This window comes from Bos javanicus, chromosome 25, assembly GCF_032452875.1.
Source record: "Bos javanicus breed banteng chromosome 25, ARS-OSU_banteng_1.0, whole genome shotgun sequence".
In the NCBI taxonomy this organism is placed as follows: Eukaryota; Metazoa; Chordata; class Mammalia; order Artiodactyla; family Bovidae; genus Bos; species Bos javanicus.
In genome coordinates, this window is record NC_083892.1 from 27,280,340 (window position 1) to 27,345,854 (window position 65,515).

At 44.6% G+C, this 65,515-nt stretch overlaps 1 protein-coding gene across 3 annotated transcripts; it reads left to right on the forward strand.

Moving 5' to 3' along the window:
- The first annotated feature begins 1,224 nt into the window (after positions 1-1,224).
- On the forward strand, positions 1,225-55,642 carry ITGAM (integrin subunit alpha M). Of its 3 annotated transcripts, XM_061401761.1 has the most exons (31): positions 1,225-1,239; positions 11,620-11,713; positions 14,235-14,340; positions 17,395-17,498; positions 18,011-18,081; positions 18,228-18,345; positions 19,018-19,148; positions 19,568-19,713; positions 20,714-20,867; positions 21,880-22,030; positions 23,463-23,536; positions 25,628-25,757; positions 26,282-26,424; positions 34,208-34,348; positions 34,440-34,649; positions 39,110-39,240; positions 39,323-39,486; positions 42,028-42,182; positions 42,269-42,400; positions 42,632-42,705; positions 42,919-43,060; positions 43,156-43,278; positions 44,669-44,748; positions 45,831-45,914; positions 46,241-46,316; positions 47,370-47,477; positions 47,660-47,743; positions 47,898-48,011; positions 48,100-48,201; positions 48,428-48,538; positions 49,177-55,642. In XM_061401761.1, exons 2-31 carry the CDS (start codon positions 11,686-11,688, stop codon positions 49,246-49,248), a joined length of 3,459 nt encoding a protein of 1,152 aa, XP_061257745.1. In that variant the 5' UTR covers positions 1,225-1,239; positions 11,620-11,685; the 3' UTR covers positions 49,249-55,642. The 3 variants fall into 3 exon arrangements, with proteins under 3 accessions (XP_061257745.1, XP_061257746.1, XP_061257747.1); XM_061401762.1 differs by lacking the exons at positions 1,225-1,239; positions 34,440-34,649; XM_061401763.1 differs by lacking the exons at positions 1,225-1,239; positions 34,208-34,348; positions 34,440-34,649.
- Positions 55,643-65,515: the final 9,873 nt, after the last annotated feature.

Here is a 65,515-nt window from a genome sequence, read left to right on the forward strand (position 1 = left end):
TTTTCTCAGAATCTGCCAGACATTTGGCTTCCTGCTTGGACAACTGAGAGAGCAGGTGGAAAAGTCTAGAACTGGGCTTTCAACTGGGCAATAGGCAACTCTGAGGCCAATATACCCTTTATGTGTCATTGGGGCCATGAAAGCTATATCATGATAAACCCAAGACCCAGCAGGTAGAATAATTACAGCTCATATTGACTAAATATTCCCTAGGTACACATTGATATCTATTATCTTATTTAATCATCACAACAACCCTTAGGAGTGAGTACCATTATTACCATCATTTTCCAGTTGAGTGAGGACAATGGAGTCCAGAGAAGAACTTGCTCAAGGTTGCAGGCTTATAGACCTAGAATTTAACTCCCCAGACTAGCCCCAGACATCAAAGGCTCAAACAACTTGTTGAAGATGATGTTCAAGTGGAACTTTCCTTGGCAATTCAGTGTAATGAAAAAAAAATCTTTTTTTTAAACCTTTTTGTAATTCTCATCTCTGTGAGGTTTCCATCTATTCTTTTTTTAAAAATTTACATTTATTTATTTGGCTGCACTGGGTCTTAGTTGCAGCACATGGGATCTTTAGGTGCAGCATGCAAACTCTTAGTTGTGGCATGGGGAATCTAGTTCCCTGACCAGGGATTGGACCTGGGCCCCAGTGGGAGCACAGGCTCTTAGCCGCTGGATGGGTCTCCAGGAAAGTCCCCCCACCAAACACAATATTCTGTTGTTGGTTCTTGCCAGAACCTTCTTGGGAGGGTAGATCCTGTGAGGCCAGTTCCTTTGAACGTGCTATGTCAGGTAAATTGGAGGGGTTTCGACAGAGGTAAATTGTCTGAGTAGGTGAGGGGAGAGAGATTTGGAGAGACTAGTCTGAGAAGTTGTGTTGGGAAGGGAAGAGGCATGATCCTGGGTGCTTTGTGAGGCAACGGGAGACGGAGACCCTGCTATCTTCATTCTCTTGGGAGCAAAGCCAGAAAAGCTTGGGAGATGAAACAAAGCAAAGAGGATTTGTAAAGTTGAGTAGGGAGAGTCATGTGATACCAAACCCACTTGTTTGAAAGAGAATGGAGTGAGTCATGCAGATATCTGGGGGAAAAATTCTCCAATCAGAGGGAACAGCTAGTGTGCGGGTCTTGAGGTGGAAGTGTGTCCGGCGTGCTTGAAGAGCAGCAAGGAGGTCACTGTGGCTGCAGTGGAAGGAGCAAGGGGTCAATGAAAAGGAGAAGAGCTTAGAGTGGTAAGGGGGGGTGGGGGGCGCTGGGACAACAGATGACTCAGGGCCTGGTTGGTAATGGGAAGGACTGGCTTGGGCTACCAGCGAGGTGAGGAGCCTTTGTAAGCTTATGAGCAGAGGAATAATATATGCTTTTTTATATAATAATAATATATCCTTTTGAAAGGGTCTCTCTAGCTGCAATGTTGAAAACTGACTTTGGGGTGTTGGGAGGAAGTAGAGAAGCAGTGGGGCAGAGACAAAGTCTAATGCTACAGTGCAGATGGGATGGTGGTGGCTTCCACTGTTTTGGTAACAGTGAGCTGGTAAAAAAGGGTCATATTTTTGAACATGTTTGAAGGTAGACCTGTAGGATTTCCTTGTGATTTTCAATCTGAGCAACTGGAAGTGGTTACTGAGTAGAGTTCTCAGTCCTCCCCAATCAACCGAGATTGAGAAGAGGCCAGTCAGGAAACTCAGGCGAAGCTTTACTAGGGCTCCTGTGGCCACAGGAGGGATGGAAAACAAGGGACAGTTTTCCCTGCTCACTCCTTGAGGGAGCAGGTGAGCTGGTTTCTTATATGGGATGAGGGTAGGGGTGTGTCCAGGGGTCAGGCCAGAGGGGTCAGGCTTAGGTGTTTTGCCCACCCCTCTGGTGGTGTTGAGTGTGGGGTGCATGCGCAGTACCCTGCTTTCTTTTGCTCCCAACACTTCGTTTTTGCTCCTAGCTCTTCAGAAGTGGCAGTTGGGTTGGTTTTTTTTTTGTTTTTTTTTTTTTTCAGTCTTTTGTTCAGAATTTGCCCCAGCCATGCAAGCAGTTATTTTTAGGCCCGTATAGATTCTTCGTATTTTGTTGCTCGAGGGGATGTTTGCACAGGTGGAAGCGTTGCAGCACTGCAGCAAAGGATGCCAGACCCCATCCTATCTAGAAGGACATTGCTGCTGTCGGTTGAAAGTGGGGGAACAGCTCCACCATGGTGCCCCAGCCACCTGGTACTACCACATGGGCCACATAGGCAAAGGCTTGAACCACAGCTCATCTGAGTTTCTGCAGGACGTCTGTGATCTTCCTGGAACAGAGGATAAGGAGCTGCTCTGCGGCCACATCTGCCTGCCTTCTTTCCACTCTTGGGCTCTCTCTCAAGCGTCATGACTCATGTCCCAAGTTTTGGCTATGTGTGGGCTTTCTGCCTCACCCACCACCCTCTGCCTGCCAAGAGAGCCCCAGATTAAAACTGCTTTGTCTGTTAGTCTAGGATATAGCCTTTCTTGTTTTTGAAGTATCATCTTTTTTGATGTGTGGGACAACAACCATGGAGTGATTGGTTTTGCTGTCTGAAAGTGTTAGTTGCTCAGTTATGTCCGACTCTTTGTAACTTCATAGACTAAAGACTGCTAGGCTCCTCTGTTCATGAGATTTTCCAGTCAAGAATACTGGAGTGGGTTGCCTTTCCCTTCTCCAGGGGATCTTCCTGACCCAGTATCAAATGCAGGTCTCCCGCACTGCAGGCAGATTCTTTACTGTCTGAGCCACCAGGGAAGCCCTAAGTTTGCTGTCTATGTAGGTAATAAACTGTCCGAATCTGACAGTGGCTCACTGTATCTTTACTGGTGGCCTTGGCCTGGCCTAGACTTGTCTTGTTTGCCGGAGGCTGAGATGGGCCCAGATGCAGCAGCATGATCAAGAATGATCAGGAGTTCAGGTCTAGATGTACATGTTTTACCAGACTTGTTAGACAGGGGTCAAGCAGTTGGCCACCTGAGTCTGGAGTTCAGGAGAGGTCTGGGATGGAGACAGAAACATAGGAACATTGGCATATGATGATATTTAGAGCCCTGAGCCCACTTAAGGACAGTGTGTGTTAGTCGCTCAGTGGTGTCTGACTCTTTTGCGACTCTATGGACTGTGGCCCCCCAGATTCCTCTGTCCATGGGATTTCCCAGGCAAGAATACTGGAGTGGGTTGCCATTTCCATTTCCTCCTTCAGGGGATCTTCCCCCCTCCCCCAACCCCCCACCAGGGATCGAACCTGTGTCTCTTATGTCTTCTGCATTGGCAGGCAGGTTTTTTACCACTAGTGCCACCTGGGAAGCCCCCAGGGGATTCTTTACTGTCTGCGCCACCAGATGCGGCACTTAAGGACAGATTGTAGGTAAAAAAGAGGCCCAAGGACTGAGCTCTGGAATCCTTCTACAAAGTTGGGGAGAGAAGGAGGGACTGGTCAAAGAACCTGGGGGGAGTGATGGAGGTGAAGGAAGAACAGACAGGGCCCTGGAGGCCAATATGCAAATTAGTTCCTGGAAGGAGTGGTTGTTGTTCAGTCTCTCGACCGTGTCCGACTCTTTGTGACTTCATGGACTGCATCACACCAGGCCTCCCTGTCCTTCACCATCTCCTGGAGCTTGCTCAAACTCATGTCCATTGAGTTGGTGATGCCAGCCAACCATCTCATCCTCTGTTGTCCCCTTCTCTTCCTGCCTTCAGTCTTTCCCAGCATCAGGGTCTTTTCTAATGAATCAGCTCTTTGCATCAGGTGGCCAAAATATTGCAGCTTCAGCTTCAGCATCAATCCTTCCAATGAATATTCAGGACTGATTTCCTTTAGGATGCACTGGTTGGATCTCCTCGCAGTCCAAGGGACTCTCAAGAGTCTTTTCCAACACCCTAGTTCAAAAGCATCAATTCTTTGGCACTCAGCCTTCTTTTATGGTCCAATTCTCACATTCATGGAGAAGGGAATGGCAAATCACTTCAACATTCTTGCCTTGAGATCCCCATGAACAGTATGAAAAGGAAGGAGTGGGTGAAGCTCAAAAGCTGCTGCAGAATCCTTTAAGATGAAGATCGCAAACCCACTCACTGAGTCAATCAGGTATCCTTGGTGTTGAAAACAGTTTTGGTGCAGTGAAAGATGGGGTGGAGCAACCGCTGCATTGGAACCGGTTCAAGGGTGAGTGGGAGGGGCAAACCCAGGCACAGCGGAAAAAATACAGACACATGTTTTGGAACCTGTTTTGCAAAAGGGAAGCAAAAAAAAAGAAACAAACTGGGGCAGTGGTTGGTGAGGAAAGTGGGATCAGATAAAGTTTGTTTGCTTTTTTGTTGAGAAACACGGTAGCCTGATGGATATCAGATTTCTATATAAACACCCGATATTCATTCCATCGGTCTTACATATTTTCTTCCAGAACCAACACCTTTAACTTTTGCTTATCTGATTTTAGGGTAGTACTGTGATAGGGCATGTTTGGCTATGGAACAGAGTTATGTAAATAGGTTATGCTTCATAATTTTCTAGGCTATTCTTGTCTGTTTTCTCTTTGAGGTGAAGTTTATTTATTTAAATTTTTATTTTAAAAAGGAATTTATTTATTTATTTGGCTGCATTGGGTCTTAGTGTTGGCACTCAGGATCTTTGTTGCTTCATGTGGAGTCTTTCATTGCGGCGCATGGACTCTAGTTGTGATGAGCAGGCTTAGTGGTTGTGGCTCGATGGCTTATTTGCCTGGAGGCATGTGGGACCTAGTTCCCCAACCAGTGATTATACTGGCATCTCCTGCATAGCCAGGTGAATCCTTAGTCACTGGACTACCAGGGAAGTCCCTAGGTGAATTTTAGAATTAGCTCATTAATTGATAATAATCCTGTTGGGTGAGGTTACAGTGAATTGCTGAGTAATCTGATGGAGAACTGATATCTTTATAATGTTAAGCCTTATCACCCAGGAATATGGCATCTCTCTCTATTCTGTGTCTTTCAGGAAAGACTAACAGTTAAAAAAATACATATATGGTTTCACCTATTTCGCCTTACTCCTTGGAAGAAAAGTTATGACCAACCTAGATAGCATATTGAAAAGCAGAGACATTACTTTGCCAACAAAGGTCCGTCTAGTCAAGGCTATGGTTTTTCCAGTGGTCATGTATGGATGTGAGAGTTGGACTGTGAAGAAAGCTGAGCGCCAAAGAATTGATGCTTTTGAACTATGGTGTTGGAGAAGACTCTTGAGAGTTCCTTGGACTGCAAGGAGATCCAACCAGTCCATTCTGAAGGAGATCAGCCCTGGAATTTCTTTGGAAGGAATGATGCTAAAGCTGAAACTCCGGTACTTTGGCCACCTCATGTGAAGAGTTGATTCATTGGAAAAGACTCTGATGCTGGGAGGGATTGGGGGTAGGAGGAGAAGGGGACGACAGAGGATGAGTTGGCTAGATAGCATCACTGACTCAATGGACGTGGGTCTGAGTGAACTCCGGGAGTTGGTGATGGACAGGGAGGCCTGGCGTGCTGGGATTCATGGGGTCTCAGAGTTGGACACGACTGAGTGACTGAACTGAACTGATTTTGCCTTAGATTTATGCTTAGGTGTTTTATAGCTTTTTGGTGTTACAAATGGTGTCTTTCCTATTATCTTTTCTAATTAGATAATTAATCAGTCTTAGATGAATAAGAAATAAATAAGACTTTTATATGTTGATTTTGCTCAATAAGATTAAGTTCAAGTTATCAGTGAATGGTCCTGGGTTTTCATACTTTCTGCACATGATGACTTTTTTGCCCATTGACTCTTCTTCCTCTTTAGTAGGAAATAGAATTTTGACTGGATGTTCCTCCTGCCAATCGTTTTTGCTCTTGGAGAGGCAAGAAAAGTTTTTTCTCTTTGAAATGGTTTCCACAGAGTTGGGCTGTGGGTTCTGGATACCTCAATTTACTCAGACTCACAGAGAAAATAATTGCATGGGGTTGATATATAATACTGGAATCTTGCATTATATTCACTTGAATAGAAAATAGATGAGCAGTAAAAGAAAAACTTGCCAAATATAGGAAATTCAGATTTCCTTCTAAAAGCTTATTTTAGATCTTTGGCCCATTTTTTGATTGGGTCATTTATTTTTCTAGAGTTGAGCTGTAGGAGTTGCTTGTATATTTTTGAGATTAGTTGTTTGTCGGTTGCTTCATTTGCTATTATTTTCTCCCATTCTGAAGGCTGTCTTTTCACCTTGCTAATAGTTTCCTTTGATGTGCAGAAGCTTTTAAGTTTAATTAGGTCCCATTTGTTTATTTTTGCTTTTATTTCCAATATTCTGGGAGGTGGGTCATAGAGGATCCTGCTGTGATGTATGTCAGAGAGTGTTTTGCCTATGTTCTCCTCTAGGAGTTTTATAGTTTCTGGTCTTACGTTGAGATCTTTAATCCATTTTGAGTTTATTTTTGTATATGGTGTTAGAAAGTGTTCTAGTTTCATTCTTTTACAAGTGGTTGACCAGATTTCCCAGCACCACTTGTTAAAGAGATTGTCTTTAATCCATTGTATATTCTTGCCTCCTTTGTCAAAGATAAGGTGTCCATATGTGCGTGGGAATGCAAACTAGTACAGCCACTATGGAGAACAGTGTGGAGATTCCTTAAAAAACTGGAAAAAGAACTGCCTTATGATCCAGCAATCCCACTGCTGGGCATACACACTGAGGAAACCAGAAGGGAAAGAGACACGTGTACCCCAATGTTCATCGCAGCACTGTTTATAATAGCCAGGACATGGAAACAACCTAGATGTCCATCAGCAGATGAATGGATAAGAAAGCTGTGGTACATATACACAATGGAGTATTACTCAGCCATTAAAAAGAATACATTTGAATCAGTTCTAATGAGGTGGATGAAACTGGAGCCTATTATACAGAGTGAAGTAAGCCAGAAGGAAAAACACCAATACAGTATGTTAACGCATATATATGGAATTTAGAAAGATGGTAACGATAACCCTGTATACGAGACAGCAAAAGAGACACTGATGTATAGAACAGGCTTATGGACTCTGTGGGAGAGGGAGAGGGTGGGAAGATTTGGGAGAATGGCATTGAAACATGTGAAATGTCATGTATGAAACGAGATGCCAGTCAGGATGGGGAACACATGTATAATTTTTTTTAATTAAAATTGAAAAAATAAATAAATAAATAAATTCTAAAAAATAAATAAATAAATAAAAGAGTTCACCTGAAAAATAAATAAATAAATAAAAGCTTATTTTAAGCTCTTTTCAATAAGTGGAACTGGAGGGACATCTCTGGTGGTCCAGTGATCAGGAATCCACTTTCCAATGCAAGAGATGCAAATACGATGGTTGCTGGTTAGGGAACTAAGATCCCACATGCTGTGGGGCAACTAAGCCCACAGGCAGCAATTATTGAGGCATCAAGCCACAACAAAGACCCAGCACCGCCAAAAAACAAAAACAAAAAAAGGAACTGGAAAATTATTTGTTCATATGGACAAAATGAAATTGGATTTCCTATTTCACCTATGTAAAAAAAATTCAACTCTACACAAAGTAAGAAATTAAGTAACAGAAGTAAAAGAAGTATTTCAGAAGAATATATAGATAAAAAAAGGAACTGGGAAATTTTTTGTTCATCTGGACAAAAATGAAATCAGGCTTCCTATTTCACACTGCACACAAAAAATTCAACTCTACATAAAGTAGGAGATTAAATGACAGAAGTAAAAGAAGTATTTGAGAAGAATATATAGATAAAAAAGAGGAAACAAAATTATTACTAGTGACAAAACTGAAATTGGTTTTCCTATTTCACACTGCCCACAAAAAATTCAACTCTACACAAAGTAAGAAATTAAATAACAGAAGAAGTATATGAGAAGAATATATTGATGAAAATAAGTTTTTCTAACTCTGGAGATTTCTTAAGCAAGTCACAGAAAAGGCTGATAATAAATTTGGTTGCATCAAACATAAGAATTTCTTCACAAGAGAAATGACAGTTATAATTAATAATAACTCATAGTTTGAATGTGAGTATCAGAAGAGATTATGTCTGTGAAAGTGACCTGTGAATCACCAGGCAAACGGTGGTTGTTTTTATTCTATCCCTTGAGTGAATGGAACATCCATTCACTCAAATTATTTCAAGTTTTGAAGCTTTGGTAATTAGATTCCATGATAGGCATTATCAATGGACAGGTTCTTAACATTCACCTTGGTTCCTAATGGTTGTACACAACCTGCTCCTGGGAAGCTTGCAAAGGGCCTGAAGGGTTGTTGGTGAAGGGTTGATGGCTCAGACAGTAAAGAATCTGCCCGCAATGAGGGAGGCCTGGGTTTGATCCCTGGGTGGGAAAGAACCCCTGGAGAAGGGAATGGCAACCCATTCCAGTATTCTTGTCTGGAGAATCCCATGGACAGAGGAGCCTGGTGGACTGTAGTCCATGGGTTTGCAAAGGGTTGGACACAACTGGTACAACTACACTTTGGTAGCTGCTACGGTGCTAAGAGCTGAAGTACACTGAAGTGAAGCACAGGTCTTTGAATAGACTCGAGAGCTCCTAAATAGTTACATTAGCAAGATTCTGCTGGCACAATTGCTATCTCGATGGGGAGGAAGGATTCTTGGTGCTTCCTACTCTTCCCTCTTCCCAGAATTCTCTCCCTGGTCAAATCAATTTCCTAGTGGGAAGACCTCATATGAACCAGAGTGATTAGCAAGACACACAAGAATCTCTGCTCTCTGGAGCTTTTACATTCTAGCTGGGGAGTCAGAGAGTAGATAAACTAAATAAATATATAATTTAATATAGTGATGAATGTTAATGAAAAAACATCTGAGTATCTGTAGCAGATGCTGCAATTGCTCCATTCACATCCCATCAGTGCTTATCATTCTCATGCAAGCTGCCCAGGTTTCTAGCTGCCAGCACCTGCCTGCCGACAGGCTCTCTGTGGCTCCTGGAACCTTCTCTGTCTTGGGGCAGGGCAGGTTGGATGCACTAGAGAAGTAAGGCTTTCCCAGACAGCGGTTCTCCACTAATAGCTGATGTGGGTTGTGGATAAGAATATGGTCCTGTCTCCTCTTAAAAAAAAAAATGTGTTTTGGCTACATCTCAGGGCATGTGGAATCTTAGTTCCCCAACCAGGAAGGGAGCCTGAAACCCCTGCATTGAAAGTAAAGTCTTAACCTCTGGACCACAAGGGAAGTCCTGCAATCGCCCCCTTTTCTCAATGGAGAACTCTGAGGCATGTTCTACTCTGGATTTCAGATTTCCTCAGTATATTAAACTCTGATTGTTCACAGAGGGAACTTGTTTTGTCTCACCACTTTTATGAGTTCTTTTCCCATCCCCATTTCTTCACCAGTGTTTCCTAGATCACTTTTCAAATAAATTACTTGCACTCGAATCCTTGTCTCAGGGTCTGTTTACGGCGGAACCAAGCTAAGATTTTGTCAAGAGTAGGACTAGGGGATGGGTGGGAGGGAATGGATAAAAGCCTATGTCTCTAGATGCCCACCTATGATCACCTGGTCAGGTGCACATCTAGATGCGTCATTAAGAAAGGCTCTGGGAGTTGGACAATCTTTATGTGATTTTTCCATTGGCCTTTAAAGTGGTCCCTTGGCCGCTGTTCTGGGAAAGGAGGGTCTGTGATGGCCGAGCAACTTCCTGTGGTAATCAGAGTATGAAAGCCTTTCACGAAAAATAAACCCAGCTTATTTATTAAACTATGTCCTCACACCCTTGCTGGTATTTTCTCATCCTGAGCCAATGGCCATATTTGTTTTTCCTCAGCTCCCTTTCCTGCTAAAAAGTTCAGGCATGGTGTCATTTATTTATTGGTGTTTTTCTTTTCTTTCTGATTTTAAACATCATTCTTTTTTTGGTATGAAAGTTTTAAGTACAAAAATATATAGAGAAGAAAATGAAAATCACCCTGTGGCAGATTAAAAGTTGATCACAATTTCTGTAACACATTGAGAGGTGAGATCTCTGCTCCCTCTCTTGGAGGTTGAGGTCCATGACTGCTTGACTAATAGAATATGGTGGAAGTGATTCTGTGACAGTTTCCAGATCAACACCTTAAGAGACTGGAAACTTTCCATTTTTATCTCTTGGAATATTTACCCTTTAAGTCTAACCACTCTGCTGTGAGTAGCCCGAGCCACATAGAGAAGCCACATGGAGGTCCTACAGCTGACAGCCCCGACCAAGCTCCGTGCCTGCAGCCAGCACCAACTTCCAGCCATGGGAGTGATCTATTTTGAAAGTCCAGCCCAGCTGAGCCTTCAAGGACTCCAGCCCCACTCACGATCTGACTGCAGCTATCTGAGATTCCCTAGTGGGAAATACTGGGGCTAGACAATCCACAGCACCATGATACAATGAGAGGATGCTGTTTCAGACTTGTGGTTGCCAATGGGGAGGGGGTAGAGGGAAGGAAATGGACTGGGAGCTTTGGGATTAGCAGATGCAAGCTATTCTATGTGTGTAAAACTGAGTCACTTTGCTGTTCACCAGAAGCAAATACAACATTGTAAATCAACTATATTTCAATTAAACAAATTTTAAAAAGAGAAGTTGCTGTTTGAAGTTGCTAAGATTTGGAGTAGTTTGCTGTGTGACAATAGAGAAGAACAGACTCATTGTCCTGTGATCAGGCAACAAATGCCGTTAATGTTTTCCTACACACATGAATCTAAAAATTTTTTTTAATGATTTAATTAATTAATTAATTTTTGGCTGTGCTGGGTCTTTGTTGCTGTGTATGGGCTTTCTCTGGGTTCCCTGATAGCTCAGTTGGTAAAGAATCCTCCTGCAATGTGGGAGACCTGGGTTTGATCCCTGGGTTGGGAAGATCCCCTGGAGAAGGAAAAGGCTACTCACTCTAGTATTCTGGCCTAAAGAATTCCATGGACTGTATAGGAGTCCATAGGGTCACAAAAAGTTGGATACAACTGAGCGACTTTCACTTCAGGGGCTTTCTCTAGTTGCAGCGCACAACTAGAGATTTATTTCTTTGGCTGTGCCGGGTCTTACTTGCAGCACACATTTCCGTAGTTGAGGCATGTGTGATCTAGTCCCCTTACCAGGGATCAAACCTGGCCCCTCTGCATCATTGTATGTGCAGAGTCATAGCCACTGGACCAGCATGAAAGTCCCAAGATAAATTTTTGGAAGTGAAAATTCCTGGGCAAAAGCGTTTGAGACTTTTTTTTTTAAAAGCAAAATAATATTCAAATATCACCGGATGTCCCTGTACCTGAGTTGTCCTTATTGATGGCCACACCTGAAGACAGCTCCTTGGGCGGGAAGGAGGGACATTTTGCAAACTGTGCTTCAGGGAGACACATTCTGGGAGGCAGGTCCTCAGTCTATTCTTTGTTTTTCATAATGTTTTGGCCAACTCTAGAAGCAGGTGGGCAAACAAAGATAACTTTGGGATATTGACCTTGATGGTTTGGGCCAGGGAGCTGGGTAGGGAAGCAGCCCAAGCTGTGCGCACACAGCCTGGAGAGGAAGGTCAGGCGGGAGTGCTCACTGAGCCTCCGCCCTCTTCCTTTGAGTCTGACAGACTTCTGCCTCCTACTTCTCTTTTTCTGTCCTCCTAGCTTTGGTGGCTTCCTTGAAGTGGCTCAGTGGTGCCTGCAGCCTCACGGTTCCTGCTGCCTCCAGCTATGAATCACAGAATCCTTCTATTAACAGGTGTGCCTGGAGCTGGGGGTCCTCCGGGGAGGTGGAGGGGAGTTTTTGAGTTTGTGAGTGGAGACAAAGGGTCCCGAATACTTAGGAGTGAGACTGGGGAAAGCCAAAGGGGATTGGAGAAAGGTGAAGGGATTCACGAAGTAGAGCTAGAATGAAATGGGATGACCACAGAAGCTTGGATAAATGACTCAGTTCACAGAGTATGCCCTGGATTTGGTTGGTCCTATCTTCACGGATGAGGAGACTGAGGTGTAGAAAGGTGAAAAGACATATTGAAGAGTACACAGTAGATCTTGGCTTCTCTTCTCAGAGTGATTTTTTCTTGGATTCTACCTCACCTCCTATTTGTCTCCTCTTTTCCAAGGATCCAGATATAAATGTTTGTCGAATGACTGACTGACTGAAATGATTCAAGTTCGTTTTCCTTTCTTTTCTGTGTTTTGTGGCATGTGAGTCAAAGAGGGGAAAGAAATGCTTGTGAGTTGCACAGGGAGGAAATTACCTAGTGGAGTCTTTAGGAACTTACTGTTGGGCAAATCAGTGGAGTGGGAACCTAGGGTGGGACTCAGAGAGGGGCTGAATGTACCTGTTGATGGAAATAATCAATAAACAAGAAAAGAGGTTTTTTTTTGGTTTGTTTTTTGAGTTAAACTGAGAACTATAGCCCAGGAGACAGCTTCCTGAGAACTTGGAGGAACTGTTCCAGAGAAGCAGGGTTTAGGGCATAGTTTTATATCTTGTCAGAGGAAACCACATCAGACAAGTCAGGGATGCATTCTTTCGAGGTTTCAAAAGACATGAAAGCCAAACAGATCATCAGGTACACAGAAAGCTGGTATGGCCTTGGCACCTGGGAAGGAAGTCTTACCATCAAAGCAGGAACACCATCAAAGCAGGAACAGCATTGGCGTCCCAGGAAAGGAGGCATTTCATCTTTGTTTTTTTTATTTTTTTTAAAATTTTAAAATTTTTATTTAGTTTTGGCTTTGCTGGGTCTTCACTGCTGCATGCAGACTTTCTCTAGCTGTGGCAAGCAGGGGCTACTCTTTGGTTGTGGTGCGAGAGCTTCTCATTGTGGTGGTTTCTCTTGAGGCAGAGCACTGGCTCTAGGGCACATGGCTTCTGTGGTTGCAGCGCATGGGCTTAGCTGCCCCGCAGCATGTGGGATCTTTCCGGACCAGGGGTCAAATCTGTGTCTCCTGGATCAAACCTCCTACTGGAAGATCTCCTGGAGGAGGACATAGCAACCTACTCCAGTATCCTTGCAAGAATCCCACGGACATAGGAGCCTGGTGGGCTACAGTCCATGGGATCACAAAGAGTTGGACACGACTCAAGTGACTTAGCATGCACAGAAGCCAGAATGACTTCCCATAGCTCACGATATCAAAATTTCTTCTGTTATACCCGATATTGGTGTCCTAAGGCCAGGAGTCAGCATAACGTAGTCTGGGGCGTAATGTGAGGACTCATCATGTGTTTTTGTACATGGGCAGATGACTGTTTGGAGCCATGAGATCTAGATGAATATTTATAACTGATGACAAGGAACACTAACTTTAAATCTTGCAAAATTCCATCTGTCTCATCAGCAAAATTGTATTAAAAGAAGTTTTACTCAATTATTCTGTTTTGAATTTCCTTCATGAAAAATGCATTTTTTCTTTTCTTGAAAGTGAAAGTGTAGTTGCTCAGTTGTGTCCAACTCTTTGTGACCCCTTGGACTGTAGCCAGCCAGGCTCCTCTGTCCATGGAATTTTCCAAGCAAGAATACTCGAGTGGGTTGCCATTCCCTTCTCCAGGGGATCTTCCTGACCCAGGGATCAAACCCGGGTCTCCCACATTGTGGACAGATTCTTTACTGTCTGAGACACCAGGGAAGCCCCTTCTTTTCTTATATAAATACATACATAATTAGATTCCATTTGCCTCTTGGTCCACAAAGCCTAAAATATTTACTATTGAGCCCTTTATAGAAGGCTTCTCAAGTGGCGCTAGTGGTAAAGAACTTGTTTGTGAGTACAAGGTCCCTGCTTCAGAAAGATCCCTTGAATAAGGACATGGCAACCCACTCCAGTATTCTTGCCTGGAGAATCCCATGGACAGAGGGGCCTGGTGGGCTATAGTCCATGGGGTTACAAAGAACTGGAGGGACTTAGCATGTACCCCTTTATAGAAAGAGTGTGGTGACCTCTGCTCCAGGCTGGGACCTGGGGGGGACCCATCTCCATGTAGGGTTAGGGTGAATCCTGACAGGAATATTCTTGGGGCAAGAGAGCAGGCTGCTTTCTTTTTTAAATCTTTCTTCTTTTTTTTTTTAATCTTTCTTATTTTTAAATTTTATGTTTTTTGGCCAAGTTCTGTGGCATGTGGGATTTTAGTTCTTCAACCGGGGATGGAACCGGTGCCCCTGCATTGGAAGCTCAGAGTCTTAACCACGGGACCACTAGGGAAGTCCCAGGCTGCTTTCTTAGCTGTTTCCACATCACCTCCTGACTTCCACCCCTTGTTCTCCCTCCAGCCTTGGCCTTATGTCATGGGTTCAACCTGGACACGGAAAAAGCAGTCATCTTCCAAAACAACGCAAGGGGCTTCGGGCAGAGCGTGGTCCAGATTCAGGGATCCCGGTAAGAGCTGCAGGGGCACTGCCTGCCCACACACTTTCCCTCCAAGATTTAACATACCTAGCTAGGACATGGAAGCAACCTAGATGTCCATCAATTGATGAATGGATAAAGAAGATGTGGTAAATGTATACAATGGAATATTACCTAGAGCCTATTATACAGAGTGAAGTAAGTGAGAGGAACACATATCTTATATTAGCACATACATATATGGAATCTAGAGAGACAGTTACTGATGAACTTATTTGCAGGGCAGCGAAGGAGATGAAGACATAAAGAACAGACTTGCGGACACAGCGAGGGAGGCTAGAGTGGGATGATTAAGAGAGTAACGCTGAAACATGTGCATTACCATATGTAAGATAGACAGTGGGGATTTGCTGTGTGACTCAGGGAACTCAAACCGGGGCTCTGTGACCACCTAGAGTGATGGGATGTGCTGGGAGGTGGCAGGGAGGTTAAAGAGGGAGGGGACATATGTATACTTATGGCGGATTCATGTTGATGTATGGCAGAAACCAACAAAATAATATAAAGTAATTATCCTCCAATTAAAAAAAAAGCAACATATGTGAAAAAAATAGAAATTTCCTTGATTTGCTTTTTTTCTTAATTTGTCAGAGTCATAAATTCAAAAGGTATGAAAGAGTGTGATAGAAAACCTCTTCCTCCCTCCCATCCCCCAGTTCCCTCCCCAGCAGGGTCCCTGGTAAGTGGTTTCTTGTGTGTTCTTTCAGAGGTGTTATACACTGCATAAACCACATTTTTCTAACATTTTATTGACAATCTGCCACTCCACCCCCTACTTGCCATTTATTACTATTACTATTATTGTGACTATTATTTTCTAATACTTAAATTTTCTATTGGAGTATAGCTGATTTACAATGTTGTGCTGGTTTCAGATGTACAGCAAAGTGGTTTGGTTATACATGTACATATATTCATTATTTTTGAGATTCTTTCCCCATATAGGTTATTACAGAAAATTGAGTAGAGTTCATTGTACTATATACCATAGGTCCCTGTTTTGGTTATCTAATTTATATACAGCAGTGTATGTGTGTTAATAGTAAATTCCTAATTTATCTCTCCTGCTTACATTTCCCCTTTGGTAACATAAGTTTGTTTTTGAAATCAGTGAGTCTGTGTCTGTTTTGTAAGTTCATTTTTATACCTTTTTTTTTTTAACTGGATTCCACATATGAGTGATACTGTATTTTTTTTTCCTGACATACTTCACTTAGTAAAACAATCTGTAGTCATTTATTATTTATGGCAGCTCTGGAGCACAGTAGCAGAACAGGGAGGCTGGGACACAGACACTAGAGCCTGCAAAGCCTAAAATATTTACTTTTACAAAAATAATATTTATGAAAATAATGTCATTTTTCGAGAAAAAATTTGCCAGCTTCTGCTCTAAACTGTCTTCTGCAGTTTTTTTAAAAAAAAATTAGCAGAGCTTGCTGATTTTACTGAGTAAGTATATAAAGAGCTTCCTTGTTCTTTTTTATGCTGACATCATATTCTATTTTTATTATTATCTATTATTTGGAAATACTGTAATTTACTTTTTTGTTATCTTTAAATCTCTTCTGAGCAGACATTGGATTGTTTCCAAACTTTTGCTCTATAAACAATGCTGGCATTTTGTACATGAGCAAGTATATTTCGGAAGTAAATTCCTAAAACTAGGATCGCTGGATCCGAGGGTACATGTGCATATGTAATTTTAATAGATTTTTCCAGATTACCTTCTATGATGGTGGCAACACTTCACATTCACACCAGAAATTTGTGCAAACACTTACTTCCCCACCAATTAGCCAACCCAAAGTGTTAGCAAACTTAACGATCTTTGTAAATCAAATAGGGAAGAAATGGTATCTCAATTTAGTTTTAAATTGCATTTCTTCTTTTAAGAGAGATTTATTTCCTTTTCTGTGAACACTTTTTTTCCTCCTTATCTGTGGCCCATTTTTCTCTTTTTTTTTTCCCTTCTTGATTTGTGGGAGATGTGACTACTGAGGAAATAGTCTGGGTGTTCATCTCCCTCCCCCAGTTGATCATTTATTTTTTGACTTTGTTTTTGGTAGTAGATCACATACAGAAATTTATTTTAAATGCCTGTTGGGGGGACTTCCCTGGCAGTCCAGTGGTTAGGACTCTGAGCTTCTGTGGCAGGGGCACGGGTTTGGCCCTTGGCTGGTGAACTAGGATCTCAAATGCCTTGTGGCGTGATCAAAAAAATAAAAATAAAAACAAAAAACTTGTGGGGTTGACTGTATTCATTTAAAAATGACTTCTGGATATATTATGTCCTCCTTAGAGGGACTCTTCTCACTCCAAGATTAAACATTTTCCTATTTAAAAAAATTGGAAAAAAAATTTTGGCTGTGCCATATTGCAGGCAGAATCTTAGTTCCCTGACCAGGAATTGAAGCCATGCCCTCTACAGTGGAAGTGCAGAATTTCAACCACTGCACTGCCAGGGAAGTCCCCAGACATTTTCCTGTTTGGGAACTGTACATGGACTAACTCATTTAATCATGATAATAACTTTGAGGTAGGTACTACTGTTCTCTGTATTTTAGAGGTGAGAACATTGAAGAATAATAAGGTAATTAAATCAGTCCTTCAAGGTCACACAGGAAGTAAGGGTGGGACTAAATTTTTATTTTAGACAGTAAAACTCCAAGGCCTCTATTCCTTTCCACTCTGCAATATTGCATCCTTGCCTGACACAGGAAGAGGGAAGTGCTTTCAAGTTAGGAAAGTAGACTGTCTACCTTCACAATTTAGAAATTCTTGAACTTACTGAAGTGACCCTTGGGACCATAAATTCAAATGACTGGATTACGAGAATATTCACAATAAACAAACAATGGGTAAAAAATAAATTCTTTATTTTTTCTTTGCTGAGTCTTCTTCCTGTTGGGGGGAGGTGGGGAATCCCTGCAAGGGTGGCTCCCCACTTATCCTCTGAGTGGCAGAACTTCCATCATTGGTCTCCTCCCCAGTTGTCATCGTGTCCTCTTATCCGTTTCCCTCCAGGCTGGTGGTTGGAGCCCCCCAGGAGGTAAAGGCTGCTAATCAAACAGGCGGCCTCTACCACTGTGACTACAGCACGGGCAGGTGTGAGGCCATCCCCCTGCAGGGTGAGTCATCGCTGCCCCGGCCGGGCCCAGGGCTAGGACTCCACCTCTGCACACACCTGGACTTGTCAGGCCTTTGTCCTGGGGTCTGTGGCGGGGGGCTCAGGGGGGCAGCTCTTGGGCCTCTGAGCTGTATGCAATCACTCTCAGGCTCCCCCCTCCTTGTCCCTTTCTATGACCTATGTGCCTCTTTGGATCTGTCAGACCTCAGAATCTGCCAGGTTGAGGTGACCCCTGTCCAACTCTTGTTTAGTCACTAAGTCATGTCCAACTCTTGGAGACCCCATGGACTGTAGCCTGCCAGGCTCCTCTGTCCATGGAATTTCCCAAGCAGGCATACTGCAGTGTGTTGCCATTTAGTCCTCCAGGGGATCTTCCTGACCCAGGGATCAAACCCCGGTCTCCAGCATTGGCAGGCAGACTCTTTACCACTGAGCTGCCAGGGAAGCCCATGGAGCTCTTACAGAGCCCCTTCCATCCCCCAAGGCTGACCATGTGTATATCTGTCCTCTCAGTTCCCCCAGAGGCTGTGAACATGTCCCTGGGCTTATCTCTTGCATTTGCTGCCAACCCTTTCCGGCTGCTGGTGAGTTGCCTTGGGTCATGGGAGTGTTCCAAGGGAAGGAGTTGAGGGCCCAAGGCTGCTGGGCCTGGGGTCTTGATGGGTGGAGAGGCTGGGTTGAAAGGACAGGGAGCAGAGACAGCCCCTCCCACTGTTTCCCTGCCCCCTAGGCCTGTGGCCCCACAGTGCACCAAATTTGCAAGGAGAACACCTATGCAAATGGCCTCTGCTTCTCGTTTGGATCCAATCTACTCCAGCAACCCAGGAGGATCCCAAGGACCCTCAGAGGTGGGTACAGAGAAGCAGTGTGAGACTGGAGGGCCCTGGGCAGGACTGGGCTGAGGGACTCGTAGTCTGGGGGGTTATTTACAAATCTTGGTGCAGAAGGGTGAGGAAACTGGGTTCCAGTGTTTCTCTTCAATTTTCACTCTTAAATATTCCAGAAGAAAATTATTTATTTTTGGCTGTGCTGGGTCTTCATTGCTGGTCGGTGGTTTTTTCCTAGCTGCAGTGAGCGAGGGCTAGTCTCTAATTGTGGGGCTCAGGCTTCTCATTCTAGCGGATTCTCTTGTTTCGGAGTATGGGCTCTAGCGCACGTGAGATTAGTAGTCGTGGCGTATGGGCTTGCTTGCCCCACAGCATGTGGAAACTTCCTGCCCCAGGGTTCGAACCCATGTCCCACTGGGAGGTCGGATTCTTAACCACTGGACCACCAGGGAAGTCTGCAAATTATTTCTTATTCTTCTATGAGGTAGCTGTGATAACTACTTTCCCTGCCTTGAGCAGAATGAACTAAAGTTTCCCATGCCACTTTGTCCCATGTTTTTCTTTAGCCAGGCGCATGGTTGTCATCTTGTCTACCTTTCATTCTCATTGCTCAGCAGACAGCTGATTTAAAAAAAAAAAAAAAAAATGAACCCGAGTCTCTTGTACTTACAGTTTCTTTTCCTTTTCCCCCAGGGTGCCCTGAGCAAGACAGTGACATTGCCTTTTTGATTGATGGCTCTGGTAGCATCGACCCAGTAGACTTTGAGCGGATGAAGAGGTTTGTCTCAACTGTGATGAGTCAATTCCAAAAGTCCAAAACCTTGGTGAGTGCAAATGGGTAGGTTAGGGAACAGCCTGCCTATAGCGGGTCCTGTCCTACTTCCTGTCCAGATGGTGCCAAATTGCCACTTGATCAGCATTTTCTTTCATGATTTGCTGTCTTGCTCTGACTGGATGCAGCTTCAGCCTTCTTCCAGCCCTCTGTAAAGTAGGCACAGTAATCGATAGGGGTTGGCATGGGACATGAAACCCATATGTCATCTCTGGCTAAGTTCTAGTGCTGAGAAGTGGGAGCTGATGGCCAATCGCTGTCCTCCTGGTGAGGCAGAAGGGCTGGGATGGGGCAGAATTTGGAGGAATTTGGAGCCTGGAGTATTTCAGGATTTATGGAGAACTTTCTGGGAGATAGCTAAGTGGGAGGAGGGGTGCCTGCTCCAGTCTAACACCAGGTGCCTGTTCCCAGTTCTCTCTGATGCAGTACTCGGACGACTTCCAGACTCACTTCACCTTCAATGATTTCAAGAGAAACCCTGTCCCGGAATTCCTGGTGGGGCCAATAAGACAGCTGTTTGGGAGGACGCACACGGCCACGGGGATCCGCAAAGTAGTGTAAGCTCTTCCCTCTTTGCTTAGGATGAAAGTAGGAGGTTTTTTTTTTTTTTTTGGCTGAGCTTTGCAGGATAAAGGGGTATTGTTCAGAAAGGGCTGGGGTAGAGGGTATTTCCAGTGGATGGGGTGGTTTGAGTTAGGTGTGGAGAAGGGACTGTGCCTGGTATGTTCATGACATACAAATTGTGAGTAAAGGTGAGAGTAAGGGCTTCTCTGGTGGCTCAGTGGTAAAGAATCCGCCTGCCAATGCAGGAGGCATGGGTTCCATCCCTGGGTCAGGAAGATCCCCTAGAGAAGGAAATGGCAACCCACTCCAGTGTTCTTGCCTAGGAAATCCCTGGACAGAGGAGCCTGGCGGGCTATGGTCCGTGGGGTTGCAAAGAGCTGGACACAACTGAGCGACTAAGCAACAACAACAAGGCAGGGGTTAGGGGGAGAGAGGGCAAGGCTGGAGGGAGTGTAGAAAGATCAGATGAGGCCAGATTAGCAAGGCAACTGAAAAGCCAATGGATCCATTGATGTTTTCAGCAGTGGGGAGATGTACCCATATCTTGTTTTGGAAAGTTCCCTCTGATCTGTATATGTGTGTGTGTGTGTGTGTGTATGTGTGTATGTGTGTGTGTGTGTGTGTTTAGAGGCAAGGGTAGGGGTTGAGACAAAAGTGCAGGAAGATGAGCTGGACAGCCAGCAGGAGAGGTGTGATGAAGGCATAAATAAGCTATGAACTTTTTAATTTAGAAGGAATAATACTCAATTTAAAAAATCAGCCTATGCCAAAGAATATAAAAGCAATGAAGGCTTCTTTTCTTTCCACTTTCCTGTTCTTCTGCTTCCCTTCCAGATCTTGGGGCATCTACAGCTCAGTGTTTGTCCCAGGGGAGCCCAGGCACCTTCTAGACAGAGTCCAGTTGCATCTGTAACTGCTGATGTTCCTTCCCTGGTATTAGGCGCATCTCTCTGTCTGCTCGAATTTGACTTTTCTCTCCTTTACCCTGGATAGAAGAGAACTGTTTCACAGCAGCAGTGGAGCCCGGAATCATGCCATTAAGATCATGATTGTCATCACAGATGGGGAAAAATATCTCGATCCTTTGGAGTATAGTGATGTCATCCCTGAAGCTGATAGAAAAAAGATCATTCGCTACGTCATTGGGGTAGGAAATGTGGCTCTCTGACTTGATACTTGGTGTGGGTTTCTACTCAAACACACCCTCCCTTGAACTTGCAAGCATCAATAAAGTCAAAATGAGGCCAGGGTAATCTCTGCTAGCACAGATGCACCTGTCTCAGCGAACTACTGTTGCAATGATGCTGTATAACAAATGATCCCAACATTCAGTGGCTTAAAACTGTAAGTGAGTCTGTCGGTCAGGCTGGGCAGTTTTTCTGGTCCCAGCTGGACTCACTCACGTGTCTGTAGTCAGCTGCAGGCTGGTTGGTGGCTCTGCTGATCTTGACTGGGCTCTTTCCATGTCTGAGCGTTGCCATGTTTGTCTCCTGGGGCCGGGGTAACTTGATGCTTCTGTTCCATGTGTCTCTTCCTCCAGTGGGCTAGCCTGGGCATGTTCTCATGGTGAAAGCAGAGGGAAAAAAGAGCAAGTGGAAATGTTGCAAGCATTTTTTCAAGCTTCTGTTTGTATCACATGGGATAACATCCAAGAGCTAAAGCAATACATGTGGCAGAGCCCAGAGACAATGAATGGAGCAGAACACTCTTTCAGGAGGAGGAGGGCACAGCAAAGCTTTGGGGAAAGGGCTTGGATACAGGAAGGGGTAAAGGGTTGGGAGCATCAGTGTCATCAAACTACTACAGTATCTTGCATGACATAGAAAGATGTATTATCTGGGGTCCCTGGCTTGGCAAGTGGGAAACAACTTCATATGAAGGAGAAAGCTCCCTGCCCTCTAAAGAGAGGTCAGTTCCATGCCAGGAGGCATGGCACAGCAAATGGGCCAAAGGCTGAATTTCAGCCCCAATTTCCCCCTTGACAGAATGTAGAGTGTACAACCTGCTCCACCGTACCTGGCAGCCCTGTCCCGGGGCCTTCTGGTACATTCCTTCCTTGGACAGATATTTTCAAATTCTTTTCCTGTAGAATTTTCTTTGCTGGTGGAGAGTGCTACTTCCAGAAATTGTCTGATTCGACCTCTGTTTTTTGGTGACAGGTGGGAGATGCTTTTAGGAGTAGGAAATCTCGACAGGAGCTCGATACTATTGCATCTAAGCCCCCTGCTGACCACGTGTTCCAGGTGAATAACTTCGAAGCTCTGAAGACCATTCAGAACCAGCTTCAGGAAAAGATCTTTGCGATTGAGGGTAAGCTAAGGTTTTGTAGTCCTAGAGCAGCTCCAAAGGCAGCCCCTTACCCCCAAACACGTATTTCCCTCTAGAAACAAGGACCTCCTAGCCCTTGGCATTCTGACCCTCATCATCAACTCTCTTCTTCCTCCAGTTCTCAACAACTCTGGCCTCTCGCTCCATTTCTTTGAAAGATCTAATTTTGCAAGTCTTGGCTACAGGCTGCAAAATTAGAGGGTAGGGGAGACAAATCCCATATGGTATTTTCCCCAACTTTGGATGTGTTGCCAACATTTGTCTGTTTGATTCACTGCTGTATCTCCAGTGCTTAGAATAATGCCTGGTGCATGAAGCATGTTCAATAAATGTTTGTTGAAGGAAAGAATTTAAAAATTGGGGGAATGTTCACATACAGTCTGAATTTATGGTTTCTCTTGAAAATTTGGAAGATTAGACACCTTGAGGACTGTATACCCACTGGACAAAAAATAGTTGGAACCAAATAGCCACCATCCCTTTAAAAGGGGCATATGCGGCCTTCCCTGGTGGTCTAGTGGTTAAGACTCCATGTTCCCAATCTTGGGAGCCAGGGTTTGATCCCTGGTCAGGGAACTGGATCCTGCATCCATATCTAAGACCCAGTGCAGCTGAATAAATAAAAATAAATATTAAAAAGGGGCCACATGCCAACAATGGTCCATATAGTCAAAGCTATGGTTTTTCTAGTAATCATGTGAGAGTTGGATCATACAGAAGGCTGACCACCAAAGAATTGATGCTTTTGAATTGTGGTGCTAGAGAAGACTCTTGGGAGTCCCTTAGACAGCAAGGAGATCAAACCAGTCAATCCTAGAGGGAATCAACTCTGAAAATTCACTGAAGGATTGATACTGAAGCTGAAACTCTAATACTTTGACCACCTGAGGCGAAGAGCTGACTCATTGGAAAGACCCTGATGCTGGGGAAGATTGAGGGCAGGAGAAAGGAGTGACAGAGGATAAGATGGTTGGAGGGCATCACAGACTCAATGGACATGAATTTGAGCAAACTCCAGGAGATAGTGAAGGACAGGGAAACCATAAATTGTGGTGCAATTTATGGGGGTGCAAAGAGTTGGACACAACTTAGTGACTGAACAACAGCAATATGGCTAGATAAGCAACAAAGATATAAATTATAGCTATTATCTTGTAATAACCTATAAAGGAGTATAATCCACGAAAATACTGAATCACTATGCTGTTCACCTGAAACTGACATTAATACTGTAGATTAACTGTAACTTCAATGAAAAACAAAAGCATAACAGAGGAAATGTAAAAATAAGGGGAGTGGGTTGTATGGCTCTCATCTGAGGCTCCTTTTGTCTGGTTGCTATAGTATTTGAGTTTCCAGCCCCTGTTCTTGGTTCTTCTGCTTTCTTTAATGTAGAGTGTTCTTTTCTTCACAGGTACGCAGACAGGAAGTACCAGTTCCTTTGAGCATGAGATGTCTCAGGAAGGTTTCAGTGCTGCCTTCACCTCCGTAAGTGGCCTTTTGTTTAACTGAAGTTGAGGGGTGAGACAAAGCAGGAGAAGTGGTGCAAAGGTTTGGGGGCTATTCTCTGTGATGAGTACCTGTTGGGAGGTACATCTTTTTTTCTTTTTTAAAAATTGAAGTATGGTTAATTTACAGTGTTGTAGTAATTTCTGGTGTACAGCAAAGTGATTCAGTTCTCTCTCTCATATATATATATATATTTATATTCTTTTTCATATTCTTTTCCATTATAGGCTATAATAAGATATTGAATACAGTTCCGTGTGCTATACAGTAGGACCTTGTTGTTCATCTGTTTTATATATAGTAGTGTGTATCTGTAAATCCCGATTTCCTAATTTATCCCTTCTCCCTCTTTCCTCTTTGGTAATCATAAATTGGTTTTCTATGTCTGTGAGTCTGTTTCTGCTTTGGAAACAAGTTCAGTAGTATCAGTTAAAAGCTAATTTCTTTATGTTTGATTGTGCTGGGGCTTCATTGCTGCACATGGGCTTTCTCTACTTGTGGCGAGCGGGGCTACTCTGAAAGCGGGGGCTACTCTCTGGTCGCAGTGCACAGGCTTCTCATGGCAGTGGCTTCTCTCGTTGCAGAGCATGGGCTCTAGGCGCATGGGCTTCAGTACTTGAGGTGCACAGGCTTAGTTGCTCTACAGTATGAGGGACTTCCCCAGACCAGGGATTGAACTTGTGTCCCCTACATTGGCAGGAGGATTCTTAACCACTGCACCACCAGGGAAGTCCCAGATACCTTTTCCAGTTAGTATTTTCATTTCTTTTGGATATTTACCCAGAAGTATGATTGCTGGGATCATAGTAGTTTTAATTTAAAAATTTTGAGGAGCCTCCTTACTCTTTTCCATAGTGGCTGTACCAATTACATTTCCACCAACTGTGTATAAGTTTTCCTTTTTCTTCACATCCTCAGCAACACTTATTTCTTCTGTTTGTGATGACAGCCATTCCAACAGGTGTGAAGTGATAGCTCATTGTGATTTTGGTTTGCATTTCCTTGATGATTAGTGATGTTGAGCATTTTTTTTCATGTACGTCTTAGCCATCTGTATGTCTTCCTTGGAAAAATGTCTTTTCAGATCTTCTTCTCATTTTAAAGTCAGGTTTTAAAACAAACTTTTGAGTTGTATGAGTTCTTTATATATTTCGGTATTAACCCAAATATGGATATATGATATATGATTTGAAAATATTTTCTCCTGCTCTATAGGTTACCTTTTAATTTTGTTGTTGGTTTCCTTTGCTATGCAGAAGCTTTTTAGTTAATGTAGTCTCACTGCTTATTTTGTTTTTGGTGTTAAGTTCAAATAATCATCACCAAGACTGATGTCAAGGAGATTACTACCTATGTTTTCTTCTTGGCGTTTTATGATTTCTGACCTTATGTTCGAGTCTTTTATCCATTTTGAATTGATCTTTATGAATAGTGTAAAATAGTGGTCCAGGTTCATTCTTTTGCATGTGGCTGTCTAATTTTCCCAAAACCATTTATTGAAGAGACTATCCTTTTCCCTCTGTATATTATTCTCTCCTTTGTTGTAAATTCACTAAGTCATGTCCAACTCTTTTGTGACCCCATGGACTTTAGCCTACCAGGCTCCTCTGTCCATGAGATTTCCCAGATAAGAATACGGGAGTGGATTGCCATTTCCTTCTCTAGAGGATCTTCCCAACTCAGGGATTGAACCCATGTCTCCTGCATTGCAGGCAGACTCTTTACCGCTGAGCTGTCAGGGAAGCCCACAATACATAAGTACAACATATGTATGGGTTTATATACATACATATATAAATGGCTCTCTATTCTGTTCCATTGACTTATGTGTCTATTTTTATGACAATATTATACTGTTTTGATTACTATAGCTTTGCCATATAATTTGAACCCAGGAAGTGTGATGCCTCTAACTTGTTCTTTTTCTCAAAATGCTTTGGTTATTTGGGATCTTTTGTGATTCCATACAAATTTTAGGATTGTTTGTTCTATTTCTGTGAAAAATGCCATTGGGATTTTGATGGCACTGAAGCTCTAGATTTCTTAATCTTATTCTACCTTCTTTCCCAGGATGGTCCCTTGCTGGGTGCTGTGGGGAGCTTTGACTGGGCTGGTGGAGCCTTTCTGCATACATCAAATGATAAAATCACCTTCATCAATACAACCAGGATAGATTCAGACATGAATGATGCTTACTTGGGTAAGTAGAGAGGGCAGAGTTACTCTAAAAAGGGGTCAGGATATGGCATAATTCAACCAGTGTAGATGTCCTTGGATCTTTCACAGGCTCTTGGGATAGGTTTAAAGACAGAAATATCAAAACTTCATTTTAATTATGCTAATGAAGAGGAATGGGCTTCCCTGGTGACTCAGAGGTAAAGAATCTGTCAATGCAGGAGACTCGGGTCCAATCCCTGGGTTGGGAAGATCCCCTGAAGAAGAAAATGGCAACCCACTCCAGTATTCTTGCTTGGAGAATCCCATGGACAGAGGAGCCTGGCGGACTACAGTTCATGGAGTCAAAAACAGTTGGATATGACTTAGTGACTAAGCAATAACACCACTACCAACTACAACAAATGAAGAGGAATAGAGTGCCGGGTTCAGTTACCCCAACCTCACAACCACGGGCAGCCCCATTGCCCCTACTCACGGGACAGTCCTGCTGGTGGGGGCAGAGTCTCTGAGGGAAAGCACTTTCTCCTCTTAATTCATCATCTTCAGGTTATGCTGCCGAAGTCACCTTGCGGAACCGGGTGCAACACCTGTTTCTGGGAGCACCTCGATATCAGCACATCGGCCTGGTGGTGATATTCAGACAGAATGCAGGTGTTTGGCAGAAAAATGCTGAAATCAAGGGAAGCCAGGTGAGTGCCGAGTGTGTGGGGTACGGATGTACCAACAGAAGTACCCTGGGGACTGAGGGCTTCCAGGATGGGCATCACCAGGTGCCAATGGGGCAGAGTTTTTTTTTTTTTATTAAACTTTTCATTTTGTATTGGAGTATAGCTGATTATCAATATTGTGATAGTTTCAGGTGGACAGCAAAGGGACTCAGCCATACATATAAGGTGTAGCAGAGGTTTGTAAAGCAGATTTCAGAGGACTTTAAGCTAGAGAGCAGTGGGACCAACTTTGGGACAAACTTGCATTTGAGAATATCATGTCCTCACTTTTCTGATAATAGTAAATACCAACACTTGACCTGTCCAGAGCTCCCTACAAGTCTATCTGTACACAAAACTGGCATTTGACCAGTCCATAACCAGGATGAGCTTCCCTGATGGCTCAGATGGTAAAGAATCTGCCTGTAATGCGGGAGACCCAAGTTCGATCATTGGGGTTGCAAAGAGTGGAACATGACTGAGTGATTAACACTTTCACTTTTTCTAACAAGTAAACCATATTAGTTATTAAAATATTGAAATAATTCTATATCTGTCAATAAATAGCTGCTTTGTTGAGACGTCCTCCCCCTTCTCTCTCCCCACCCCCACCATGCACTCTGGTCCCCTCACCCTGTACTCTTTGAACTTCGCCATAATCTAGCAACTATGACGTCAGATACGACCTGACTCAGAAGACATCTAGGACCCACTTCAGCTAAGCCTGTGGTTGGTGCCTGAGCAGTCCTAGGAATTCAATATTTTGAATATCACCCCTGCAAAAACTGTTTTTAAGAAAGTGTTAGCAACTTGAATTCAGCAATCTATAAAAAGAATAATACATCATGACCAAGTGTGGTTTATCCCAAGAACATAGGGCTTGTTCAACAATGTTGCAGAAATGGGCCAACTGATTCTAAAGTTCATATGAAAATGCAAGAGACTCACAGTAGCCAAAATAATCTTGAAAAAGAAGAATTAAGTTGGAGGAGTCACAGTTTCCAATTTGAGGCTTACTTTAAAGTTACAGTAATCAAGACAGGATGGTACAGCTAAGGACAGACCTATAGATCAATGGAATAGAACTGAGAGTCCAGAAATAAGCCCATATAACTATGGCCAGTTGATTTTCAACAAAGGTATCAAGTTCATTCACTAAGGAAAAAAAGATTTTCAACAAAGATGTTGGGTTAACTGGATATCCACATGCAAATGGATAAATTTGGATCCTTACCTTACAATATACAAAAATTAATTTAAAATGGATCAAAAACCGAAATGTAAGAATAAAAGCTTTGAACCTCTTAGAGGGATTCTTAGGTGAATTTCTGTAACCTTAGATTTGGCAATGAGTTTTTGAACATTCCACCATAAACACAAGCAAATATAAAATAGGTAAGCTGGACTTCATAAAATTAAAAACCTTTGAGCATCAAATAACACTGTAAAGAAAATGAAAAGAATGGGAGAAACTATTTGTAAGTCATATATCTGATAAAGATCTGGTATTTAGAATATATAAAGAACTTTTACAATTCAACGATAAAAAGACAACCTCATTTAAAAAAGGGCAAAGGATTCAGATAGATATTTCTTCAGATAAGCTATACAAATGGCCAATAAGAACATGAAAAGATGCTTGACATTACTAGTCATTGGGGAAATGAAAGTCAAAACCACAATAGAGACAGCACTAGAAAGGCTATTTAAAAGAAAAAAAACCATGAAAAATAACATATGTGGGTGAGAATGTGGAGAAATTGAGACCTTCGTACTTTGCTGCTGGGAATGTAAAGTAATACAGCTCCTACGGAACACAGTTTGGCGGTTTAGTTAACTTTAGATTTACCATTGCTGTTGCTGTTGAGTTGTTTAGTTGCTCAGTCATGCCTGACTCTTTTGCGACCCCATGGACTGTAGCCTGCCAGGTTTCTCTATCCATGGGATTTCCCAGGCAAGAATACTGGAGTGGGTTACCATCTCCTTCAGGGGTTCCTCTCAACACAGGGATTGAATCCCCGTCTCCTGCATTGGCAGGTGAATTCTTTACCACCGAGCCACTGGGGAAGCCCCCAGATTTACAATATGACTCAGAAATTTTGCTCCTAGGTGTATACCCTTTCCCAGGATGAAAACAGTTGTTCAAACTAAAGCTTATACATGAATGTTCATAGCAGCATTATTCATAATAGTTAAAATGTGGAAGGAACCTAGATGTTCATCAACTCATGAATAGATAAACAAAATGTGGTGTATCATGTAGTGGAATACTATTTAGCCATAAAAAGTATGAAGTGTTGATACATGCTACAACATGGATAAACTTTGAAAATGTTATGCTAAATTTAAAAACCCAGCCACAAAAGACCACATATTGTATGATTTAATTCACCTGAAATGTCCAGAGTAGATAAATTCATTGAGCCAGAAAGTAGATTAGTGGTTGCCTGGATATAGAGGGAGGGGGGAGCAGATTGGGAGTGACTTTTAACAGGTATAGGGCTTCTTCCTAGGGTGATGAAAATGTTTTGGAATTCATGGCGATGGTTACATAACATTGTGAATATACTAGAACCCACTAAATTTATACTTTAAAATGATGAATTTTGTAATGTAAATTTTATCTCAATTTAAAAGAGCCATTCTGGAAAAAAAATCAATGTAATTCACCATAACAACAGACTAGAGAAGAAAAATGTAATAATCTTAACAGATATGGAAAAGAATTTGACAAAATACATGCTTTCATGATGTTCCCAGCAAATTAGGAATTAAAAGGAACTTCCTTAACCTGAGAAAGAGCATTTAAAACAACAACAATAATAACAACCTACAACTCGCATCTTATTTAAAAGTAAAAGAGAATTTTTTTCCTAATTGGGAACAAGGCAAGAATATCCACTTTCACCACTCCTATTCGATATCATACTGGAAGACACAGCAGTGCAATAAGGCAAGAAAAGAAAAGAAAAAAGAGCATGCAGAATGGAAGGGAAAAAATAAAGCTGTCTCTATTTACCAATGACATGACTGTTTGCCTGGGAAGTCCCAAAATATCTATTTTAAAACATTATGTAACTAATAAGTTATTTCAGTAATTTCTCAGGATACAAGATCAACATGCAAAAATCAGCTGTGTTTCTAGGCCTGCAATGAATATTTGGAAATTTAAATTAAAAAAACGGTATCATTTACAGTAGCACCAAAGACCATGAAATGCGTGCGTGCGTGCTAAGTTGCTTCAGTCATGTACGGCTCTTTGAGACCCTGTGGACTGTAGCCCGCCGGGCTCCTCTGTCCATGGGATTCTCCAGGCAAGAATACTGGAGTGGGCTGCCATTTCCTTCCCCGCAGGACCTTCCCGACCCAGGGACTGAACCTGTGTCTCTTGAATCTCCTCCACTGGCAGGTGGATTCTTTACTATTAGCACCACCTGGGAAGCCCAGACCTTGAAATCCTTAGGTATAAATCTAATAAAATGTGTACAATATCTTTATCCTGAAATGTACAAAACACTGATGAGAGAAATCAAAGACCTAAATAAATGGAAAGATACACTGTGTTCATGGATTGGAAGACTCAATATTGCTAAGATGTTACTTCTCAAACTGATCTATAGATGCAACACAATGCCAATAAAAATTCTAACTTATTTGTAGAATTAATGAGCTGGTTCTAAGATTTATATGAAAAAATCAAAGAAAGTAAATATTCAAAACAGGTTTGAAAAAGATCTTGGGTAAATACTCGTAGGTATTTAGTGGAAGATTCATAGCCTACCTGAATTTTCAGACTTCCTGTAAAAGTTGCAGTAAGCAGAACAGTGTGGCAGGAATATCGGGGAAACAGAATAGGCCTCAAGTAAACTGACATTGCTTGTCAATAAAGACACAAAGGTAATTCAATGGAGAGCTCAGAGGTGCTGAAACAATTGAACACCCATAGTAAGAAAACAAAACCAAACCTTCTACACGTGTCTTGTCTACTGATCCATGTTAAGATTAATTCAAAATAGATTATAGAGCTGAATGTACTATTATACTTGTGAAAGAAAACATTAGGAGAAAATTTCTGTGACCTTGCATTAGTCGAAGAATTCTTAGATATAACACTGGAAACATGGCCCATAAAGAAAAAAAAAAAAGATAACTAAGAAAAGTTTTGCTCTGTTTATTAAGAGAATGAGCAGATAAGCTATGGACTGGAAGAAAATATTTGCAAATTTTCCTTCCTTTTTCTTTTTTTTCTTTTTTTTGTCTTCCTTTTTAAAAATGACATATTTGAAATAAAATAAAATTACATATCTGACAAAAGACTTATATCCAGAATACATAAAGGAGTCTCAAAACTCAACAACAAGAAGTCAAATAATTCAATTAAAAAATAAGCAGAATATTTGAACAGACACTTAACCAAAGAAGATATGTGAATGGCAAATAAGCACATGAAAGAATGTCCCATATCATTAAATCATCAGATCAGATCAGTCGCTCAGTCGTGTCCGACTCTTTGCGACCCCAAGAATCGCAGCACTCCAGGCCTCCCTGTCCATCACCAACTCCCGGAGTTCACTCAGACTCACGTCCATCGAGTCAGTGATGCCATCTAACCATCTCATCCTCTGTCGTCCCCTTCTCCTCCTGCCTCCAATCCCCCCCAGCATCAGAGTCTTTTCCAATGAGTCAACTCTTCACATGAGGTGGCCAAAGTACTGGAGTTTCAGCTTTAGCATCATTCCTTCCAAAGAAATCCCAGGGCTGATCTCCTTCAGAATGGACTGGTTGGATCTCCTTGCAGTCCAAGGGACTCTCAAGAGTCTTCTCCAACACCACAGTTCAAAAGCATCAATTCTTCGGCGCTCAGCCTTCTTCACAGTCCAACTCTCACATCCATACATGACCACAGGAAAAACCATAGCCTTGACTAGACGAACCTTTGTTGGCAAAGTAATGTCTCTGCTTTCATAGCTTGAATATGCTATCTAGGTTGGTCATAACTTTCCTTCCAAGGAGTAAGCGTCTTTTAATTTCATGGCTGCAGTCACCATCTGTAGTGATTTTGGAGCCAGAAAAATAAAGTCTGACACTGTTTCCACTGTTTCCCCATCTATTTCCCATGAAGTGGTGGAGTGCAAATTAAAACCATAGTGAGATACAATAGCACACCTATTAATATGATTAACATAAAAAAGAAATGAACTTGCAATATCAAGTACTGGCAAGGATGTGTGGCAACTAAAACACCCATACATTGCTGTCAGAATAGAAAAATGTCATTGGAAAAATGACTACTTTGGAAAAGTTCATCAGTATCTTACAAAGTTCAATATGCAGTTGCCATAACACTCTTAGGTAGTTATCCAGGAGAAATAAAAATAGACATTTACATGAAAACCTATATTTAAATGTTTTTAGTGGCTTTATTCTCGAGAAGACAATGGCACCCCACTCCAGTACTCTTGCCTGGAAAATCCCATGTACGGAGGAGCCTGGAAGGCTGCAGACCATGGGGTCGCTGAGGGTCAGAGACGACTAAGCAACTTCACTTTCACTTTTCACTTTCATGCATTGGAGGAGGAAATGGCAACCCACTCCAGTGTTCTTGCCTGGAGAATCCCAGGGACGGGGAGCCTGGTGGGCTGCCGTCTATGGGGTCGCACAGACATGACTGAAGTGACTTAGCAGCAGCAGCAGCAGTGGTTTTATTTATAAATGCCCCAAATTGGAATCAACCCGAATATCCCTCAACTGGGGAATGGATAAACAAACTGTGGTACATCTGTACAATGGAATACTTGTCAGAAATAAATCAGAACAAATTAATGATACATGCAACAACATGGATGAAGCCCAAATGCTTAGTCTAGTTGAAAGAAGCCAGATCTGAAAAGCTACCTACTGTATAATTCCCTTTATATAACATTCTGGAAAAGGCAAAACTATAGGGACAGAAAACAGGTCAGTGGTTGCCAGGGGCTGATGACTGAGGAAAGAGGTTGATTACAGCAAAAGGGAATATTTTGGGGGTGAGGAAACTGTCCTGAATCTTGACCATCGTGGTTAATTACATGACTTTGTGTGTTTGTCAAAACTCATAAAACTGTAGTAAAAAGGTTGAATTTTATTATGTGGAAATTATACCCAATAAACTTGACCTAAAAGCAAAAAAAAAATCCTATTGACTTTATGATGAAGCTTAAATACCTTTATTGAACTATGGGGGAGGAGGCGGGGGAAGAGGCGGGGGCGGGGGGCGGGGTGGGGGGGGGGGCTTCCCCGATGGCTCAGCAGTAAAGAATCCTCCTGCAGTGCAAGAAACACAGGAGACATGGATTCGATCCCTGAGTGGAGAAGATCCCCTGGAGGAGGGCCTGGCAACCCACTCCAGTATTCTTGCCTGAGAAATCCAGGCAAGAATCTATTAAGATCTCCTGGGGAATTCAGGCAAGAGTGTCCTCTGCATGGAGAGAGGAGCGTGGCGAGCTGCAATCCATACAGTCGCAAAGAGTCGGACACAATTGAAGCGACTTAGCACTCCAGTGTTCTTGCCTGGAGAATCCCAGGGACGGGGAAGCCTGGTGGACTGCCGTCTATGGGGTCACACAGAGTCGGACACGACTGAAGTGACTTAGCAGCAGCAGCAGCAGCATGCACATGCCCGGACTATCAGGAGGCTTCCCTCAGAGGCGTGTGAGGCAGAAATCAGACAGTAGTGAGTCACTGTCTTGATGCCATCTGCACTTTTCCTTCCTTGAACTTGCCCCACAAATTAGAAATTTCCATATACATCTCCCTTTTATCTGGTACTGTTCTCCCTTCCAACCTCCTGAACTAAAAGCCTTGAAGGCACCATCTCTACTACCCAGCCTCACACTCAGCAAAGAGCAACCCTTTGTTTGTTGAATGAATGAATGACTAAAGGGGTGATTTCTATGGATGAAGTCTACCCATTTACAGAGAACATATCTTGATATTTTTTGAACATATTTTAAAATTCTTTTAAAACGTAAACATTATTTCTCAATATCATGCAAAAAATTTCCTGTAACAATAGTTATTTTTCATCCAAGCCAGTTGATCCCTTATTAAAGCCAGACTGCCAACTTTAATTTACCCCCTAAAGACTTCCAACATATTGAAAGGATATCCCGTGTGGTCTTCCAGGCTTTTCTCTCGATATTTTCTTTTTCTTTTTAATTAAAAAAATATTTATTTTATTTTTGGCTGCTCTGGGGCTTAGTTGCAGTGCATGGAATATTTCATAGCCTCTCGAGGACTCTTTGTCGCGGGTGCAGGCTTCTCTCTAGTTGTGGTGTGCAGTAGTTATGGTACTCAGTAGTTATGGTACTCAGTAGTTATGGTACTCAGTAGTTATGGTACTCAGGCTCAGTTGTCCCGCAGCATGTGGGACCTTGGTTCCCCAACTGGGGATGGAACCTGCTTTCTCTGCATTGGCAGGTGGATTCTTAACCACTGGACTATCAGGGAAGCCCCTGTCTGTATTTTCAAATCCAACTTCTTTGCTACCTTAATCATCTCCCTGGAACACGGTTTAGGGTGAATCCTCACCACCGCCCATCAACTCTATAACAGGCTCTTCAGCTGGCAGTACATTCAAACAAGGATTGATCATGAAACAGGGAGAGGATCTCATCCACTCCAAAGGGCCTTCCTCGGCAGGCGTGATTCTACGTCCCAGGGAGAAAACCCCCATGCCCTGTTTTAGGTGGGAAGAGGTATGTGATCTTGGCCTTATCTCTTTCAGATTGGCTCCTACTTTGGGGCCTCCCTCTGCTCCGTGGATGTCAACAGAGATGGCAGCTCCGACCTGGTCCTCATCGGGGCTCCCCATTTTTATGAGCAGATGCGAGGGGGCCAGGTGTCCATGTGCCCCTTTCCCCGGGGGGTGAGTAGTGATGAGACCCGGGCTGGGTGAGGTCTGGCTGTGGGATGGAGGGGTCGCCTGGGGTGGGCCTGACACTATTTTTGTTCTGCAGAGAGCTAAGTGGCACTGTGATGCTGTCCTGCGAGGGGAGCCGGGCCACCCCTGGGGCCGCTTTGGGGCAGCCCTGACAGCGCTGGGGGATGTGAATGGGGACAGGCTGGTGGATGTGGCCATTGGGGCCCCGGGAGAGCAGGAGAACCAGGGTGCTGTCTACCTGTTCCATGGAACCTCAGAACTGGGCATCAGCCCCTCTCACAGCCAGGTGAGGCCGGATCATCTGTCCCTTTCTAAATCAACATTCCCCCAGCTGCCAGGTCAGTTCTCCCAGAAGCCCTTTTCAGAACCTTCAAAAATAATACACACTTCACAGAAAAGATTCATTCTGCCCACAACTAGAGGAGGTGCACAGGGTCAGCATCGCTGCTGCCCCTTTACAGGAGGGAAGATGAAGGCTCAGAGGTAATGAATGGTGAGCCGGGAGTGTTGGATGTAGACATTCTTCTCCTCTGAATCTCAGTCTTCATAGGATGACCAATAGATCTGGTTTGCCCCACATCTGTCCTGGTTTGGGGCTTCCCTGTTGGCTCAAATGGTAAAGAATTTGTCTGCAATGCAGGAGACCCGACTTGGGAAGATCCCCTGGAGGAGGAAATGGCAACCCACTCCAGTATTCTTGCTTGGAGAATTCCATGGACAGAGGAGCCTGGTGGGCTACAGTCCGTGGGGTTGCAAAGAGTCAGACACGACTGAGCAACTAACAGTAACTAACTAACAACCTGATTTTAGCAGTGGAAGTCTCACAACACAGGAAGCCCTATGGTTGGCCATTCTACCAGGACTGCATACGTCATGGGTGTGTGACCTGTGTGGCCACTCAGGACTCCTCTCTCAGAAGGGCGCTGTGCTTAGATTAATGCTCTGCTCCGGCCATCTTGAAATTCTTAACTTTTGAATAAGGAGTCCTACAGTGTTTTCCCCCCATGGGGTCCTGCAAATTGTGTAGCTGATCCTGATGGCTGGTCATTTGAAATGTTGATTGCCACAACTGGTTTCCTCCTGAAGAGGCTCCCTCTTTCCTGCCAGATGAAGCCCACTATCTAAAGAGACCCCCACAGTCTGGCTTTCTCCCTTACAGCCCACTGAGGCCATCCAGTCTTCTGGTCTCTGACTTTTTTCCAGCATTTTTCCCCCCAAATTTTTCTTATGTCCTTTCTCTGTTCCTTCATCACTCCTGCCAAATCCCTCACAAGGTTCAACCCTACTAACATCACCTGAACTTCTTAAAAAATGGGTGCATAGGCCCTGCCAGTACGGGGTCTGATTCAATTGGCCTGAGGTCAGGGCTCCAGGGGCTTCCCAAGTGGCACCAGCAGTAAAGAACCCATCTGCCAATGCAGGAGACATGGGTTTCATCCCTGGGTCGGGAAGATCTCTTGCAAGAGGGCATGGCAAACCACTCCAGTATTCTTGCCTGGAGTATCCCATGGACATAAGGGCATGGTAGGCTACAGTCCATAGGGTGGCAGAGTCAGACATGACTGAAGCACGTATGTACAGAGCCCCAGGCATCAGTAAAAATTTCCATTTTATTAAGAAAAATTTCAATGTATAGTGAACACCCATGTATTTATAAGCTAAAATCTACTATGAATATTTTACTAGATTTACTTTTTCACATCTCCATCCTTATATTCATCCTTTTCTACTTGTTCATCAGTTCAACACATTTTAAAATGCATTTCAAAGTAATTTGCAACACCAGTCCAACTTCACCCCTAAATGCCTCACCATGTATATCATTAATTAGAATTTAATATTTGCTTACCATTATTTTTAAAATAAAATGTATAGACAGGAAATGCACAGATCTTTGGCCAGTTGATGAATTTTGAAAAATATAACCCACAATCCTGGGAATTCTCTGGCGGTCCAGCGGTTATGACTCAGTGCTTTCACTGCCATGGCCTGGGGTCAATCCCTGATTGGGGAACTAAGACCGTGAAAGCTGTGTGGTGACTAGACAAACAAAAACCAAACAAACAACCCCCAATAATTCTATGAAGGTACATGCCTGTAAAATTCCATGGACAGAGGAGCCTGGCAGGCTACAGTCCATGGGGTTGCAAACAGTTGGACCCAACTGAGCAATTTCACTTACTGTACCGAACATCATGATCACTTTAGAAAGTTCCCACCTGTCCCCTCCCAGTCAATTTCTGACCCCACTCCATCCTAGAGGAAGCTACTGTTCCAATTATTTTCCACCATAGATCAATTTTGCCCATTCTAGTGTATGGACTATGATGCTATGTCAGCCCTAGTATTTTTCACACACTCCTTTTTTTAAAATAATTCTACTTGTTTATCTATGGCTGCACTGAATCTTCATTGCTTTTCCGGTTTTTCTCTAGTTGTGGCCAGCAGGGGTTATTCTCTAGTTCCGATGCTCAGGCTTCTCATTGCAGTGGCTTCTCTTGTTGCAGAGCACAGGCTTCTAGGGCTCGAGGTCATCAGTAGTCACATGTTCTTTAGTTACAGCCCAGCACTCCTCACATTCTTCCCTCTGTGTCACGGAACCTCTTTCCGCAATTTTATGAATATTATAGTTAAGCCTTTTTCTCATTGGCATCTGTTGTTTCTTTGTGTAAATGGGATTTGAAGGCTCTGGTTTTACTCTATTTTTATTACAACACTTTACATGCTTGTATAAGTTAAAAGATCTAAAGTAAACAGCAAAAGCCCTAGCTCCTTCTGCCCTTTATCTTTACCAGAACTTGGCCTGGAAAGGAAAACAAGGGTAAAGGGAGGGTCCACACATTCACCCACTCTCACCCACACCCCCGTACACCCATCCCCACCCATGCCCACACCCACTCACACCCACACTCAGACGCACCCACAGCCCCCATACGCCCACATCCACTCACACCCATACACACACTCCCACTCCACTCACATTCTCCTCTCCCACACCATAGACTTTGGAATTAAAAATAAATGCAAAAACGATCATGCAAGCTTATTGTTCTACTGTTTGTAATTTTTACTTGTTCTTTTTCTATTACTGGAACTGTGGTGCTCAGTATTTCAACAAGCAAGTGTCCTATGGATCTCCCAACTACCATATTATATAATTTCAAAACAAAGCTTCCTCCCAATAGGATATAATAATTTTTTCTCAAAAAAATTGGCAGTATAATATATGTTCAGTAAACACACAAATCTTAAGTGTTGAATTTTCACATCTGTGAACCCAAGTAAGCACCACCCAGATGAAGATATAGCACATTTCCAGCGTCCTGCACTTCCTCATTCTTCTTTCCAGTTGACAACTTCACTTAAAAAATGGCAGTAAAATACACATGACCTAAAACTCACCCCCTTAACCATTTTTAAGTGTACACACTTCAGTGGCATTAAGTACGTGACAAAGTCACTTTTAAAATTTCTTAATATATTTGGCTGTTATCCTTTCAGTTAGACTTTATTTTTTTGGGAGGGGGGGTCCAAAATCACTGCAGATGGTGACTGCAGCCATGAAATTAAAAGATGTTTGCTCCTTGGAAGAAAACCTATGACCAACCTAGACAGCATATTAAAAAGCAGAGACACTACTTCACCAACAAAGATCTATATAGTCAAAGCTATGATCTTTCCAGTAGTCATGCATGGATGTGAGAATTGGACTATAAAGAAGGCTGAGCACCAAAGAATTGATGCTTTTGAACTGTGGTGTTGGTGAAGACTCTTGAGAGTCCCTTGGACTGGAGATCCAACCAGTTCATCCTAAAGGAAATCAGTCCTGAATATTCATTGGAAGGACTGATGCTGAAGCTGAAACTCCAATACTTTGGCCACCTGATGTGAAGAACTGACTCACTGGAAAAGACCCTGATGCTGGGAAAGATTGAAGGCAGGAGAAGAAGGGAGCAACAGAGGATGAGATGGTTGGATGGCATCACTGACTCTATGGACATGAGTTTGAGTAAGCTTCAGGAGTTGGTGATGGACAGGAAAGCCTGGTGTGTTGCAGTCCATGGGGTTGCAAAGAGTTGGACACGACTGAGTGACTGAACTGAACTGATCCTTTCAGTATTAATTTTCCATATAGATTGAAGAGTCAAAATTGTTCCTAACAGCTTATTATGAAAAGTAACAATTTTCATACCCACACTGTGATTTCCTCTTTGTTTTTCCTCCTCTTGAGGAAACCACTTTCAGCTCTTTCAATGATTCTCTGTACTTGCCAAGGACACAATTATATTGCTGCTGCTTGATTTTTGTTTTTGCGTTGACTTCCTACTATGGAAGGTGAGGACTGAGCTCTCTTTGAGGCCTCTCTTTTCAGATATTCACATGCTTTGCATCCCACCCCCACATTAAATTTATATGATAAATTTGGTTAGGTCAATACAGAGTGTTTGCATTTTCCTGACCACGTAAGAGAGATCCAGCTGAATCAAGAGATTCAGCTGAGTCAAATAGTATACTGTCTCTTCTTTCCTGTGAAGCTTCTTATTTTCTCTGGAAAACCCAGCAATTATGGAAATTTTTTATATCATCTCAAGGTTGTGGTTTAAAGCTGAATAGTTACCCTAATTTTTAAAGAAATTGTGGGAGGTGTGACTTGAGTGGAGCCCAGACAGTCTCTCCTTGGGTCACCCTGGGAGACTGAGTTACTCTCTTCTCTGTTCTTTCCCGCCTCCTCTTTTCCACCGTCAGCGGATCACAGGCTCACAGATATCCCCCAAGCTTCAGTATTTCGGGCAGTCACTGAGCGGGGGCCAGGACCTCACAATGGATGGATTGGTAGACTTGGCTGTCGGGGCTCAGGGGCATGTGCTGCTGCTCAGGTGAGAGTATACCAGGTATCTTCTTTTTAAGGAGTGTGTTTGCTGTACGATGGCCCCTGATGGCCCTCTGGCTTCCCCCCAGGTCACAGCCTGTGCTGAAAGTTGAGGCGACGATGGAGTTCACACCCAAGGAAGTGAAGAGGAATGTGTATGAGTGTCGTGACCCAGTGGTAAAAGGCCAGATTGCTGGGCAGGTGAAAGTCTGCCTCCAAGTTCGCAAAAGCACATGGGACCGACTGGGAGAAGGTGAGGCTGAGTGGGTGAATTTCAAGAGGTTAAAATGACTGGGGACATTGATGGGCTCTGATAGCCTTCTTCAAGCTTGGATGGAGTAAGCAGATGGTTTCCCTGCTAGAGCATGGGTGGGGAGGCCCAGAAAACACCACCAAAGAAGTAAGTCTCTGGCACTTCTTTACAGTCTCAGTTCTCTATAGAATGAAGGGCCCCACCCTGTGAACTAACCAGATATATTTTTTTAACTGAGAGGTGGGCAGAGGAGCTTGGCAAGCTCCATAGTCCATGGGGTTGCAAAGAGTTGGACATGACTTAGCAACTAAACAGCAACAATAATTTGTTCAAAGGGGAGACTGAGTTGATGAAGCAAAGCACAAACTCGCAAAGCATTCAGACATGTATTTTATCACAACTAACTTGACTCCCTCCCTTGTCTCTATTCTGAGTGGCATTGTGCTTGGGGTGAGAAAGAGTAACGGTGGTCCTAGAGAGAAACAAGGGGAGGAGATAAAATTAGTTTTCTAGCAATAATCTTACTGGACTGAGAAGATAGCAGTCAGGGTTCGGGGCAAACAAGATGGCTAGAAATTGAGAGTGAAGTCTTGGAGAGGAGAGAATTACAGAGAAGATCCCCCAAAATCTACATGGAAATTCCATACAAAGTCATTGGCTGACTTCTAAGTCATGCATGTCCAGGTCAATACTTCCAGAAACTCAGTGGAAGACAGCAACTGAAGAGCTAATGAGTTGAAAAGAAATCCAGCTGCTGGGGAAGCAGAGATTTGAGTGGGGCATTGAAAAACACCTTGGTCCTTCTATTGGGAAAATGTCCATTGAGACCAGCAAGCAAGAGAAACAACAGACAATAGATATAGACCCACAGATGATTCAAATATTAGAATTATCAAATCAGAATTTAAAATATAATTAAAATTAATATCTTCAAGAATAAAGAGGAAAGGATGGAGAACGTCATAAAAAAAATCTGGATTTCCTAAGAGTTCAATGGAAACAACTAGCACTGAAAAACAAATGGAATGGAATTGAGAATTCAATACATTTAATAGCAGATTAGGAGCAGAACAAACAGATATACATCACTATATATAAAATAGGTAAACAAGGATTTACTGTATGGCACAGATAATTATATTCAATCAATATCTTGTTTAACCTATAATGGAAAAGGAGCTGAAAAATATGTATATGTATAACTGAATCACTTTGCTGTATACTTGAAACTAAAACAACACTGTTAATCAGCTATACTTCAATATAAAATAGAATTTAAAAAAGAAATGGTGGTAAAGACTTTTCTAAAACTGGTGAAAGACATCAAGATTCTCTACCAAGTCAGAGCAAGATAAATATAAAAGGAACCATAAATTGTTACATTATACCAATGCCCACAACACCAGACACTGTACCATCCCAAGGTACAAACTGCTGAAGAACAAAGACAAAGAGAAAAAAGTGAAAAGCAATATACTTTAAAAATATACTTAATTTTCTGTCTTGTAACAGAATAGGTATTAATTACTGAGCATTTATTATGTGGCAGGCACTATGCTAAATGCTTCATAGGCACAATTTTATTTTCACTGTTGGAAAGAAACAATTATTATCTTCAATTTAAAAATAAGGAGGAACTTCCGTGTTTGTCCAGTGGTTAGGGCACTGCACTTCCAATGCAGAGGCCAGGGTTCAATCCCTGGTCAGGGAAGTAGATCCCGCATGCTGCAAAAAGACCCCATGTTGTTGTTCAGTCACTAAGTTGTATCTGACTCTTTGTGACTCCATGAACTGCAGCATGCCAAGCTTCCCTGTCTCTCACCATCTCCTGTAGTTTGCTTAAATTCATGTCCATTGAGTTGGTGATGCTCTCCGAACATCTTATCCTCTGTTGCCCCATTCTCCTCCTGTCCTCAATCTTTCCCAGCATCAGGGTCTTTTCCAATGAGTTGGTTCTTTGCATCAGGTGGCCGAAGTGTGGGAGCTTCAGCTTCAGCATCAGTCCTTCCAATGACTATTCAGGGTTGATTTCCTTTAGGAATGACTGGTTTGATCTCCTTGCAGTCCAAGGGACTGTCAAGAGTCTTCTCCAGCACCACAGTTCAAAAGCATCAGTTCTTCAGTGCTCTGCTTTCTTTGTGGTCCGAGTCTCACATCCATACATGACTACTGGAAAAATCATAGCTTTGGCTAGATGGACCTTTGTAAGCAGAGTGATGTCTCTGCTTTTTAATATGCTTTCTAGGTTTCTTCCAAGGAGCAAGCATCTTTTAATTTCATGGCTGCAGTGATCTTGAAGCCCAGGAAAATAAAATTCGCCACTGTTTCCACAACTAAAAGATCCTGTGTGCTGCAATTAAGACCTGGCTCAGCCAAATCAATACAGAAATAATTTTTTAAAATAAGGAACTGAGAGACACAGGGAGGTCAACTAATGTGGCCAAAGTTGGACAGTTGGGGAGCAGAGGAACAGGGCCGCCACCTCTTGCCAGTCTGACTCCAAAGCCAGGCTCCTTACCGCCATTCTTCCCACCCCTTCAGGAGATACCCAGAGCACTATCACCTATGACCTGGCTCTGGACCCAGGTCGCCCCCATTCCGTGGCCATCTTTGATGAGACACAGAACAGCACACGCAGACGTGTAGAGACGCTGAGGCTGAGTCAGAAATGCGAGACCCTGAAGCTCCGGTTACTGGTGAGCAGGGGGTGACCATCCTCCAAGCAGGGGGTGGGCTTGTGAAGCTGAGAAGGCTGGACCACCAACCCCTCACTGTCTCTCAGGATTGTGTGGAGGACTCAGTGACCCCCATTGCTCTGCGCCTCAACTTCTCTCTGGTGGGGGAGCCTGCACACAATTATGGGGGCCTCAGGCCAGTGCTGGCTGTGGATGCTCTGAGACTCTTCACAGCCTCGGTGAGTCGGGAAGATCCCCTGGAGCGGGAAAGGGCAACTCACTCCAGTATTCTTGCCTGGAGAATCCCACAGGCAAGAAGAGCCTGGCGGGCTGCAGTCCATGGGGTCCCAAAGAGTCGGACACGACTGAGCAACTAACACTTTCACTTTATTTCGAGATTTCACTTTGCTGTTTCTTTTTACATCCTGTCCCGATTTCCTTTTGTTTTTCTCATATTCCGTGTTTGGCAGCTTCCCTTTGAGAAGAACTGTGGCAATGACACCGTCTGCCAGGATGACCTCAGCATCACCTTCAGTTTTATGGAGTGAGTTCCCTGTCCTCTTTTTTACCCCCAAAACTGCACCATGACCTGGCGCTCTGTTCTCCTCCTGGCCCCCAAGGGAGCCTGGCACAGAGCAGCTGCTACCGCCTCATCCACTATCTTCTCTCTCCCAGTGTCTGCGCCTCCTTCCCTCCAGAGCACATTCGCGGCAGGGAAGCCCCCAGCCTCTCATGGCCTGGCTTCTTCCTTCCACAGCCTGGACACCCTGGTGGTGGGTGGACCCCGGGACTTGAACGTGACGGTGACTGTGAGAAACGAGGGCGAGGACTCCTACAGAACTCAGGTCACCTTCTTCTACCCGTCTGGCTTGTCCTACCGGAGGGTGTCAAGCAGCCAGGTAGCCAAACCCTTCTCAGGCTCCGTCTGACTTTACTTGCCCCACCCCCATGGCTGCCAGCTGACTTCACCAGCTCTGCCTCCCTTGCCTTCCAGAACCAGCGCTCACAACGGTTCTGGCGCCTGACCTGTGAGTCTGATGTCTCCACCGAAGGGTCTGGAATCTTGAAGAGAACCAGCTGTGGCATAAACCACCCCATTTTCCTAGACAACTCGGAGGTCAGACTGCTGGCTCCTCCTCCCTTTTTCTCCTTTGTTTTCTTCTGAATTCTTCCCTAGTTCTTCTCCTTCTTCCCACACTGCATGGCCTGTGGGATTTTAGTTCCTGGACCAGGTATTGAACTCAGGCCCTTGGCAATGAAAATGTGAAATCTTAACCACTGAACCATCAGGGAATTCCCTTCTCCTTCTTCTTTTTAAAAGTAGATCTTTCTTTCTCTCTCTCTCTCTTTTTTTTTTTTTGAAAAAAAGTTTTGCTGAGATAAAAATCCATCTACCATTACAATACACCCATTGGGCTTCCCTGGAAGCTCAGACAATAAAGAATCTGCTTGCAATGCAGGAGACCTGGGTTTGATTCCTGGGTTGGGAAGATTCCCTGAAGAAGTGAATGGCAACCCACTCCAGTATTCTTGCCTGGAGAATTCCATGGACAGAGGAGCCTAACGGCTATATAGTCCATGGTGTCACAAAGAGTCAGACATGACTGAATGACTAACACAAACATTTAAAGTATATGATCCAGGGACTTCTCTGATGGTCAAGTGGTTGAGAATCTGACTTGGAATGTAGGGGACACGGGCTTGATCCTGGGTTAGGGAACTAAGATCCTATGCCACATGCCACTGGGCAATCTAAGCTCAAGTGCCACAATCTAAGCTAGAGAGCCCACACACCCCAAGACCTCATGCAGTCAAAAATGAAGAAATAAATAAACTGAGAAAAGTATACAATCCACTGGCTTTTGAAATGTTCACAGAGTTGTGCATTCATCAGCGTGATCAATTTTAGAGTATTATATTTTTAATTTAATGTTTAAAATATTACTTATTTGTTTGGCTGCATTGGGTCTTAGATGCAGGATCTTTCGCTGCAGCTCATGAACTCTTTAGTTGTGGTCCACAGGCTCAGTAGGTGTAGCACTCGGGCTTAGTTGCTCCAAGGCATGTGGGATCTTAGTTCCCCGACCAGGTATTGAATTCGAGTCCCCTGCATTGCAAGGCAGATTCTTAACCCCTGGACAGCCTGGGAAGTCCTAGAGTATTTTATAAAACCCCCCAAAACACCTTGCTCCCTTTGGCCATCAGCCTATGTCTTCCCATCTGTCCCAGTTCTAGGCAACCACTAATCTATTTTCTGTCTTGAGATTCACCTATTCTGGGTATTTCATATGAATAGAATCATACAATATGATGGCTTCTTTGAGCATCACGCTTTCAAGGGTTACCCATGTTGCAAGATGTATTAATACTCTGATTCTTTTTATTGCTGAATAACACTCTGTTGTATGGATGTACCACATTTTATTTACCCATTCTTCAGCTGATGAACATCCGGAATGTTTCTTCTCTCTTCCTCTTGTCACTGTCTCTCTTTTCTCCAACTCCAGATCACCTTTAATGTCACATTTGACGTGAATCCTGATACTTACTTTGGAAACAAGCTACTTCTCAAGGCCAATGTTACCAGGTGAGCTATGCCTGGCTTCCCACCACATCATCAGTTTTGAGGTCCCAGCCCCGTGCTGATGGTGGACCATTGCCCTCTCCCCACTGGTTCTCCCTTCAGCTCATTCATTCACTCCAGAAATGCCAACTGAGCACCCACCCCATGCCAGGCATGTTGCCCAGGGCTGATGGGATAGCAACAGACAAGATGGCTGTGGTTCCTGGCTCATGGAGGTTATAATTTAGTGGCAAGGATGGACAGGACAGTTGATGATTACCATGAAATGAATGGTGTCCAGTGTTGTTGGGAGTTTGGTGTTCAGAGAGGAAGATTCATTTGGGCTGTGAGTTAGCCAGAAAAAGTGAAAGAAAGTGTTAGTCTTTCAGTCATGTCCGACTGTTTGTGACCCCATGGACTATAGCCCACCAGGCTCCTCTGTCCATGGAATTCTCCAGCCAAGAATACTGGAGCAGGTAGCTATTCCCTTCTCCAGGGGATCTTCCCAACCCAGGGATCAAACCCGGGTCTCCTGCATTGCAGGCAGATTCTTTCCATTTGAGCCACGAGGGAAGCCCAGCAAAGGCACAAATTGAAGGTGGGCATGAATACAGAGAGAAGGAAGTGTGGACCAAGCCATGCTGGGATATGGCAAATGTCAGGCTAAGTTTGAGCTCAGGAGGCAGAGTTGAAGGACTTGGTTAGATATGGCCCATTTCATGTAATGACCGACAGGTGCTATTAAGGAGTTTGCCGTTGAACTTGGGAGGGACAGGATGTGATCACCTTTGCATGCTAGAAAGATCTCTCTCCAGGAGGGCAGGGGATTAGGGCAGGAGTGGTTTTGAGTTCAGGGGACCAGTGAGAAAAAGAAGGTGCTCCAGGCATCCATCCTGCTGAGTTGGGATGGGCCTGAACTCCACGGGGCAGCCCTGGGCTTCCCTACAATCTCTATTTCCTCTGTTGGATTTAAAGGACAGTGTTTAAGATGCTGAGAGCACAGGACTCAATGGTTGGTTGGTGCTAGAGGGTAAAGGAGAAATAGGAGAAGGAAAGGCTGATTCTCAATTCTCAAGAGCTGGTCAGAGCTCTCTGTTTCCCTTCAGTGAGAACAACATGCCGGGGAACAACAAAACTCAATTCCAGCTGGAGCTGCCTGTGAAATACGCTGTGTATATGGTGGTCACCAGGTACTGGCTTCCAGGGCTTTTTGCTCTGCCTTCACCCCTGGGCTGGACATGGCGCATCGAGCATCTGTGCGCGAGTCTGTGCGCGGGTGCTTGTGTGCGTCTGAAGTTATGTGTGCACACGTGTGCATTTGTGTGTGTGTGTTGGGGGCCAAACTGCCACACGATGCGGGTCCCCCGACACGGTCCTCGCACACCGTCGTGCTCTCGCTCTCTCAGTTGCATTTCCTGTGTGTCTGTTCACCCCTTAACACCCTTAGCCCGAGACCCCCTCCCAGAACTCCCCTGATGTTCTGTCACTTCCTGCCCCTTCTTCTTTCTCCCATCAGCCTTGAGGCCTCCACCAAGTATCTCAACTTCACAGCCTCAGAGAAGACCATACACGCTATGGAGCATCAGTATCAGGTGGGGAGTGGAGAAGGAGCCTGGGGAGGGAAACCAGGATGACAGGAAAGAACAATGGGGAGGGACTTCCCTGGGGTCCAGTGGTTAAGACTCCGTGCTTTGACTGCATGGGACAGAAGTTTGATCCCTAGTCAGGAAACTAAGATCCCACATGCCTCAGGGCAAAAAACCCAAACGTAAATCAGAAGCGGTATTTTAACAGATGCAATAAAGACTTTTTAAAATGTTCCACATCAAAAAATCTTTTTAAAAAGTTCCACTCTTCCACTTCAGGGCACACGGGTTTGGTCCTTGTCAGGGAACAAAGATCTCACGTGTTGTGTTGTCAAAAAAAAAAAAAAAAGAATGATGGGAAACATGCATGAGGTGCCTGCTTTGGGCCAGGCTCTCTTCTAAGCTTGCTCTGACTCCTCACACACACACAAGCATGTGCATCACACATGCACACACACACATGTATATACATGGGACTTCCTCGGTGGCTCCGCAGTAAAGAATCTGCCTGCAATGGAGGCGACCAGGTTCAATCCCTGGGTCGGAAAGATCCCCTGGAGGAGGGCACGGCAACCCTCTCCAGTATTCTTGCCTGGAGAATCCCCATGGATAGAAGAGCCTGGCAGGTTACAGTAGATAGGGTCACAGAGAGACTGAAGTGACTGAGCATGCCTGTGTATACACCATGTATGTAATTACTTTTTTCTTCATCTTCCTAATGACTCTGTGATGGAGGCATTGTCGTCTCCCCCAGTTTATAGATGCAGAAACTGGGGCTCAGAGAGGTTAACAGAACACGCCCCCTGGTGTCACCCTTAGTAAGTGGAAGAGCTGCTGCTTACGACAGCCTGTTTGGCTCAGGAGTGGAATTTAACCACTACACTCTCCTACCTCTCAGAAAGCATCAGAAGGCAGGGTGCTTGGGTCTGTGAGGCCTTATTCAGTCCTGGGCCCCTTCCCAGGACTCCCCTGATGTTTGGGAGTGGGAAACCTGATTCTAGTTGCTGGTGGGTGTGGAAAAGCCAGAGCCCTGATACCCACCCTTCCCCCATCATGCAGTTCAACAACCTGGGCAGGAAGAAACTGCCCATCAGTGTGGTCTTCTGGATCCCCATCCGGCTGAACAAGGTGCCTGTGTGGTCCCAGCCCCAGGTCACCTTCTCCCAGGTAAGCCCAGACGGCTTTGAGGAGTGGGCCCAGCTCCTCCCTCCACAGCCCCCTGGTCTTTCCTAAAATCGTTTCTGCTTCTTCTGTTGGATTGTGGAGCCATTCCCGACCCTCTCCTGACCTGGAGGGTGGACCTGGGAGCCTCACTTCAATCCCTTCCTCATCGTGTCCCTTTTCCTCAGGACGTGTCCAGTGGATGTAACACCACGGAGGTTGCCCCTCGTCACTCTGACTTCCTGGCGGAGCTTAAGAAGAGCCCGGTGCTGGTGAGACTAAGCCCCGGCCTCAGGGCTGCACGCAGACTATGTGCCACCCCCTCACCGTGCCCAGTACTACCTCTCAACTGAGCAGCCTGGGCTCACAGGGCAAGTCCTGCATCCAGCTTTCCTGCTCACCTATCTCTTCTCCTCCCTTCCCCAGAACTGCTCCGTTGCTGTCTGCCAGAGAATCCAGTGTGCCATCCCATCCTTTGGCATTCAGGAGGAGTTCAAGGTCACCCTCAAGAGCAACTTCTCGTTTGACTGGTACATCAAGGTCTGTGGGGGCCCGAGGCTCGGCTGGGCATGAGTCATGATCCTTCAGGGCCTAGGGGTCCAGTTCCCATCCTCTCTCTCTCCCACAGACTTCACACAACCACCTTCAAGTTGTGAGCAAAGCGGAGATCTTATTTGATGAGTCAAAGTTCACCCTGCTTCCAGGGCAGGATGCATTTGTGATGGCCCAGGTATGTGTCTGGGACACAGCGCGACCATTAGAGGCAGGAGAGGAGGCTGGGCTTGTGGGGGAGAGAGAAGAATGGGCAGGAGGAGTGAGTGCTGGGCCTGGAGGGGACAGGGGACAGGGAGGGGTTAGTCATGGCATTCAGGGAGCACACAAGGTCTGACTGGGGAACCCCCAGAAACCCAGAGTCTTTCTCCTCTGATGTACCCCTTCGCCTCTCCCTGCTCCAGACAGGGACCAAGGTGGAGTCCTACGAAGTACATAACCCTATCCCGCTGATCGTGGGCAGCTCAGTAGGGGGGCTTGTGCTCCTGGCCCTCATCTCTGCCGGTCTGTACAAGGTAACTCCCCCGGGACCCTCTCCCTGCCCGCTCCCCTCCCCCACCCCACTGCTTCTCACTCAGCACTGTCAACTCCCACTTCTGCTGCCAGTTGGGTGACCTGGGTGGGGGGGTGTCACAGAACCTCAGTTTCTTCAGCTGTACAATGAGACTAAATGTAAGTGAAAGTCGCTCAGTCTTGTCCGATTCTTTGCCACCCCATGGATTGTAGCCCACCAGGCTTCTCTGTCCATGGAATTCTCCAGGCAAGAATACTGGAGTGGGTGGCCATTTCCTTCTCCTTCCTGACCCAGGGATTGAACCTGGGTCTCCTGTATTGCAGGCAGATTCTTTACCATCTGAGTCACTAGGGAAACACCCATTTTGTGGAGGTCATTGGCTTCATAACTCTAGAGAACTTAGAATGGTCTCTGGTACAATTGCTATATAAGGAGTAGTCCTGCTTATGCTTTCTCTTTCTTTCCTTTCCCAGTAGCAATGCCCTTCCTGTTCCACTTTCCCCAGGGCTATTCTACACCCTGCCGTGTTTTTCCTTTGCATCTCTTGGTCCCGCAGTCTCCCTGCCTGTCCTGCATGGCTTTCACCCACCCCCTTCCCCCAGCCTGGGTGCCCTCACTCACTCGCTTCTGCCTCCACAGCTCGGCTTCTTCAAACGACAGTACAAGGACATGATGACTGAACCTGGTCCCGAAGTGGATACCCCCCAGTAACAGCTCCTTCCCCACAAGTGGCCTCCCTTGCAGCAGACAGGACGTGATGGGACCAAAGAGTGGGTGCCCAGGCTGCTGGACGGACACCTCTGTTAGGAAATCGGGGCTGTGACGTTTCACTCAGGAGCGACCTGCTTGGGTTGCCATTCTCATCCGTGTGCACAGGCATGTGTGTGTGTGTGTGTGTGTGTGTGTGTGTGTGTGCACATGCATGAGTGTGAGTTGTGTGTGTGGCTTAGATTGCTCTTGAACCAAGATAAGTGCCTTCAGCACAAGGTCTGGGGCCAAAGGGGGTTGCTTGGGCTTCCTTGTGTGTGGGTGAAGATGCCACTGGTTCTTCCTTGGGGGCAGAGGTGATGGCAGCTCTTGCGGGTGAACACAAAGGGAAGGCCAACAAATCCTCCCGCGCTTTCCCCTGAAGAAGTAGGACCTACTTTGGTGGGTGAGCCTGCAGGCTGGCAGGAGCCCAAGCAGCTGGGGCTGAGCCCACCGGCAGGAGCCTGTCTGACCATTCCACACTAGAGCTGATATGTTCAGTGCACAATGGTGTACCTCTCTTTGTGTATTCACTTATTTATTATTTTAATGGTACTTTTATTTTTTGAATAGATGAACCTGTCTGTAGTATCAAAGTCAAAAAATGTGTAAAGGTGTATGATGAAAAGGTTCTCCTTTCCACCCTGATCTCCCAGCCATTCAGGTCTCTTGTAAAGGGTAGTCCAGGTTATGTGTTTGGAGGTCTCCTTTGCTAAGATTTTTTTTTTTATCTCTTTTTATACAATGATTCTAGGGATATGCAAACACACACACAAATTTTTTACACGAATGGCAGCATGCATTATTTATACTGTTCTACATCTTGCTTTTTTCATGAATATGGCTCTAACTTTTTTTTTATCAAGATATAAAGTACTTTCTCATTCTTTTATATAGTGGCTCTGTATTCTACCATGTGGGTGGATCCTAAGCCTGGGAGGTATATTGTTTCCAATCTCACAGTGACAAAAATGGTGGATTAATATATTGAATATATGTGGTTTTTGCGTATGTGTAGGCTAATTTATAGGATACATTCGCAGAAATTTGAGTTCTCTGAGAGGCAATCCCAAGAGAAGAATTTGAGTGAAAGATGCTTATTTAAGAGAGACCCCAGGGAATACCAGTAGGGAAGGAACGTGAGCTGGGAGGGAAAGGCAGGCAGTAAAGGGTGTATTATCAACAGAGGTACCACTATGAGCTTGTCGAGTGTAACTCGGCTGGGGAGGTCTGGGAGATAAAGTAGAACCCCCACCTCGACGCTTCCTACCTGTGCAGAGAAGGTGCACAGACAGATACACCGTGTTGTTCAGTTGCTACGTTGTGTCTGATTCTTTGCAACCTCATGGGTTGCAGCACACCAGGATTTTTCTGTCCTTCACTGTCTCCCGGAGTTTGCTCAAATTCATGTCCATTGAGTCAGTGATGCCGTCCACCCGTCTCGTCCTCTGTTATCCCCTTCTCTTCCTGCCTTCAATCTTTCCCGGCATCAGGGTCTTTTTCAGTGGTTATACCATGCCCCATAGTTATTGGCTTAGAGTTGCTCTTAGTGGAGAAGGAAGTGTTAATGCCCTGACACTTCCAGCCAGCCCTGAATGGAGGCAGAGCGGGCTCTGGTGGCCAGAGAAAGGGCTGCAGATGCTGCCGGTTGGAAGTCCACCAAGGGAGCATAGCCGTGCCCTGGCACGGCCTGCAGGGATCGGGGCAGGGCACCAATAGCACTTGCTTTCCCGAGCGTGTACAGGTGAAGTTTTGTTACCTGTTTCTAGTTAGCCTTCCCTCCTCTGGGGAGTTCTCCTGCTGCCCTTCTCCCAACCTTCGCCAACAGCACCTACCACTCTGCCCTTAGCACCCGCCCTACTTGTCACGCCAGTCTTGCTAAGTGGCCATATCTTGGTATTTACTCTGAATTTCACTTTCGAGGAAGCTGAGGCTTTGCAAGATTATCCTAATTGCTTGAGGTCATACGCTAAGTGGGGCTTCCCTGGTGGCTCAGATGGTAAAGAATCTGCCTACCATGTAGAAGACCCAGGTTCAATCCCTGGGTCAGGAAGGTCCCCTGGAGAAGAGAATGGCTACCCACTCCAGCATTCCAGCCTGGAGAATCCCATGGACAGAGGAGCCTGGCAGGTTACAGTCCATGGGGTCACAAAGGGTCAGACAGGATTGAGCAACTAACACTTTCACTTTTGATACAGATAAGGAAGGGGTGGAGGTGGGATTCAAACCTGGCTCAGTCTGGTTCCGTAGCTTTTCTCTTTTGCTGTCCTGATGGCCTCAGAGGAATGGCCTGCAGCAGGCGTGAGGGAGGTTAATAAAAATGGCAAGTACATGCAGTTCATTGAGAGACAAGGAAGATATGGCTTAGATGGACATCTGCTCCGGATGATTTAGGACGGAGGGCAGGTGAGGGAAGATTCCTGGGGGAGGCGACCCCTGACTCAAGTAGGGGCAGGAGCCTTCCACTCAGAGGGCAGCAGAGTCGGGGCTGGAAGAGTGGGTGGGAGCCTGGGCATATGTGCTTTGTGAGCCAGAGTGAGGAGTTTCAGTTTTATTCAAAATGCAGTAAGATGTCATCGAAGGGTGGCCCATAAGACAATGGCACTTTGTATCTTTGTTGCTATTCAGTCGTTAAATCATGTCTGACTCTTCGCAACCCCATGGACTATAGCCCTCCAGGATTCTTTTTCCATAGGATTTCCCAGGCGAAAATACTGGAGTGGGTTGCCATTTCCTTCTTCAGGGAATCTTCCTGACCCAGGGATTGAACCCACGTCTCCTGCATTGACAGGCAAATTCTTCACCACTGAGCTACCAGGGAAGTCTACCTTGAAATGGTTCTACACAATTTCTTTTTCTGACTTCAGAACCCTTAAAATGACTTTCTTCCTCCTTAAATTGAAAGAAAAAAGACCTCAAGATCTCCAGAGTCCTTAACTGACCCAGGAAAGGAGAGGGCCTCTATACCGCCAGGCAGCAGTCCTTGGACAAGCAATCAAGGCTCAAAGTCCACATAGCCTCTTTGTGTTGGAAGCTTGTGTTGATTCAGCCTGCTAGGAGCTTAATGGTGGGTTAAAAAGTAAATTATTTCTAGTGACAAATTACCCTAGCATGACCCCAAAGTTACTAATAAACAGGGCCATAAATCTCTAGTGAAGAAGCAGATAAACCTGGGAAAGTCTGTCCTTGGTTTTACTTTTGGGGATCCCTTGGTTCAGAATAAATCTCTGCAACCTCCAGCCTTCTTTTCTTACTTAGCTGTTGTTTAGTTGCTAAGTCTGACTTTTTGTGACCCCTGTAGTATGCCAGGAGAAGGCAATGGCACCCCACTCCAGTACTCTTGCCTGGTACGCTGGTACGCTGCAGTCCATGGGGTCACGAAGAGTCGGACACGACTGAGCGACTTCACTTTCACTTTTCACTTTCATGAATTGGAGAAGGAAATGGCAACCCACTCCAGTGTTCTTGCCTGGAGAATCCCAGGGATGGGGGAGCCTGGTGGGCTGCCGTCTATGGGGTCACACAGAGTCGGACACGACTGAAGCGACTTAGCAGCAGCAGCAGCAGTAGTATGCCAGGCTCCTCCGTCCTCCAGTATCTCCCGGAGTTTGCTCAAATTCATGTCCATTGAGTCAGTGATGGTATCTAACCATCTCATCCTTTGTCGCCCCCTTCTCCTCCTGCCCTCAGTCTTTCCCAACATCAAGGTCTTTTTGAACGAGTTGGCTCTCTGCATCAGGTGGCCACAATACGGGAGCTTCAGCTTCAGCATCAGTCCTTCCAAGGAAGGAATATTCAGGGTTGATTTCCTTGAGGATTGACTGATTTATCTCCTTGCAGTCCAAGGGACTCTCAAGAGTCTTCTCCAGCACCACACTTCGAAAGCATCAATTCCTTGTTGCTTAGCCTTCTTTATGGTCCACCTCTCACATACATACATCGTTACTGGAAGAAACATAGCTTTGACTATATGGACCTTTGTCAGCAGTGATGTCTCTGCTTTTTAACACGCCATCTAGGTTTGTCATAGCTTTCCTTCCAAGGAGCAAGTGTTTTTTAATTTCATGGCTGTAGTCACTGTCCATGATTTTGTGATTTTGCAGCCCAAGAAAATAAAATCTGTCTCTGCTTCTACATTTTCCCCATCCATTTGCCATGAAGTGATGGGACCAGATACCATGATCTTAGTTTTCTGGATGCTGAGTTTCAAACCAGGTTTTTTACTCTCCTCTTTCACCGTCATCAAGAGGGTATTCATCTTTAGTTCCTCTTCCCTTCCTGCCATTAGAGTAGTATCACCTGCATATCTGAGGTTGTAGATATTTCTCCTGGCAATCTTAATTCTAGCTTGTGATATTAATACTTACGGTTTAGAAAAGAGATTTCTAACTGACAATCCTTGGGGCAAATCCAGCCTTCAGGTTTTATTTAGCACTCATGGTTTTGTTTGTTTTTGATTAGTTCCTGACCTTTTAAAAGGGAGAGGTTTCTCAGGGAAATTCAGATTTATGGTTTCTCTTGGAAAATGGGAAATGTTTGACAAAACAAGGTGACAGCTTGGCAGAGTCACCCTGTCAGCAGGGCAGCTCACTCCATGGACCACTCGTGCCTCTGAGGCCCAGCCTGTTATATTTAAGGGGACCTCTGAGGCCCTGTGTGCACTGGCCTCTGCTTACCTCTATAGCTCACCTGCTCCTGCCCTCCCCTCTCAACCTCATGTTTCTCAGAGGCACCATATTTAGGCCGAGAAACTAGGACCCTTTTGAAAGTGAAGTGTGTTAGTTGCTCAGTCGTGTCTGACTCTTTGCAACCCCATGGACTATAGTCCAACAGGTTCCTCTGTCCATGGAATTCTCCAGGCAAGGATACTAGAGTGTGTTGTCATTCCCTTCTCCAGGGGATCTTTCCAAACCAGAGATTGAACTCAGGTCTCCTGCATTGCAGGCAGATTCTTTACTATCTGAGTCACCAGGCAAGACTTGAAAATGAAAGGGAATGTGATTAGTAATTACATTGGGACTGAGGCCTCAACATGATCTACTGGGACAGATCAGCATGTACCTGTGTTCCCCCATAGTCTCTCTCAATCCCAGTCTTTGCCTACACGGCACCAGACTCACTTCCTTAGGACAAGATCTGGAACCTGGAACAATTGCTAAATATATGTGTTGAGTAAATGAACGAATAGGCTTGGATTACCCAGCTTTCTGTTCTCAAGCTCTCTACCAGAAGACAGAGCTCTCAAAAAATCTGTTCCCCAGACTTTACTGGTGGTCCAGTGGTTAAGTGGCCTGCCAATGCAGGGGACACGGGTCCCACCCCTGCTGCAGGAAGATTCCACATGCTGCAGGGCAACTAAGCCTGTGTGCTGCAACTGCTGAAGCCTGTGTGCCTTAGAGCCTGTGCTCTGCAACAAGAGAAGCCACAGAAATGAGAAGCCCGCGCACCACAACTAGGGAATCACCCTGGCTCACTGCAACCAGAGGAAGCCTGCATGCATCAGGGAAGACACAAAACAGCCAAAAGCAAGTAAAACCTGTTTTCCTGCATTCTAATACATTTCTTCAGGCTCGTATAGTATCTGACTACATGCGTGTGTGCATGCGCTTAGTCGCTCAGTCGTATCCAACTCTTTGCAACCCAATGGGACTACAGCCCACCAGGCTCCTCTGTCCATGGGAATCTCCAGGCAAGAAAACTGGAGTGGGTTGCCATTCCCTTCTCCAGGGGATCTTCCCCAGCAAGGATCAAACTCAGTTGTCCTGCACTGCAGGTGGATTCTTGACCATCTGAGCCACCAGGGAAACCCTACTATATGGTACCACTTCACATTTGCTAAACAGAGAGACTGAATTCACAAATGGACAGTGGGTAGACAGAACTCTGACCCCACAATCTGTAGCAGCCAGCTCAAAAAACTCACCCATCATCTAGGGTAACCAGTTCAGGAAGCCAGCCTGCTACCTGTCCATCAGACTAGACAGTCATGCCGTCTCACCTCTGTGGGCTGCAGCCATGGCTGGGAACTGAGGGCTGACTGTGGAGCATCTAGATGGGAGTTGGAATGGTCTCTTGAAGAGAAATCCAGGAGATAAGGCTTATCACCAACACTTCAGACCCAACCCCTCTTACTCAAACCACCTCATTTCTGCTCTTTCTTGTTTCCCAGTGTCAGGTTTTCATTTCCCCCCCTTTTTTCCCACAGAATTTAGCTATAAATGAAATATGAAGATTTTGTTTTTATTCCAGTGAAATCTCTTGTCAGCTGTGAAAGTTTGAGCAAAGACAATCCTTTTGCTTTCTCTGGGTTTTTTTTTTTTTTGCCAATGCTTGAGTGCCCAGCTTCTTCCTCTTTCTTCACTCATCCTTATCTTTCTGGCACTTTCCTCCTCCACCAGGTGCGTGTTTGCTGTGTCCCCTAACATCCTTCTATTCCTCCACTTAATTGCTGCAGCCTTAACTCAGCCTAAACATATTGCTGTTTTATCCCAAGTTTGCCCCCAAATTCAAGTTAGTCTGCTTCCTGGAAAGGCTGCTTCTGGCTTGTTCAGAGGCAGCTTTCTGATTTTTTCAATTACTGGGCAGGCTTCAGGGGGATCTGGGCTGAGCACTCAGTCCATGGACTTCAAATCTGTGCAGATGCCCCTGGTGTGCACACACCCCCATCCATCTATGGGCAAATTACCTGCCCTTCCATTACCCATCCATCCACACAGCCAACAGGGCCTCCTCCAGTATTGATGCCCATCCTTGGTGAGACATGGAGAAAGAGCATCTTCTCTTAGTTCCCAGCCAGAGGGCATCACCTTTAATTCTCCACAAAGGAAGACAGACTGGGAACCCTCCCCTCCCCATCAGCTGATAGCAACTGCAGCATCAGAGGGAGGCAGTGCTATTTTCCTCCCACATAGCTGAGCTGCAGCAGTGACTAGGGTGAAAGTGAGAGAACGAGTGAAAGTCGCTGAGTCATGTCCGACTCTTTGCGACCCAATGGACTATACGGTCCATGGAATTCTCCAGGCCAGAATACTGGAGTGGGTAGCCTTTCCCTTCTCCAGGGGATCTTCCCAGCCCAGGGATCGAACCCAGGTCCCCTGAATTGCAGGCGGATTCTTTACCAGCTGAGCCACAAGGGAAGCCCAGAATGGGAACTGCTACAAATTCTTTTCAAGGGAACACATTCGCTTTCCCTTACCCAGAATCAGTGCTGCCGTTTCTTCTTTTTAATGATTTTTTGATGTGGACCATTTTAAAAATCTCTTTATTGAATTTGTTATAATATTGCTTCTGTTTTGGTTTTTTGGCTACCAAGCATGTGGGATCTTAGCCCCCTGGCCGGTGATCAGACCCGCACCCTCTGCACTGCAAGGTGAGGGCTTAACCACTGGAACGCTGGGCAAGGCCCAGCACTGCCTTTCTTTAACTTCGTGCATGCATCAGATATTGATGGGGTACTTCCTGGAAGAGCACAATCCCTACATTGAAGAGGCCTAAAGTCCCCATTTCAGTCCCCGGCCCATCAAATTATTCCTTTTTTTGTTTGTTTTGGTCTAAGCTTCTTCTTCTGAGACCCACCAAAGCAGAACTAACCACTTTCTCCAGGTCACTCTGAAGTCTAGCAAAACTTGTATTTGAATGCATCAGACTATTGTCTCCCCTGTAGGGTATGATCTCCCTGAAGGCTGGCTCCCTTTCCTGTGTGTTTTGCTTCCCCAGCAGCCGGCCTGCAGCCTGAATCACATGAGCAGCTCCGATGTATGGGTTGAATGGTTGAGTGAAACAATGCTACCAGGCTGGAGGTAGGGGAGAGAGAAGGGAAATGACATTATCAGCAACGTGGGGAAACCTTCAGCATCTTGAAACCTGTCTTCACCTTGTACTAGCTGGGCAAACAGACGCAAATGACTCAGCTTCTCTCTGCCTCACTTCTGCATCTGTGAAATGGAATAATAGCAGCCCCGTTCCCCTAGGACTGCTGTGAAGATTCAATGAACTAATAGATGGAAAGTGCTCAGTGGTATAAATAACCCATTGGAAAACTGCACAGAAGACCTAAATAGACATTTTCCCGAAGAAGATATATAAATGGAATACCGGCATGTGGAAAGATAGTCAACATCACTAATAATCAGAAAATGCAAATCAAACCCACAGTGAGATTTCACTTTCCACTTGTCAGAATGGCTGTTACTAAAAAGACAACAATTAAGTGGTGAGGAGGATGTGGAGAAAAGGGAAGCTTCATGCACTGTTTTTGCTGTTATCGTCGGTGGTGGGAATGTATATTGACATATGGAAAACAGTATGGAGGTTCCTCAGAAAAGTAAAAACAGAACCACTAGGTGATCCAGAAATTTCACTTCTGGGTATTTATCTGAAGAAAACAAAAACACTAATTAAAAAAAATATATGCATCCTTACGTTCATTGAAGCATTATCTACAATAGCCAAGATACGGAAACAATCTGTGTCCACCAACAGATCTATGGATAAAGAAGTGGCATATATATATAATGCCAATGGAATACTACTTAGCCACAAAAATAATGAAATATTGTCATTTGTGACAACACCAATGGACCTAGAAGCTATTATGTTAAGTGGAATAAGTCAAAGACAAATACTTTGTGATTTCACTTGTATGTGGAATCTAAAAAACAAATGAACAAACATAACTAAACAGAAACAGAGTCCTAAATATAGAGGACAAACAGGTGGCTGGCAGAGGGGAAAGAAATGGGAAAGAGAGAAAAATAGGTGAGAAAGGTTAAGAGGTATGAGCTTCCAGTTGCAAACTAAATGAGTCATGGGTATAAAATGTACAGTGTGTTGCCTGGAAAATCTCATGGATGGAGGAGCCTGGTGGGCTGCAGTCCATGGGGTCACGAAGAGTCGGACACGACTGAGCGACTTCACTTTCACTTTTCACTTTCATTCACTGGAGAAGGAAATGGCAACCCACTCCAGTGTTCTTGCCTGGAGAATCCCAGGGACGGGGGAGCCTGGTGGGCTGCTGTCTATGGGGTCACACAGAGTCGGACACGACTGAAGTGACTTAGCAGCAGCAGCAGAGTGCAAGGAACTGAGCAGTGGGCTGTGTGTAAAGCCTCGTGGCCTTTAGTATCTGCCTGTGGTTCTCACTACTCATTCAGTTGTTTTACTTCCCTTCTTTTGATTAAACTGTTGGCTTCTTTTTTGCATATCAGAAAAAAAAATGTACAGTGTGGGCAATATAATCAATAACCTTATAATATCCTCTTATGGTGACAGATGACAACTAGACTTATCATGGTGATTATTTTGATGTATAGAAATATCAAATCATTATGCTGTGTACCAGGCAGGATAGTATTATAGGTCAATTACACTTCCAAAAACAAACAGATAAACTCAGAAAAAGAGATCAGATTTGTGGCTACTAGAGGCAGGAAGTAGGGGCTGGGGAATCAGATGAAGGTAGTCAAAAGGTACAAACTTTCACATAAGTATTATGGGATTTTGTTTTATGGTCCTGCGGCAGGGCATATGAGATCTTAGTTCCCCAAGCAGGGATTGAACCCGTGACGCCTGCACTGGAACTGTGGAGTCTTAACCACTGGACCCAGTCTTAGGGATGTAATGTACAATGTGATAAATATAATTAACACTGCTGTATGTTATAAATGAAAATTGTGGAGAGTAAGTCCTAAGAGTTCTCATTACAAGGAAAACATTTTTTCTACATCTTTAATGATGTACCTACATGAGATGATAGATGTTCATTAAGCCTCTAATAGGAAAAGGAGTACGTCAAGGCTGTATATTGTCACCCTGCTTATTTAACTTATATGCAGAGTACATCATGAGAAACGCTTGGGCTGGAAGAAACACAAGCTGGAATCAAGATTGCCAGGAGAAATATCAACAACCTCAGATATGCAGATGACACCACCCTTTGGCAGAAAGTGAAGAGGAACTCAAAAGCCTCCTGATGAAAGTGAAAGTGGAGAGTGAAAAAGTTGGCTTAAAGCTCAACATTCAGAAAACAAAGATCATGGCATCCGGTCCCATCACTTCATGGGAAATAGATGGGGAAACAGTGGAAACAGTGTCAGACTTTATTTTTCTGGGCTCCAAAATCACTGCAGATGGTGATTGCAGCCATGAAATTAAAAGACGCTTACTCCTTGGAAGGCAAGTTATGACCAACCTAGAGAGCATACTCAAAAGCAGAGCCATTACTTTGCCAACAAAGGTCCATCTAGTCAAGGCTATGGTTTTTCCTGTGGTCATGTATGGATGTTAGAGTTGGACTGTGAAGAAGGCTGAGCGCCGAAGAATTGATGCTTTTGAACTGTGGTGTTGGAGAAGACTCTTGAGAGTCCCTTGGACTGCAAGGAGATCCAACCAGTCCATTCTAAAGGAGATCAGCCCTGGGATTTCTTTGGAAGGAATGATACTAAAGCTGAAACTCCAGTACTTTGGCCACCTCATGCGAAGAGTTGACTCACTGGAAAAGACTCTGTTGCTGGTGGGGATTGGGGGCAAGAGGAGAAGGGGACGACAGAGGATGAGATGGCTGTATGTCATCACTGACTCGATGGACGTGAGTCTGAGTGAACTCCGGGAGTTGGTGATGGACAGGGAGGCCTGGCGTGCTGCGATTCATGGGGTCGCAAAGAGTCGGACACGACTGAGCGACTGAACTGAACTGAAGCCTCTAATGGTCATCGTTTCATGACGTACATTAGTCAAATCATTACACTGTGTGTCTTAAACTTACGCAGTGCTATAAGTCAATTATATATCAATAAAACTGGAAAAAAAAGTTCACACTGATAGAAATGTTAGGATTATCACAGTTCCTTTGTTCTGCCATCAAGATGTTATTACCTGGGACTTCCCTGGTGGTTCAGTGGTTAAGAATCCATCTGCCAATGCAGGGCACACGGGTTCTATCCCTGGTCCAGGAAGATTCTGTATGCCGTGGAGCAACTAAGCTTGAGCACCACAACTACTGAGTCCACGCTCTAGAGCCTGAGCTCCGCAACAAGAGAAGCCACACAATGAGAAGCCTGTGTGTACCACAAGGAAGAGTAGACCCCATTCACTGCAACTAGAGAAAGCCCAAGCACAGCAATGGAGACCCAGAACAGCCCAGATGTTACTACCCTATGCCTGCTTCTCTTTTCCATGTCCTACTCTTTGCAGGCATTGGGTAAAATCCTCCATTGATCCCAAATCACCCATCACACCAGAACTCCATGCCCAGGGATCCAGGAGTGTAGGGAGAACCAGAGGCTTTTGAAGAGAAACATCTTCCTGATGGGGCTTCCCAGTTGGCACTAGTGGTGAATCTGCCTGCTAATGCAGGAGACGTGGGTTCGATCCCTGGGTCAGGAAGTCCCCTAGAGTAGGAAGTGGCAACCCACTCCAGTATTCTTGCCTGGAAAATTCCACGGACAGAGGAACCTGGTGGGCTTATAGTCTATGGGGTCACAAAGAGCTGGACACGGCTGAGCGATTGAGCATATGCACACACAGACACACCTTCCTGAGTACCTACATGCCCGCGTGTGTTTCTACACTACAGAATTCCAATAAGTTCTGTTTTGAGAAAAGTCAGAGGTAAGGTAGACAGGTGTTCCTTTGAAGACAGAGAAGTGAGATGGATTGTTTGCAGCAAGAGGAAGGGCTGAAATTATGGGAAATCCGGTCAAGCTCTGTGGGCAAGCAAAGGGTAGAAACACATGAGAAATCTGAGGGTTTCTGCCCACTAAATTTCTGTTCTCTTATTTCCATGGGGAAAAAAAAACAACTCATGCAACAGACTGCAGATTATTCAGTTCCACTTAGCTCGGGCAAACCAGACCTGAATTAAAACAGCTTTTGTCCTGGTTTCTCTAACCCACTCCCCACAACCACCTCCATCCCCCGCCCATACATGGTAGACCAAATGCAGCCCCTCCTACCCTACCATCCTTCTGGAATCTTCTTCAGCCCCTCTGAGCTCAGAGACAGAGCAGAAACTTATGGAGTCAGAAATGTCAGCAGTGGGAAGGCTGGCTGTTCTTCAAACCTCCCCAGACCACCCCTCTGCCCTTGACTGCTTGCCCCAAGTTTGACCAGGACTCAACACCCTAGGGGTGCCAAATGGACAAAGCTGGATGTGACTGATTGCACTGAGGAGATGAGTAACTGGGATGTCCGCCCCTTCCTTGTTTATATCATCCCCTTTACTGTCATCCTCTTTTCCGGAAATGTCAAAATCATAAATCACTGAAATGGGGCTTTGAGTTTTAGACACCCTAAGGTCTTGGCTGGAGCCTTATTGGCCTCATCTGCAAAATGGGTGGGTTGAATTAAGGACACATTCTGTTCTAAGTTTTATGATCCAAGTCTTCCTTAACAAAGGCGAAGTACCTTATCTTGACTTTTCTCTGAAGCATCATGGAAGTATGTGAGCAGAGTGAGAGAGGGGATGGAATCTTACTGGTCCAGAATTCTTATCTTATCTGTCTTCACCCATCCAGGGTGAAATCCGTGTCTAAGGAAAGAGAGTGATGGTAAGGCCAGGTTCAAGGTTCTCTGAAGGCTGGTGGCCTCTGTCCATAACACTAGCCCCGAGTCTCCCAGACTTCTGGTTTGAGTTATTTCTGGTTATCTTTTATCATCTTCAGGATCTGGGTTACTTCTCTTTTCTCTTTGTTGGGTTTTTCTGCCACCATTTCCTTCTTGGAATTGAACCCCCACACCCTTGCTCACTTGCTCTCAAATTTCGTTCATGGCAAAAGATTCCAGAGGGCTTCCCTGGTGGCTCAGTGGTAAAGAATCCATGTGCCAATGCTGGAGACTCAGGTTCAGTCCCTAGGTTGGGAAGACCCCTTGGAGAAGGAAACGGCTACCCTCTCCAGTATTCTTGCCTGGGAAATCCCATGGACAGAGGAGCCTGGTGGGCTACAGTCCGTGGGGTTGCAAGAGTCGGACACGACTGAGTGAATAAATGACAACAACCCTCATTCACTCACTCTCAAATTTTCTTCATCACCAAGAATTCCAGGGCCCTTCTCCAGCCATATTTTGTCTGAGGTCTCCTCAGGGCTGCACCTCTCTCTGGGTGATATTGCTGCCCCCGGTCCCTCCCCCACTGCCCTGGGACCACTCACTCCAGGGTCACCAACAGCCTCTGTATCCAGATTCAGAGACTTCTTACCTCACTTGACGGCAGCCTGTGATGTTGTTCACACTCCTTCTCTCCAGGCTGCCTTTTCACTGTGTTCTTCTTTCTCTCTCTTTTTTTTCTGAAGATTTTGTTAACATGGACCATTTTAAAAGTCTTTGGAATTTAAGTGCATGTTAGTGACTTACAGACCCTTTTTAACAACAACAACAAAACCCCAAGAACTAATGAGGTAGTAACAGTTCATAAAACAGAACTTACAAAACCACTAATGTACACAGATATTGCATTTTATTCTGATAAAATATCTTTCAACTACAAATTGTCACAGTAAAGGAGAATTTTATTCTTAAACAGGTAAAATGCTTTACATTATTTTTTTACATTTTTCATAACAAACTGATGTTTATTTAAAATGCTATACTTTAATCAAAAAATCTTATTCTTTCCCTTGACTTTAAAAAATTATTTTAATTGGAGGATAATTGCTTTGCAGTGTTGTGATGGTTTTTGCCATATGTGAGTATGAATCGAACATAGGCGTGCATGTGTCCCCTCCATCCTGAAACCCCCTCCCACATTTCGCCCCACCCTATTCCTCCAGGTAAAATAAATAAATAAAATAAAAGTCTTCACTGAATTTCTTACAATATTATTTCTGTTTCATTTTGTAAGGTTTGTTTATTTATTTATTTATTGGCTGTGCTCGGTCTTCGTTGCTGAGCGGTCTTTTCTCTAGTTGTGGTGCACGCACTTCTCGGGGTGGTGCCTTCTCTCTGGAGCATGCGCGCTCAGTAGCTCAGTACTTGTGGCACATGGGCTTCAGTAGCTGTGGCCCAAGGGGCTCAGGTGCCCTGTGGCATGATCTTCCCAGATCGAACCCGTTGTCCCCTGCATTGGCAGGAGGATTCTTAAACACTGGACCACCAGGAAAGTCCTATTTCTGTTGTTCACATTCCGATCTTTTGGCTGCAAGGCATGTGGCATCTTAGCTCCCTGACCAGGGATTGAATCTGCACCCCTCCATTAAACACTGGACTTCCGGGGAAGTCCCTCTTCTCCTTTTTGGACACTTTCCTTCCCAACCTTCTTGAGCCCTTTGTGGCCATCATGGTTGTTTTCCTGTGACCCAGGCCAGGCCCCATTCTTCTACTTCATTTTCATACTCCCGTCAGGATCTCACCCAGCACTTCCGCTGATGGTTCCAGAACTTGTTTCCAGCCCAGGCTTTTCTCCCAGATCCAGCCCCACACACCCTTCATGATGTGGCAGCTTCTCCACTTGAGAAGCCCACTAACCTAACACAGTGATCATCATAGCATAGTAAGCTAAGGCTTCCCTGGGGGCGCTAGTGGTAAAGAACCCGCCTGTCAACGCAGGAGACAAAAGAGACGCAGGTTTGATCCCTGGATTGGAAAGATTCCCTGGAGGAGGGCATGGCAACGCACTCCAGTATTCTCATCTGGAGACTCCCCATGGACAGAGGAGCCTGGCAGGCTACAGTCCCTTGGGTTGCAAAGAGTCAGACACGACTGAAGTGACTTATCACTCATGCAACAGTAAGTTAACTGTCAATAATAAAAGTTCACAAATACTCTTCAGAGCATTTTCACACTTACTAAGTCAACTGTCCCAACAACAATAGGAAGTGTGTATTTTTATTATCACCTCATTTTGCAGAGGAGGAAATGGTCAGAGAGGTCAGAAGAGCCTAACTTTTTTTAACTTTAAAAAATTTTATTTTTTTTAGTTTGTATTTTTATCAAAGTTATTCATAGGCACAGTCAAATTGTTTCACATGCTTTGCTATGAAAAATAGCTGTCCTTTATCCTTCCCCTGCACACCTTCCTGTCTGGGAGCAGTCATTTTCAATGAAAGAGGCCAAGCTCTTATTTTTAAATTTTAATTTGTTTTTATGATTTTCAAAAATTTATTGGCATATTGTTGATTTACAGTGTTGTGTTAGTTTCTGCTGTACAGCAATGTGAATCAGTTATACATATATCTAATCTTTTAAAAATTCTTTTCCCATATGGGTCATTACAGAGTATTGAGAAGAGTTCCCTGTGCTAAACAATAGGCCCTTATTAGGTATCTATTTTATATACGGCAGTGTGTATATGTCCATCCTAGACTATCCCTGGATGGTCCCTGGACATATACATAAAATCCCAGTTTATCCCTCCCCACCCCACCCCCTTTACCCTTGGTAACCCTGTTTGTTTTCTCCATCTGAGACTCTGTTTCTGTTTTGCAATTAAGTTCCTTTGTACCATTTTTTTTAGATTCCGCATTTGAGTGATAGCACATGATACTTGATTTCCTCTGTCTGACTTATTTCATTCAGTCTGACCTACTCTAGGTCCATTCATGTTGCTGCAAATGACATTATTTCATTCTTTTTTATAAACCCAAACTCTTAGAACAACATATTTTGGTTCCCTTAACAAGGAAGTTGGCTGCACCCCCCACCCCTCCCCACTCCTACCCTCCAGCTCAGGGACTGTCATCAGCTTCCATGCCTTAGGGACAAGTCAGCCTTCAGTTCGTCCCCATGGCCACCAGCTCACCCACTCATCACCTTTCTCCTGACCAACCCGTCTTCAACCAGCTCCCAAGGAATCCATGCCCCACACAGCCCCCTTTTCTAGTTTTCTAAAGCTCAAATTTGAAGATCTCAGTCTTTGTAATTTGCTTCTATTGTAATTTGCCTTTGTAATTTGCCTCCCTCTGTCCTCAAGATAAAACTGGCAGGCCTTAAGGGGGCTTTCCAGGCCTGAGGCCTGCTTCCGCTTCCCCCACCTCCCCGACTGACCACATCTTTTGCCACTTCCCACCTCCTACTCTCTGGTTTCTACCACTGATGTCCTAAGAAGCCCTCTTATCTCGTGTCTCTTCTACATTTGGCCACTCCTTCTGAAATATGTTCCCCTCTGGTTAGTTGCTTGCAAGACTCAAATCAAGTGTCACCTCTTCCAGGAAGTTTTCCTGAAACTTCACACCCTTCCAATCACAGACTGCGATACCCTGTGACCAATAAGTATCTTCTCCTCTCATAGCAATGTCTTGCT

Bases quoted from the DNA above. Each gene is read 5' to 3' on its own strand.
- ITGAM (XM_061401761.1), top strand. From the start codon at position 11,686: ATGAATCACAGAATCCTTCTATTAACAG. The intron at 20,868-21,879 runs GTAGGAAATGTG...TTTTGGTGACAG, and splicing joins TCATTCGCTACGTCATTGGG to GTGGGAGATGCTTTTAGGAG. The intron at 25,758-26,281 runs GTAAGTAGAGAG...CATCATCTTCAG, and splicing joins CATGAATGATGCTTACTTGG to GTTATGCTGCCGAAGTCACC.